The sequence below is a fragment of the Vulpes lagopus genome, chromosome 14 (genome assembly GCF_018345385.1).
Source record: "Vulpes lagopus strain Blue_001 chromosome 14, ASM1834538v1, whole genome shotgun sequence".
Lineage (NCBI taxonomy): Eukaryota > Metazoa > Chordata > Mammalia > Carnivora > Canidae > Vulpes > Vulpes lagopus.
Window position 1 is genome coordinate 28,414,197 of NC_054837.1, and position 53,565 is coordinate 28,467,761.

At 41.2% G+C, this 53,565-nt stretch overlaps 2 protein-coding genes across 6 annotated transcripts; both read left to right on the top strand.

Annotated features, from left to right (window-relative positions):
- Positions 1–228: 228 nt before the first annotated feature.
- ARPC3 (actin related protein 2/3 complex subunit 3) lies at positions 229–11,227 on the top strand. Of its 2 annotated transcripts, none has more exons than XM_041728670.1 (7): positions 229–382; positions 3,807–3,906; positions 6,220–6,296; positions 8,357–8,425; positions 9,244–9,370; positions 10,340–10,434; positions 10,919–11,227. In XM_041728670.1, the coding sequence occupies exons 1-7, from the start codon at positions 377–379 to the stop codon at positions 10,979–10,981; spliced, it is 537 nt and encodes a 178-aa protein (XP_041584604.1). In that variant the 5' UTR covers positions 229–376; the 3' UTR covers positions 10,982–11,227. The 2 variants fall into 2 exon arrangements, with proteins under 2 accessions (XP_041584604.1, XP_041584605.1); XM_041728671.1 differs by having other exon boundaries at positions 326–413.
- A 17,250-nt stretch (positions 11,228–28,477) lies between these two features.
- On the top strand, positions 28,478–52,330 carry ANAPC7 (anaphase promoting complex subunit 7). Of its 4 annotated transcripts, none has more exons than XM_041728916.1 (11): positions 28,478–28,674; positions 33,324–33,510; positions 37,805–37,924; positions 41,288–41,399; positions 41,823–41,976; positions 42,714–42,856; positions 44,695–44,812; positions 45,336–45,532; positions 48,390–48,614; positions 49,695–49,845; positions 51,471–52,330. In XM_041728916.1, the coding sequence occupies exons 1-11, from the start codon at positions 28,574–28,576 to the stop codon at positions 51,658–51,660; spliced, it is 1,698 nt and encodes a 565-aa protein (XP_041584850.1). In that variant the 5' UTR covers positions 28,478–28,573; the 3' UTR covers positions 51,661–52,330. The 4 variants fall into 4 exon arrangements, with proteins under 4 accessions (XP_041584850.1, XP_041584852.1, XP_041584851.1 ...); XM_041728917.1 differs by having other exon boundaries at positions 28,537–28,674; positions 33,299–33,510; XM_041728918.1 differs by lacking the exon at positions 48,390–48,614 and having other exon boundaries at positions 28,492–28,674.
- The last annotated feature ends 1,235 nt before the right edge of the window (positions 52,331–53,565 follow it).

The following is a 53,565-nucleotide window of genomic DNA, read 5'->3' on the forward strand; positions in this document are numbered from 1 at the left end:
GCAGAGGAGTGGAGTAGGACTGAATTTAAAATAATGTGATCCAGAGAATGCTTTCCTAGAAAGATGAAATTTGAGGAAAAATCAAGGAAGTGGTGGATGCCGAGGATTCTGAAACCCAAGATCTAGCCCCATTTCGCGCACACTTTACCTTGCACGGCACTCACAATCCCTACTCAGTGCTCGGGCGCCCTCTGGCGCCCCTTAGTCCCTGCGCAGCCGCAGCAGCCTCCGGCGGGACCGCAAGACCGGAAGTGCCGCGTCCTCCCCTCCCCCTCCCCTTCCGGCTCACTTCCGCCTACCCCGCCCGAGCCGCCGGACAGGAAGCGCCGAGCTCTAACCCCAGCCTTGTCTGCCTAGAAACCCGGTCGCCGCCAAGATGCCGGTAAGGAGGCCAATTCGCAGTGTGGGAGATGGTGAGAACTGGGAGAGCAGCGAGAAGTCATGCGTGAGCTGAGAGAAGTGGGCGGAGGAGGGCAGAGAAGAAGCGGGGCCTGAGAAGGGGAGAAGCTAGGAAGAGGGGCCTGTGGCTGTATGATGGGGCTGCCCGGGGGTGTCGGCGAGGGGGACGGGGCCGGAGCACCTGGGGCCAAAGACCCTGAGCGTGGAGAGGAGGCTGGCTCGGCCCCTCTCGCCCTCTTCGCTGCAGTGCTGCCCCTTCTCTCCTTTCTGTATCCCCCGACTCCAGCAGAATCCCCAAAGATTCACTGGAGCCGAGAAGACAAGGGCTGTGCTTTTTATTTTCCATTTTTCAAGTCTAGGATCCGGCTGCTTTTTCTTCCCCCCACAGGCCCACTTCCTCCTTGGCCCCAGGGGGCGGGTTCCTCCCGCTGCTTGTCACTGCCATACCCCACTTCCCGGACTCCTCCTCTGCCTCCCCAGCAGTGGCCGCCGCCCCTAGCTGCTGGGTGTAGGGGCGCCAGAGCAGACGCAGGGTCCGCTCCTGGTTTCCAAATGCTTCTGTTTTCGTGTGCATCAGAGTAGGAGCAAAATTGATAGTAGTGTCTGGTTGTCCTTCATTTCTGACAGCCAGTCTGGTGGAGTGAATTCATCACCATCATGGTCTCCATTTTGCAGATGAGGTAAAGGAGGTTCAATAACGTGATAAACTCACTCAAAAAACATTACTGAGTACCTGCTGCATGCCAAGCACTGTTAGAGCAGTGAATAAAGCCAACAAATCCCTAGGCTCAAAGAGTGTACATTCTAATGGGGAGACAGCACAAACGTGTATATGTAAATTTGAAAAAGATAGTTTTACAGATTTTTTTTGAGAGTGCCAGCAGGGAGAGGGGGTTAAGTGGCAGCAGAGGGAGAGGGACTAGTAGTCTGCAACTTAGTGTGGAGCCGGAAGCTCTATCCCACCAACTTAGGATCATGACCTGAGCCTGTCGCTTAGCCGATTGAGCCCCCTGGCTGTCCCTAAGATAGTTTTAGGTAGTAACAAATGCAATGAAGGAAATAGATGGGTAACAAACAAGACAGCTAGTGAAGGAGAGGGTGGAGGCTGCTTTAGGTAAAGCATACTGACAAAGAGGAGCAAGTTATAGTTAGAGATACTTAATGAGTCTTGTTGGTACCATTCAATTCCTGATGTGTGCCAGACTGGCCCTGAACTACACACTGCATGTAAGTTACTCCATGTTATCCTCACAATAACCCTGTGAAGTCCATGCTTATTGTTCCCATATTGCAGAGGAGGAAATTGAGGCTCAGAGAAGTATGATAATTTACCCAAGGTTGCAATATTTTAAGCTATGACTTTAATTTTATTTTATTTAATAAAGTTATTTATTTTATTTATTTGAGAAGAGAGAGAGAGATAGTAAGCCCTGAGCATGGGTGAGGAGCAGAGGGAGAGAGAGAAGCAGGCTCCCAACTAAGCAGAGACCCCGACATGGGCCTTGGTCCCAGGACCCTGAGATTGTGATCTGAGCTGAAGGCAGATGCTTAACCAACTGAGCCACCCAGGTGCTCCTTAAGGCTAGGACTTTAAAGTCCTGTGCTCATTCCTGGACTTCCCTGCGATAACTTATTTAATATCTGCCTCTTCCATTAGCCTGAAAGTTCTTCAGGGGCAGAGATACTGGTCTTGCATACCATTTTTTCATGATGCTTTGCACATTGAAGGTGCTTGATAATCGTTTGGTAAATGAATGAATATATGAATGGGGCTTTTCTGTTACTAAAAGCCAGACATTGGGGATCCCTGGGTGGCTCAGCAGTTTGGCACCTGCCTTCTGCCTGGGACATGATCCTGGAGTCTGGGATCGAGTCCTGAATTGGGCTCCCTGCATGGAGCCTACTTCTCCCTCTGCCTGTGTCTCTGCCTCTCTCTCTCTCTCTCTCTCTCTCTCTCTCTCATGAATAAACTCTTTAAAAAATAAAAAATAAAAAAATGGGATTTTCCCTGCTCCTTTAACTCACTGAGGGCAATAGATAACTCTTCTTTTTATGAATTTGGAAACAGGTGAAGAGAAGTGATGTCTTGGTCAAACACATAGCCAGGAAGTGGCAGAACTGAAAAGCCAGTGTTTGGGTTCTGGTTTAACAAGAGCTGGTGGGGTGGTGTACCCCTGATTTATATAGTGTCTGTCTATTTCCATAGCATAAATACTCGCACCAATTACCAATGTGATGTCACCAAATATGGGATTGGAAGATGCATAGTAGCACACCATTATATAGCATTTCTGCCACAAAGATACAAAAATTATATATAACCTTAAGATCATAGACAGTAGTAAAATGATTTTTAAAAATATTAAGTAATGAATTTTCAGTATTTATCACCTTTGTTTTCAATATAATGCACTTAAATGCAAATTTACATAATTTAATTTTTAGTAATGGCTTTTTTTTTTTAAAGATTTTATTTATTTATTCATGAAAGACACAGAGAGAGAGAGAGGCAGAGACACAGGCAGAGGGAGAAGCAGGCTCCATGCAGGGAGCCCGATGTGGGACTCAATCCCTGGGACCAAAGATCCACTCTGAGCTGAAGGCAGACACTCAACTGCTGAGCCATTCAGGCATCCCATTAACGGCTGTTTTTAATAACCAGCTTGCCTCAATATTTTTCAAAATTCCTCAAAACATAGATGCTTCTGGCTGGCTCAGTGGGAAGAGCATGCAACTCTTTTTTTTTTTTTTAATAAAGATATATTTATTTATTCATGAGAGACACACAGAGAGAGGCAGAGACACAGGCAGAGGGAGAAGCAGGCTCCCCACAGGGAGCCAGATGCAGGACTTGATCCCGGAACTCCGGGATCCCTACCCAAGCCAAAGGCAGATGCCCAACCTCTGAGCCACCCAAGCATCCCAAGAGCATGCAACTTTTGATCTCCAGGTTGTGAGTTCGAGCCGCATGTGAGGTGCAGGTTATTTAAATAATTTTTTTAATTGCTCAAAATTGGGGATCCCTGGGTGGCCCAGCGGTTTAGCACCTGCCTTCAGCCCAGGGCGTGATCCTGGAGTCCCAGGATCGAATCCCACATCAGGCTCCCTGCATGGAGCCTGGTTCTCCCTCTGCCTGTGTCTCTGCCTCTCTCTCTCTTTCTCTCTCTGTCTCTCATGAATAAATAATTAAAATATTTTAAAAAATAATTGCTCAAAATTTAACATTCAGTTTTCTTAAGCCAGTAAGAGCCAGCTCTAGCGTATTGCTGCTACCAACCTTTGATCCTCCTCCCCTGGTTAGTCTTGGGTGGGTTCTTCTTTTTCCCTTTAGAGAAATGTTTCTTGTGTGCCCTGCTGATGTTTACTCTCTTTCTGTCTCCATATTCTTACCTGGCTTGCCACTACAGGCTTACCACTCTTCTCTCATGGACCCTGACACCAAACTCATTGGAAACATGGCATTGTTGCCTATCAGAAGTCAATTCAAAGGACCCGCCCCTAGAGAGAGTAAGTCAAAACTTCTTTCTATTGTTCTCAGATTTTAGTAGAAAACATCTAGCAACTCTCTGACTTTAACAAATCAGGCATATTCTTAGCTCAGTCCTCTGTCTCAGACTGCTCTTGGATTTTCTATTTGTTTGGTGGATATTGCATTCTAGACCTTTCAAGATCAGGAGTATACATTGCATCTAGTAAGAAAGTGTATTAATGCTGCTGAGTTCTTCTGAATATTTTGTTGAGAGGGATGAGGAAATGTTACTTATTTTTGACATTATTCTGTCATCACTGTCAGTACTTACAAAGTGATCTAACGCTACTACTTCTCTAGGATACCATGTCCCCATCCTTTTTCTGTTGTATGGCTGAGGAAAACAAAGAAAACATTTTAACTCTTTCCCCTGTCTATATCTACTTCCTTTATTCATTCTTCAGGATCTTCATTTTCTGCAGTACCTCGATCTTAAGTTGTAAGTGTCTTATGTAAAATTACACATTGTTTCTCTTGCTTTTCTGAATTTTATATCTTTACTTTTTTTAGTACTTCCCCTTTTTTTTTGAAACATTTCCTTACTGTTCAGAAAGCCTCATTCTTTTTAGACTCTTCGTATACATTCTGAGATGTTCTACCAACAGTGTAATTTATATTATAGCAGACATGGCTTCCCTGCATCCAGAAAGCATCTGCACTGAGTTCCATTCAAGGTTTTTAAGGTTTTCATTGCAATTTGCACTGACCCCATCTTCATTCCTCTGCCAGACTATTTGACGTGACCTCTCCTTAAGTTTATTTTCAACACCAGTTGAAAGCTCAGTAAACTAAATAAACTTGGTGAGTCACCACAGTTTTTACTTGATTCTGAGATAAAGAAAAAGGAACAGATGGGAAAAAAAAAAACGATTTAAAAGAAGAAAAATAATGTAAAAGAATTACAGTGCAAAGAAAGAATAAAAAATCAATGTTGGCCCAGATTCCTTGAGAAGAACTCTTTTCAGATCTTTACAAAATAAAAGTTGACTAGAGATGGAGTGTATCTAATTACCACCTTCGCAACATCTCGTGGGCCCTTGAGGGAGAGCAGGACCCCAAGAAACCAGATGGACATGGTTTCTGTAGACAGAGAATGACCTGTTATTCTTCCCCAGTGGACAGGATTGGAACTGAACTGGAATTATGAAAGAGTACAGGCCTATGCTGTGAGCAAAATAACTGTTAGCATTAATCAAATTCATTTCTTTACATTCATCAGACACCTTTTGAGCACCTTTCTGTGCCAAACACCCTTCTAGGTTCTGAGTCTTGTAGCCCACCCCCGCCCCGTTCCTCACCCCCACCCCACATTTAGAAGAACTAGCTGGTTTTATAAACAATATGGAATCTTCTGAGGAAGTTTCCTTTTTGCACATAAGAAAATTCCAAGAACAGGAGTCTAGAGTTAGAATTCTGTTGCATTCTTTAGCAGGGGAATGAGTAGGGTTAAAGACAGCTGAATCACAGAGTACTAAACCTCCAGGATTACTTTGCATTTCTTCTGTGTGAGAGGGAGAGCAGTCATTGGACAATATAAATAACTCTGAAAAAAAAAAAAAAAAAGACCACCAAAAAACTGTCTCTGCATTGCTGCAACCGGCTGCTGGATATCAAGACCCTGGGATTTTGACCTTTTTAAAATAAGAAAAGGAAAACAAAAACCTGCCAAAGAAATAGTATAATGAGATCTGTCTTTGTCACAACAGCATTTCTGGCTTTTCTCAGTCTCTCGCCACCTAGAACAGCATGTACAAGTATATTTTAAGCACAGTTTTCATAAAAAGAAAGATGTATGTGTAAGCCCAGTGTGTTCCTAAATGACAATTGAGGGTTTTTTTCCGCCTGAAACCATAGAATATAAATTCAAATAGAATTAGATTGAATACTTTTTATTTAAACAGCATCTTATCAAGGTTTAGTCTATGTCTAAGTTCATTTTTATAAATGAACATTGAGACATCTCTCAATGTCTGGAATGATGTTCACCAAATGATAATAGTAGTTATTTCTAGGTACTGAGATTTAGAGTGACAATAAAATGTTTTTTGGTACTGGTTAATTTGTTCCTAATGAGAATATTTTTTTATAAAAACAATAAAGCTATCAGAATAAACCATATCCTTATTTTTCTAGATATTGTTTCTAGACAATATATTTCAGTGGCCTCATTTTATGGAACTCAACTCCTTTGACCATGGAGCTGGGAAGTTTACTCTCTAGCTTTTTTAAGTGTTATTGTTATATTTTAGCTCATGTTCTCTGCCTCCACCCCCCTTTTTGGTCCTGTTTAGCAAAAGATACAGATATTGTGGATGAAGCCATTTATTACTTCAAGGCCAATGTCTTCTTCAAAAACTATGAGATTAAGGTAAAGTACAGAGCTTTTAATATTTAATTTAGTTTTCTGATGTAGATAATAAGCTACCTGGCAGTCAGGGTTGTTCTGAAGAATAAATAAAATTAAATGAGATTGTATGACTTTAAAAAATGAGAATAATGGGGCACCTGAGTGGCTCAGTTGGTAAAGTATCTGCCATCGACTCAGGTCATGATCCTGGGTTCCTGGGATCAAGTCCCACATCTGGCTCTGGGCTAAGCAGAGAGTCTGTTTTTCCCTCTAGTTCTGCCCCTTTCCCTCCACTCCCTACTTATACTCTGTGCTCTCTCTCTCTCTCAAATAAAAAATAAAATTAAAAAAAAATTAAAACCAGAATAGTGCCTAATATTAGACTCAGTATTAGTTTCTCGTTTTTCCTCCAAAGTCTATACCATGGGTCAACAAACTACAGCCTGAGAGCCAAATCTGACCCACTGCCTCTTTTTGTTGTTATTGTTGTTAAGAGAGTATGATCAGGGGGAGCTGCATGTAGAGCATTTATGAATAAAGTTTTATTGGAACACAGCCACATTCATTTTTTATCATAGTGACTGCTTTCATGCCACAGCAGCTGGATTGAATAGTTGTGACAAAGACTGGCCCACAAAACCTAAAATATTTAATATTTGGTCTCTTATAGAGGAAGTTTGCCAACCCAAGATCTAGACATTTTTATTTGTTCAACATTAATAAAGCACCTACCATGTGCCAGTTCAAAAAACGAAAAAACCCTACATGCTATGTTATTTCTATATATACTTCTGTGTTCTGGCCATGAGATGAAGAAATAAAGAAACTTCAATGATCCTGATTGTTCCTCAACTATCCTTTCTTCCTTTCTGCTCTTAGTTCGTGTGAGGAATGAGGTCAAAAGGAGGGTAGAAGGAAGGTGGCAAAAAAGGAGAGGAGGGAAAGAACTTTATTGAGTTCCTCATGTGAGCAAGTTACAGGAATGTCAACTTTTCTTGATACTATTCTAGAATATGGAATTTCCTTTCCTGGCCAGACTTTGACCTTTTGGAATCAAACAGGATGTGAAATCTTTGTTTGCAGGCTCATGGTCTACAGACTGTAGTCTAAACATCCTACAGTACTCACAGTGTTTGCTGTATTTGATGCATGGTCCAAGTATGATGTTTGTCGAGGCATAAATAAATGTAATTCTGTCCCATTTCATTCTCTCCTGAGTATCATATGCACTATTTTTAAATAGGGGCAGGTGTAGGTTGATTTTTTTTTTTTAACTGTAAACCCCGTGTAAAATTTCACCTGAGCAAAAGTCTCACTTTTGCTTAACATCCAATCTTCACATTTTCCTTTTGATTAGATCAAGAGGTGGGCTCTTGGAGCTCTTCAAGAACAAGACACCCATGAAATATCTGCTTCTTCCTTTCAAGTCAGGAATGCTTTTGTTGGGCAACCAGAGTGGTTCAGCAGTTTAGCACCGCCTTCAGCCCAGGGCATGATCCTGGAGACCCAGGATCAAGTCCTACATCAGGCTCCCTGCATGGAGCCTGCTTCTCGTTCTGCCTATGTCTCTGCCTCTCTCTCTCTCTCTGTCTCTGTCTCTCTCTCTCCGTCTCATTAATAAATAAATAAAATCTTAAAAAAAGGGGGGGAGGATGCTTTTGTTCTCGGCAGAGATCCTGAAGTGAAAGGGTTTTAAAAATTAGCCAACCATATGGTGCACCTCAGGTTTTCAAGGCAGCTCTGTTAAACTCTCCTTCCTACATGGAAGGAGGGGCTGCTGGCACAGCTCCCTAGACCCAAAGGCAGGACAGCCAAGGTGAATGGGAGCAGTCCCACAGCTCAGTATGGCAGGAGGTGATATTCCCTGCCCCAGAGCAGACAGAAAGGTGGGTTGGGAAGACTGAGTTTGGAAAACGGGAACTATTGATACTATAGGAACTATACTTGCATGGTTTTCAGTTGATGCTCAAAATACAAACCTTGAATTCGTTTATTGCATGTGATAGTTATGTTTTGATCAGGACTATTTTTAACTTTTGTTTCTCCTTCCTCTCCCCACCCTACCCCCCCCACCCCTGCAGAATGAAGCCGATAGAACCTTGATATATATAACACTCTACATTTCTGAGTGTCTAAAGAAACTCCAAAAGGTAATTAAATTTAGAGGACTGTCTATCAGAAAAACACAGTACTGATACATATTCACCCTACTAACTATCTGAACTCATTGAGATTTTAAGGACAAGTAGACGAGCCTTCCTCCCACTTAGAGCATGGACCTAAGAGGAAAATCTGAATGTGGATTCTAAACTTGTAGTTTAGTTGAAGAATGAGAAGATAAGGGGCTGATGTTTTAAGGCTTTCCATATATTTTCCCAAGAGAGAAATCTTTCTTAACCTCAGATTAAGAATCTCTGAGCCAAGGATATAATTCAAGCATTCATGAACTTGAGTGGGAAAGAGATTATGTCTTTCTTTTCACTGATTTATGACTGAGATTTAGCATTTAATTATTAAAATAGGCAACAACCCACAATAGTATTAGCCGTACCTGTGACTTTTTCTCCAGTAATTGTCACAGCATTTTCTTGTTACATTTAGAGTTGAAGATATCTTGAAATTTTATTTTCACTCAGTACTACTTCAAATTTTAGTTATTGGGCCCATTGCCTGGATATTGTCATTTAGTGCATTAATAAAGAAGTACATGTATGAATGTGTCATAAATTTGGCTTTTTAATACTGTAATTATTGTGTTTGACTATAATTGATTTCTATTGTAGTTTTGTGTACTTTATTTTATTCATTTAACATTCTGAGAAAAGTCCTCAAACGTCTCTGGATTGCAGAAGGGCACCCAAAAACATAAGTAATCCCAGACATAGCTACTTAGACTAAAAAAATTACAGATTGGATGTTATTATCCTTTTCGCTATAAAATACATGTGTATGTATAATTTTTTTTTAGTGTAATTCCAAAAGCCAAGGTGAAAAAGAAATGTATACACTGGGAATCACTAATTTCCCCATTCCTGGAGAGCCTGGTTTTCCACTTAATGCAATTTATGCCAAACCTGCAAACAAACAGGAAGATGGTAAGAACGGTCTCTACCTCCCTCTCTATGACATACGATTTCCTCCATTTGACTTTTTATCCCCTCCTCTCCTTGTCTTGGTTGGTATACAGGTGGAGAGTGGAACCATTAGCGTGGATATTATCTTACCAGTCACTCTCACAGAAGATTCTTGGGAACAAGTATAACATGCAGAGAATCTTTTGAACCAAGATAGTTATAGAACCATTTGGACTGCCATTTTTATTTCTTTTTTTTTTTTTAATTTTTTTTTTATTTATTTATGATAGTCACAGAGAGAGAGAGAGAGAGGCAAAGACATAGGCAGAGGGAGAAGCAGGCTCCATGCACCGGGAGCCTGATGTGGGATTCGATCCTGGGTCTCCAGGATCGCGCCCTGGGCCAAAGGCAGGCGCCAAATCGCTGCGCCACCCAGGGATCCCGCCATTTTTATTTCTTAATCTTGTTTGAATATGTAGAAATGTGGGCAGCCTGGGTGGCTCAGCGGTTTAGCGCCACCTTCAGCCCAGCTCCTGATCCTGGAGACCTGGGATCGAGTTCCACGTTGGGCTCCCTGCGAGGAGCTTGTTTCTCCCTCTGCCTGCGTCTCTGCGCCTCTCTCTCTCTCTCTCACTCTCATGAGTAAATAAATAAAATCTTTAAAAAAAAGAATATGGGGCAGCCCCGGTGGCTCAGCGGTTTAGCGCCACCTTCAGCCCCGGGGTGGGATCCTGGAGACCCGGGATTGAGTCCCATGTCGGGCTCCCTGCATGGAGGCTGCTTCTCCCTCTGCCTGTGTCTCTGCCTCTCTCTTTCAATCTGTGTCTCTCATGAATAAATAAATAAAATCTTTAAAAAAAATAAAATAAAATGATAAAAAAAAAAAAAAGAATATGTAGAAACGTATTGCCAATGTCATTGTGCAGACTAGCACATTAGGGGGGCATTCTCAGGACTTTTTTTTATTGTTCTGCCTGCTTCTTATTTTAGAGGTAATGAGGGCCTACTTACAGCAGCTGAGACAAGAGACTGGACTGAGACTTTGTGAGAAAGTTTTTGACCCTCAGAATGATAAGCCAAGCAAGGTAAGATCCTCCTCTTTACCTATTTAGTTGATAAATAACCTTTTGTCATGTAGCTACTGTTAAACAAACTTAGGTTTCCCATGGCAAGAAGACTTAGTTTCTGCATTGCAGTGTTGCTTAACTTTGAGTATTTGCCTAGTACATGGTAGGGATTCAGTGAGTTATACTGCATAATAAATTGCATATAGTAAATATTTTGGTTGTATGTTCTTATGTCAGGGCACTGTTGTAAACCCATAGGGCAGATTTTTGTGTGAGATACCTTGAATGTATCACATTTTTTTGTTTTTGGGGGGTTTTTTTGGTCATCTTAATTTTGACTGACTTGTGAGTCAGAAAAACATTTTTTACATGTGTTTTCAAGAAGGCAGATGACAGGCCAAGATTAGTTTTGTTATTATATAAATTCATATTCTGACCTTACCTTGAACTTGCATTGTGACTTGACCACCACTCTTCATTCTGTTTTATCCCCTCTTGTTAGTGGTGGACTTGCTTTGTGAAGAGACAGTTCATGAACAAGAGTCTTTCAGGACCTGGACAGTGAAAGGAGCCTGGGCAGACACTTTCCACAGACAAGGGCAGCGTTTTACAGCAAGATGTACACAGTTCTTTGCCTTTATTTGATAAAGTTTTATACAGAAGAAAAAAGAGACCGTGTCTTCACTTGAAAAGCTCTTTATCAAGAATTTGGGTGGGGGAAGGAAGAATGGGTTGTTGAAGGGTGATTTGAAATTTTCTGCAGTATTAAGCTGGTGCTTAATAAGTAATAATAAAGAAACTTCTAACATTCCATGTCAAAAAACCTTATTACTTATTTTTGACATTCACTTAAGACCCAGGATTTTCACATTCCTGAAGTCCCAGGATTGAGTCCCGCATCGGGCTCCCTGCATGAAGTCTGCTTATCCCTCTGCCTGTGTCTCTCTGCCTCTCTCTCTCTCTCTCATGAATAAATAAATAAAATCTTTTAAAAAAATAAAAAATAAAGTGTACATTTCAGGGTCATCTGGGTGACTCAGTTGGTTAAGTATCCTGACTCTTGATCTCAATTCAGGTTTTGATCTCAGGGTTATGGGTTCAAGCCCCACATTGGACTCCATGCTGGGTGTGGAGCCTACTTAAGTAAATAATAAAGTGTACAATTCTTTTTTTTTTTTTTAAGATTTTTTTTAAATTAATTTATTCATGAGAGACGAGAGAGGCAGAGACAGGCTGAGGGAGAAGCAGGCTCCCTGCAAGGACCCCGATGTAGGACCCGATGCCGGATTCCAGGATCACATCCTGGGCCAAAGGCAGACACCCAACCGCTGAGCCACCCAGGCATCCCTAAAGTGTACAATTCAATAGCAGTTCCCCCCATTTTTTCCTCTTTGCCACCGCCCTGCCCCCTCCCGCCTTCCCTCTCAGCCCCCAGCAACCACTGATCTACTTTCTGCCTCTCTATGGATTTACCTATTCTGGACACTTCACATAATGGGATCATATAAACATATGACTTTTGTTTTTTAAGATTTTATTTATTCATGACAGACACAGAAAGAGAGAGGTAGAGACACAGGCAGAGGGAGAAGCAGGCTCCATGCAAGGAGCCCAATGTGGGACTCCATCTCTGGACCAGAGATGACGCCCTGAGGCCAAGGCAGACACTCAACCACTGAGCCACCCAGACGTCCCAACATGTGGCCTTTTGCATCTGGTTTCTTTCACTGAGGATCATGTTTTCAAGGTTCATCCATGTTACTGCATTAATAGTTCTCCATTCCTTTCCTTTTTCTGTTATTGTGGTAAAACACACATAACATCACCATTTTAACCACTTTTAAGTATGTATGTAGTTCACTGGTATTAATTACATTCAAAATGCTGTGCAACCATCACCACTATGCATTTCCAAAACTTTCTCAGTACCCCAAACAAAAACACTAACCATTAAACCACTGGTGACTAACCCTCAGCTCTTGGTAATCTCTAATCTACTTTTCAATCTCTGAATTTGCCTATTACAGCACCTCATATAAGTGGAATCAAACATTTGTCCTTTCATATCTGATTTCTTTTACTTAAACATAATGTCTTCAAGATTCACCTATGTTTTAGCCTATATCAACCTCATTCCTTTTTTTTTTAAGATTTTATTTATTTATTAATGAGAGACACACACAGAGAGAGAGAGAGGCACGCTCCATGCAGGGAGGCTGCCCTGGAACTCGACCCCGGGTCTTCAGGATCAGGCCCTGGGCTGAAGGTGGTGCTAAACCGCTGAGCCACCTGAGCTGCCCCCACCTCATTCCTTTTTATGGCTGTATAATATTCTATTTCCCATTTTGTTTATTCATCTGATGTTTAAGGACATCTGAGTGGTTTCCACTTTTGGGCTGTTATGAACAATATTGCTAAGGATGTTCCTGTACAAATTTTAATGTGGACATACATTTCCGTTTCTCTTGGTTATATACCTACCAGTGGAATCACTGAATCATATGATTAACCCTGTGTTTAACTTTCTGAAGAACTGGCAAACTTTTTTCCACAGTAGCTGCACCATTTTACATTTCTAACACCAAGTGATAAGGGTTCTAATTTCTCCATGTCCTCACCAACAGTTGCTACTTATAGCTATCCAGGTGACACAAAGTAGCATCTCATGTTTCAATTTGCACTTCCCTAATAACTAATGATATTGAGCATCTTTTCATCGGCCATTTGTATATCTTCTTCAGGGAAATGTTTATTCAAATTCTTTGCCCATCCTTTACTTGGATTATTTTTTTGTCAAGTTGTTGGGAGTTCTTTATATGTATTCTGAATACTAGACCCTTATCAGATAGATGATTTGCAGAAATTTTCTCCCATTTCTGGAGGGGGTTTTTTGTTTTTACTTTCTTAATGTCTTTTGAAGCACAGAGGGTTTTTTTGCAGGGAGAGGGGGTTGTTTGTTTTTAAGATTTTACTTGCTTATTTGAGAAAGAGAGCACAGGCCAAGGGGAGGGGCAGCAAGAGAGGGAAAGGGAGAAGCAGGAAGCCATACTGAGCAGGAAGCCTGATGCAGGGTGCAATCCCAAGACCCTGAGATCATGACCTGAGCCAAAGGCAGACACACAACCGACAGAGCCACCCAGGTGCCCCAGCACAGAGGTTTTTCATTTTGGTCATTTGTCTATTTTTCCTTTGGCCACTTGTGCTTTTGGTGTTATGTCTAAAAAACCATTGTGTATCCAAAGCATTGATTTACACCTAAGTATTGATTTCCTAAGTGTTTTATACTTTCAGCTCTTACATTTAGGTTTTTGATCCACTTTGAGTTACCTTTTTTTTTTTTTTTTTAAAGATTTTACTTGTTTATTCATGAAAGACACAGAGAAAGGCAGAGACACAGGCAGAGGGAGAAGCAGGCTCCATGAAGGGAGCCCAATGTGGGACTCGATCCTGGGTCTCCAGAATCACAACCCTGGGCCAAAGGCAGGCACTCAACGACTGAGCCACCCAGGCATCCCTTGAGTTACCTTTTATATATGAAGTGAGGTCGAGGTCCAGCTTTATTTTTTTGGACATGGCAATCCATTTTTTGCAGTACCATTTGTTGAAAAGACTATCCTTTCTCAGCACCCTTGACAAAAATCAGTTGACCATAAAATGTATGAATTTCTTTCTAGACTCTATTGTCTGTCCTTACGTGACATTCACTTTTATATTTGGCTAGTTTCTAACATTTAAGAGGTTTTCATTATTTGGTTGACAAAAGTATCTATTATGTGAGTTGTTCCAAATACTTTTAGGACCATGTATTTCCTGGTGTTTTAAGGTTATAAATTAGATAATCTAGAAAGTGCCTTGAGTTCTTTAGACATAAAGTTACTGCACTGCCATCTATCAAACCTATATATGGGAGTGCCTACATGACTCATTCAGTTAAGCATCTGACTTCAGCTCAGGTCATGATCCCAGAGTTCTGGGATGAAGTTCCATGTCTGGTTCCCCGCTTGTCAGGGAATCTGCTTCACCACCTCACCTTTGCCCCACTCCTCCCCTGGCTCATGCTATTTCTCAAATTAATGAAATATTAAAAAACAACAACAAACTATATGTGTTTGTCTTTTAAGAGGCAGTTGTTTCTCTATCGCCATTGGGATTATATTTGGTCACAAGCACAGAAAACCCAATTTGCAGTGCCTTGGGAGTCTTGTTTTTCTTTTGCTTCTGGAAGTAGTCCCTGAATGGCAACCATTTAAAGATGTCATTGGAGACCCAGGCTCCTCCAATTTTCTTGCTCAATACTTCTTACATGCCACATGTAGAGCATCTTTAGATGCCTCTGAACCTAGATGCACCTCTGCACTCTAGATGCCTTCCTGGACTTGGCAGGAAGAAGTGGGGAGGGCATGAGGACCAAAGGGCATACTAGCTGAGTGCCACTTTAAATATCCTTCCCAGAAATTCTGTCCAGTGATTTGTACTATGTCTCCTTTGCATCTAGTTACAAGGGAGTCTGGAAAGAGGAAAATTTTAGGGGCACCTGGGTGGCTCAGTGGTTGAGCATCTGCTTTTGGCTCAGGTCGTGATTGATGGGGTCCTGGGATTGAGTCCTGCATCAGGCTCCTGAGCCTGCTTCTCTCTCTCTGCCTATATCTCTACCTCTCTCTGTGTCTCTCATGAATAAATCTAAAAAAAAAAAAAAAAAGGAAAATTTTATCTTGAGCATGTTGCTACCCTGATTATTTGTGTTATGCTATACTGAAGACAAAGGGAAGGTTATATAGAAGCAGAAATAATTTTCAAACTATTAAAATTGAAGCTTGGTATTACTTGATTGACTAGAGTTGGCCCTTAAACATGTGGTTTTTTTAAAAATTTTTATTTATTTATGATAGTCACACACAGAGAGAGAGAGAGAGAGAGGCAGAGACATAGGCAGAGGGAGAAGCAGGCTCCACGCACCGGGAGCCCAACGTGGGATTCAATTCCGGGTCTCCAGGATCGCACTCCGGGACCAAAGGCAGGCGCCAAACCGCTGTGCCAGCCAGGGATCCCTAAACATGTGTTTGAATTGCTTGGGTTGACTTATATGCTGATTTTTACAAGTATAATACTGTAAATGTTATTTTCTTTATTGATTTCTTTAAAATATCTTATTTTCCCTAGCTTACTTTATTATAAGAATATAGTATAGGGATGCCTGGGTGGCTCAGTGGTTGAGAGTCTCTGCCTTTGGCTTGGGTCATGGTCCCGAGGTCCTGGGATTGAGTCCTGCATAAGGCTCCCCACAGTGAGCCTGCTTCTCCCTCTGCCTATCTCTCTGTCTCTCTCATGAATAAGTAAATAAAATCTTAAAATATATATACACATATTTTATATTTTTTAAAATATATACTATATATAAATATAATAAATATACATTTATTAATAAATTATAATAATATAATAATAAATATATTATACTATATATATAGTATAAAATACATAGATAAAATACATCTTACTTGACTATTTGTGGTATTGGTAAGGCTTCCAGTCAACAGTAGGCTATTGGTAGTTAAGTTTCTCGGAAGTCAAGTTACACACAGATTTCCAACTTAGGTGGGAGGGGTCAATGCCCTAACCACCACATTGTTCAAGGGTCAACTATTTCCATTTTGGCTTTATGGGTTATTCTATAATTATAATATATGAGTTAAATGTGCTTGAGCCATCTTGTTCATTAAAGATCTGAGTTATGGACTAAGTACCAATTTCACATACCCAGAAGAATGGGTATGTAAAAACCCACTCCAGGGATCCCTGGGTGGCGCAGCGGTTTGGCGCCTGCCTTTGGCCCAGGGCGCAATCCTGGAGACCCAGGATCGAATCCCACATCGGGCTCCCGGTGCATGGAGCCTGCTTCTCCCTCTGCCTCTCTCTCTCTCTCTCTCTCTCTCTCTCTCTCTCTCTCTGTGACTATCATAAATAAATAAAAATTAAAAATAAAAATAAAAAAATAAAAATAAAAACCCACTCCATAAATACATGAAAGCACAGTCTTAAAGCCAAAAGACTGTTTTTATTGGGTTGTGTTTTTATTTAATAATTAAAATTGTTACCTAAATCAGAATCTGGGCATTTTGGTTGGAACTTCTATTACAAACTCAGACACATGTCAGAACAAAAGAAAGAAAGCCACAGTGATTCATATCAATATTATTCATATCATGGTTTGTTTATAACAGATGGGGAGTGTTGTTTTTTACGGTTCTTAAAATTTTGGAACTTTTGTGATAGCAACCAATATCACTGTGATGCCTGTCCCATTATCAGCAGGAGGATCACACACAATAAGAGCTAAAACCTGGCTTCTAAAACCTTTCTATAGGTGTTATTTTATAGCAGGAGTTGGTTGTGTGTTGTGTTTGTTTGTTTGTTTGTTTGTTTGTTTGTTTTTTTAATGCACCTAAGAGAACAGTCTACAACGAATCCAGAACAAATTACACATGAAGTATAGCCTAGTGGATTTTAAAATACAGCTTTCATCAAAATGTAATGCCAGCATTAAAAGAAGATTGTTACCAGGTATGCATGACTCTTTAGGGGAGGCAATTTTGTGATAATTATAACTTTTTCTTTTTAAAATTGTATCAGAGTTTTAAATCTTCCTTCTTTTTGATCCAGCAACTCAACTCCAAGCATTGTTGAATGCTGAACCACACAGTCACACACACACCTGGAGTCATCTTTTAATAGAGAATTGTATAAATTATGGTACCTCCATAAAATGAAATATGCAGCCATTAAAAATAATAAAGGGGGCACCTGGGTGGCTCAGTTGGTTAAGCCTCTGTTTTCAACTCAGGTCATGGTTCCAGGATCCTAGGATTGAACCCCACATTCAGCTCCCTGCTCAGCTGGAGCCTGCCTTTCCCTCTTCCTCTGCTACTCAGTCCCCCTGCTCATGCTCTTGCTCTCTCTCTCTCTCTCTCTCTCTCTCTCATAAATAAAATCTCTTTAAAGTTAATTTTAAAAAGTTAATAAACTTAAGGGCACCCGGGTGGCTCAGTGGTTTAGCGCCGCCTTCAGTCCAGGGCCTGATCCTGGAGAACCGGAGTCGAGTCCCACCTCGGGCTCCCTGCATGGAGCCTGCTTCTCCCTCTGCCTGTGTCTCTGTCTCTGTCTCTCTCTCTTTCTCTCTCTCTCTCTCTCATGAATAAATAAATAAATAAAATCTTTAAAAATAAATAAAGTTTAAAAAAATTTTTTTTAAGATCTTATTTATTTATTCATAGAGACACACACACAGAGAGAGGCAGAGACACAGGCAGAGGGAGAAGCAGGCTCCATGCAGAGAGCCCGACACGTGGGACTGGATCCAGGGTCTCCAGGATCACACCCGGGGCTGAAGGCGGCGCTAAACCGCTGCGCCACTGGGGCTGCCCAAGTTTAAAAAATTTTTAAACAGGATTCTATCTATCCTGTCATAAGAAGATATCTTAGTATACTTCACTGAGTAAAAAAAAGGGGGGGGACAGTATTATAATGTGATTCCATCCTTATTGATTTAATTGTACGTACTCCAGGAAAAACTATGAGAGTACATACAACCAAACCATTAACAGTGATTATCTTGGGCAGATGCAAAATTACAAAGACTTATCCCTTCCACATCATACATACATACAAATCAGCCACATTATGTGTTACCTAAATAACGGGGGGCAGAGAAGGGACTACTTTTTAAAAACAGATTGATTAAAAAAATCAAATATTAGAAAAAATTAACATTAGTTAACATTAGCCAAAAATAGGCTAAGGACAACAGTAACCTTGTCTTTACTTAAGCATCCTGTTTACATTTATCGTTTTAATATGCCACTAATTACTGTCATATGTGTAGAAATATTAAATGGAAATACTTGAACAAGATTTATGAGAATTATTTCACATTTTCCTTTTCTCCAAAATTATTAGTACTGAAGACTTTAATGAGTTCAGAGCTGTGTCTAGAAAGGGATGTAATACTATTATACCAAAAGCCATTTGGTTTGTTTCTCCCTTCATTTTGTTTATAGGAAATTGGAAGAGCATTCCATTAGGAGAGTGTAATTTTAGGGTTACATCTGTTCTGTGTTGATTTTGAAATAAATCATTAGTCATGATTTTCCTCTTTGCTTTTACACTTCAGCTCCAATTTACAGGTAATCTGACAATGCACTAAACACTTTACATTTTAAAATCCTTTTTAACTCTTGCAAGAAATGCTGCAGCAGATACAAGTACTCTCCTCTGTTCCAGATGAAGAAACTGAAGTGTACAGAAATTAAGTAACTTGACCAAACCCACACACCTGGAAATTGACACAAATTTGCAATTTGTGGTAATGGCAATTAAACTTGAGTCTTTTTTTTTTTAAGATTTTTTTATTTATTAATTCATGAGAGATACACAGAGAGAGGAAGAGACACAGGCAGAGGGAGAAGCAGGCTCCATGCAGGGAGCCCGACGGGGAACTCGATCCTGGGTCTCCAGGATCACACCCCGGGCTGCAGGCAGCGCTAAACCGCAGCGCCACGGGGGCTGCCCAAACTTGAGTCTTTTTGAACCCAGGGCTGCCCCTCTTTGCCATTATAAGATGGTTACTTTGCCACACTGCAACTTTTAGTAATGCATTCAGGCAACAAGATCAGGAGATTGCTCTGTTCCTCTGTTTGTTCTGCTGTGCCAGCTACTGAAAGTATGTACAAGAAATGTAAATATGAACTCTCCTCTCCTAGATCTTAGCCATCTGATGAGAAATGTGTATAACAAGATAGAACCAAGAAATGCAGAGATCGGCATGACTGCCTAACACAATAGAAGCTCAGAGAAAGGACAGGCTGATACTGCTAAGGTCAGTTGGAGAAGATTTCATGTAAATGGTATTGCACTGACCTTAGAACAAGTGAGCTACATTGGGGAGGCCTGATGAGAAAAGGGTATACTGAGCCAGCTACATGGCATGACCAAGCCTGCCGTGAAGGAAACCTTAGGGAGAAGAATATAGAGAAGCAGCTGTCTTAGCAGGATGTATGTCTCACATTTTTGAGAGCCAGGGTCAAGCTCATACCTTTAAACTTTATCCTATTAGCAAGACAACTGGATAGATTCTCCACACCAGGACACCATTTGCTTTTATCTACCACAATGAGAACCATTTGCCTGAGCAACAATCACTTCTCCTGCTCTTGTTTTCTTTCCAAATCATTCCACAGTTTCTGCACTTGGCTCTCAAGTGCTTTTTTTTTCCCCCAGGGAGAAGGTTGATAACTTTTTTCAACTCTCAGAGCCTCTCAGTTTCTTTGTTAAAAAAAAAAAAAAAAAAAGATTGATTGATTGATTGATTTGAGAGAGAGAGAGGGTGAGCAAGGTTGGGGGCGGGGTGGAACAAAGGGAGAGGGGAAGAGGGTCCAAAGCTGACTGGGCCCTCAGTGGAGAGCCCCAAGCCTGGAGCCTGACACAGGGCTAGACTTATGCCCCAAAAATCACGACCAGAGAGGAAACCAAGAGCCAGACAATTAATTGACCTCCCCAGCCAGATGTCCCTAAGGTGCTTTTTATTTTTTTGTTTTTTCATTTTTTTATTTATGATAGTCACAGAGAGAGAGAGGCAGAGACACAGGCAGAGGGAGAAGCGGGCTCCATACACCAGGAGCCCGATGTGGGATTCGATCCCGGGTCTCCAGGATCGCACCCTGGGCCAAAGGCAGGCGCCAAACCGCTGTGCCACCCTAAGGTTTTATTGTGGGATGCCGGAGTGGCTCAGCGGTCAAGCATCTGCCTTTGGCTCAGATCATGATACTGTACGTGTGTCTCTCATGAATCAATAAATAAAATCCTTTTAAAAATAAAATAAAAAAGTTTTATTGAAATATAATTTAAATTTTATATAACTCACCCACTTAACGCATCCAATTCAATAGTTTTTAGCATATCACATTAATTTTTATATATAACATAAAAATCTTCTATTTCAGCCATTTTAAGTGTGTAATTTGGTGGCATCAATTACACTAATAATGTGCAACTGTCACCGCTATTTCCAAAACTTTCTCATCACCTCAAACAGAAACTGTACCCATTAAACAATAGCTCCCTATTCCCCTTCCTCGTAACCCCTGGTAACCTCTAATCTTCTTCTTTCTTTCTCTGGATTTGCTTATTCTAGGTATTTCATACGAGGGGAATCATACAATATTTGTTCTTTTGTGACTGGCTTGTTTTACTTAGCTTGATGATTTCGAGATTCATCTATATTGTAATATGTATCAGAACTCAATCCCTTTTTTTGGCTGAATAATATGATCCATTGTATGGATGGACCACATTGTGTTTATCCATCTGTTGGTAGATTGTCTCTACCTTTAGACCATTATTAATAATGAACATCAGGGTGTAGGTATCTGTTCAAGTTCCGGTACCTCAGGGTACTTAAAAAAAATTACTCATTTGCAATTTCATTACACGTCCCCTTAAGAGTTCTCTCTAAGCCATTATCTGTGTGTCTTGTATTGCTATTGAATGGACCATGGGCCATGCCTATCATCACTGCACTCCAATGCCTACAGAGGTGAGGTGCATACAGTAGGCACTCAAATATATATTAAATGAATGAAGGTTTTCGAGGGCCAAGACTGCTGCTCACATAGCAAATACCTAGGAAATATTCATTGAATTATTACATTTAAATTTTCAAGCAGAGTTATGAGAAGATAAAATCAGGATTTTTATAAGATTGAGTTAGTTATAAGGGACACCTGGGTGGCTCAGCGGTTGAGCGTCTGCCTTTGGCTCAGGACATGATCCTGGAGTCCTGGGATCAAGTCCCACATCAGGTTTCCTCCATGGAGCCCTGCTTCTCCCTCTGCCTGTGTCTCTGCCTCTTTCTCTCTCCCTCTGTGTCTTTCATGAATAAATAAAATCTTTGAAAAAACAAAACAAAAAGATTGAGTTAGTTATGTTATACCAGATGGATTGGAAGGTAGGGAGATGGGAGAGGTATATACCAGAGAGTAAGAAGCTTTATTAGTAGTCCTGAGGTAAGGGCTTAGTGGGTGTTACTGGGAATGTAAGAATAAGGGGAGATTTGAGGGACATTCTAAAAGGATTTTTTTTAAAGATTTTTATTTATTTATTCATGAGAGACACAGAGAGAGAGGCAGAGACACAGGCAGAGGGAGAAGCAGGCTCCATGCAGGAAGCCCGACGTGGGACTCAATCCCAGGTCTCCAGGATCATGCCCAGGGCTGCAGGCGGTGCTAAACCGCTGAGCCACCCAGGCTGCCCTCTAAAAGGATTTTAGTACATTGGACTTGGCAGCTAAAGGTTAGGTTGAGGTTTTGAGTCTAGCTGACTTGAAAAATAGCAGTGCCTTTCATGAAAATTGGTTGGGTGATAATATAATTTCTTATCCAAACTCTTGAGTGTAAAAGAGCATGCTATGGTTAATTCTCTTGGGACAGCAGACATAAACTGGGATTGTCCCAAGAACTTGGGCTTGGAGTCCGTTGGGAAGGAAGTGGGAGATGAGTTTAATTCTGAGCACACTGGGGCAGCCCGGGTGGCTCAGCGGTTTAGCACCGCCTTCAGCCCAGGGCCTGATCCTGGGGACCCGGGATCAGGTCCCACGTCAGGCTCCCTGCATGGAGCCTGCTTCTCCCTCTGCCTGTATCTCTGCCTCTCTCTCTCTCTCTCTCTCTCTCAGTGTGTCTCTAATGAATAAATAAATAAAATCTTAAAAAAAAATAATTCTGAGCACACTGAAATTGAGGGGGCATCCGATGGCCTAGGTGAAATCCAGCAGGAAATACAAATGTATGTGAAAGATTAGCTATAGAAATAAAGACATCTAGTGGAACTGGGAAATAGAGTCCGATCCCTGAGACAAATCAGAGGGATCTTCATGAATCAGGAAGACAGAAGGAATCAGCAAAGAATCAGTCTAAAGTTAGGATGAAAGGTTGATCAGTAAAGCATAGGAGTGATAGAGAGGAATTTCTTGGAGGGGTTGTTAATAGTATTAAAATCCACAGAAAACTTTATTTTATGGCAGTTGAACGCTGACTGGGGCAAGCCCTCTTGAGTTTGCATTTGTGTTTGAATGAGTTTGTTCTAGCCTTATTTATCTGACCATTTTATTTATGAAATTTCATAAAATGGACACTTTAGAACCCCAGAATACCCCCTTACCAGCCACTTTTACTGAAAAGGGGGAAAATCATTTGGAAAGATGGCCCTATGTGTTCCCTCCAAATTCTGTGACCTGAAGTTACTTTTCCACTTGAAAAGAAGGCTGTCACTGCCAGGAGACACTTAAGGGATGTTAAGTAATGTTTCCCTTAGAGCAATTTACAAGTGTTGTGTTTTTCGCCTTGTACAAAAGACAGATCTAAGAAAAATGTCTAATGCAGCTGGGAAAGATTTTCATTCTTAGGAGGCTGCTGAACATTTAGAAATGAACTTAAGTGGAGCAGAATATTTACATTTATAAATTGTCCCTCTGATGTATCTGATTCAACATTCCATGGTATCCGTGGTGGTATCCACATCATTCAGCATCTAAGTGGCTTACCTAAAAGTTCAGGGCCAGTTGTGTATCTGCTCACATCAGTTAGCATCCTGGAGCCTCAGTTTCCTCACCAATAAAATGGAGATGAAAAGTGAGATGACCTCTAATGTCCTCTCTAGTTCCCAAATTATCATTTTAGAAGATGATTCCATGAGAACGAGGCCTGGTCCCCTTGGTTATATCTCTTGAGTGTCCCAAGTGAGTTTAATGTTATACATGTCTTTAAATAATATTAAAATCAGTATGATCTGACTTTTTAAAAAGATTTATTTAGTTAGTTGAGAGAGAGAAAGAGAAAGAATGAGCAGAAGGGGCAGAGGGAGAGAGAATCCCAAGAAGACTCCCCACAGACCATGGAGCCAGATGCAGGGCTGATCTCACAATCCCAAGATCACCAAGCAGAAGCTATGAGTCAAACACTCAACCAATGGCATCACCCAGATGGCCCAGCCTGATCTGACTTTTATCAGGTTAATGAATTTGACCATGATTCTATCTTACTTTGGGATAATTTTAAAAAGATTGTAAAATATTTCCAGAGGATTCTCTCTTACCTCTTTTTCTCTATAAATATTTTTGCTTTGTGCACTCTTTCTGTGAGTGCTAAAACACACCAACTGCATGGGTGTGTTTTAGCTCTGTTTATTTATAGAAATTATCAACTTAAAAAAAAAAAGAAATTGTCCACTTTTCTCCTGCTGTTTGACAGGGATATGTTCTACTTCATTCCTATTACTATGTAAACAAGTTAGTTCTCCTTTCTTTTTTTTTTTTCAAATAATTGATTCATTTGTTTATGAGAGACACACAGAGAGAGAGGCAGAGACACAGGCAGAGGGAGAAGCAGGTTCCATGCAGAGAGCCCGTTCTGGAGCTAGATCCTGGGGCTGCGGGATCAGGCCCTGGGCTGAAGGCGGCACTAAACCGCTGAGCCCCCAGGCTGCCCCAGTTCTCCTATTTATTCTATTCTATTTTTCCCACATGCTACCACCTACTTCCTTCTTTCCTTCACAACAAGGGCTCCTCAACCTCAACTTTGATATTTTAGACTTGAAATTTTAAAATTTCTCCTCCACTTCATTGTGGGAGTCTGTCCTGTGCATTTCAGAATGTTTAGCAAACATTCCTGGTTTTTACCCTCAGATGCCAGTTGCAACCCTCCCTCAAAAAAAAAATTTTTTTTTCTGCAGACATTACCAAATTGTACCCTAGAGGCAAAATCCTCCCCACTTGAGAACCACTGCTCTACAGAAAACAAAAAACTATCTGTACTGTCTCACATTTATCTCCTCCCATGCCCTTTTGACCACTTCCCTACTGAAAATGCTCTCAAGGTCATGAGTGACCTCCATGGTGTTAATCTGATGGCCATTTCTCATCATTTTACTTAATCTCTCACTGGCACTTTATGTATACACAATTGATTATTCCCACCTTCTAGAAAACATATTATTTATTTGGATTCCAGAACACCACTGTCTTACTTTCCTTTCCACCTCATTTGGCTGTTTCTTCTCAGTCCCTTTTGCTGGTTTTTCCTCTTCTCTCTGACCACTTAATGGAGGGATGTGTACTGAAGCCAGTTACGTTTTAAGAAATTGTTATATTTAAGGAATAGTGCCAGATTGTTAGACTATTGGCACCTTACAATTAGCCATAGTAAAAGTATTTACACCATGAAAATTGGCAAAAGCTACAAGTTATGGCTCCTACCTCCCCAATTGTTAAATATTTACCTGTTGATCAACTGCTCAGTCTTCAAACCTTTTTTTTTTTTTTTTTTAAGATTTTATTTACTTATTCATGAGAGACACAGAGAGAGGCAGAGACACAGGCAGAGGGAGAAGCAGGATCCATGCAGGGAGCCCGATATGGGACCCAATCCCAGAACTCCGGGATCATGCCCTGAGCCAAAGGCAGATGCTCAACCACTGAGCCACTCAAGCGTCCCTCAAACCTCTTTTCTAACTGTACTCACCCTCTTGATGATCTTATCCAGTCTCAGGGGTTTAAACACTAGCTTCATTCTTCAAGAAATAAAATGCAGGGCAGTCCAGGTGGTTCAGTGGTTTAGCACTGCCTTCAGCCCAGGGCCTGATCCTGGAGTCCCGGTTTCGAGTCCTGTGTCGGGCTCCCTGCATGGAGCCTGCTTCTCCCTCTGTCTGTGTCTCTGCCTCTCTCTCTGTCTCTCTCTCTGTCTCTCTCTCAATCTCATAAATAGATAAAATCTTAAAGAAGAAAATAAATAAAATGCAATGGGAAAAAAGAGAGGAGGAACTTATATAATTTAAGAGACATATCAACCAATTGCAAGAATTGATCTAATTGATCTTTCTTAGATACAGATTGAAACAAATCAACAGTAAAACAAACAAACCTAAATGGAGGCAGAAATTATGTAATTTTTTCTGTGTGGCTTCTTTCATCTCGTGTGATTTTATTTTTAGTATAAAGTTTTGAGATTCATCATGTTTTGTTTTGTTTAAAAGATTTTATTTATTTATTCATGAGAAACATACAGAGAAAAGCAGAGACACAAGAAGAGGGAAAAGCAGGCTCTCTGCTGGGAGCCCGATGTGGGACTCAATCCCAGGACCCCAGGATCACACCTCAAGCCGAAGACAGATGCTCAACCACTGAGCCACCAAGGCATCCTGAGATTTACCCATGTTATTACTAGTAGTTTGTTCTTTTTATTATTATTATTATTTTTTTGCTGAATAGGTTTACACTGTACCGATACACCACATTTAGTTTATATAGTCATCAGTTGGTGAACATTTTAATTTTTTCACTTTTTAGGAATTATTATATGTGGTCTTAATTATGAAATAGTTCAAGTGTAGAAAATAGTATAACAAGCAAACATTTATATAGTGTTTACTGTGTGCAAGTCACTGTCTTTTTTTTTCTTTTAAAGATTTATTTATTTATTTATTTATTTATTTATTTATTTGAGACAGAGAGAGGGAGAGAGAGAGAGAAACAGGCAGAGGGAGAAGCAGGCTCCATGCAGGGAGCCCAACGTGGGACCAGTCTCCAGGATCACGCCCAGGGCTGAAGGCAGCGCTAAAGTGCTAAGCCACCGGGGCTGCCCTGCAAGTCACTGTCTTAAGTGTGTTAGATACATTCCCCCGCTTGCCCAGTGTCCCACACTATCAACATCCCACACAAGAATGGTACATTGTTACAACTGATGTACCTACACTGACACATCGTTATCACCCAAAGTGTATAGCTTACTGTTAGGTTTCTCTGCCTGTGTACATTCTGAGTTTTGACAAATGTGTAATAACATATCTGCCATTACAGTATTATATAGAAGTGTCACTGCCCTAAAAATACACTGTGCTCCACCTATTCCTCCCCACTCCCCTCCCCCAGCCCCTGGCAACCAATTATCTTTTTACTGTCCCCAGTCTCATCATTTCCAGAATGTCATGCAGTTGGAATCATAGTATGTAGCCTTTTCAGACTGGCTTCTTTCACTTAATAGTATGAATTTATATTTCCTCCATGTCATTTCATGGTTGTGATCCAGCAAACAACAAATCTGTTTATACTGCTTATGGAACATGAGTATGCAAAGAGGATCAGTTTTGATAGCCATTGACAAATTTGCAGAAACTGTATCACTCATTTATTTGCTAATCCAATATGTAGGATAAAAGTTCTTAAAATACATTTATGTAATTTTAAAAGTATTAATCTTTTACCCTTTGTACTGTAATACTGGTTTTATTTTTTTTTTATCTTATTACTTTTTAAGATTTTATTTATTTATTCCTGAAAGACACACAGAGAGAAGCAGAGAGAGAAGCAGGCTCCATTCAGGGAACCCGATGCAGGACTCGATCTCGGGACTCCAAGATCACGCCCTGGGCCAAAGGCAGGCGCTAAACCGCTGAGCCACCTAGGGATCCCCTGGTTTTATTTTTAATTGAAAATGTTACTGACACCTTTATTTTTTTCAATGGACCACAAGCTTATTTATTTAAAATTTCACTTATTTAGTCATGAGAGACACACAGAGAGAGGCAGAGACATAGGCAGAGGGAGAAGCAGGCTCCCTGTCGGGAAGCCTGATGTGGGACTCAATCCCAGCACCCCAGGATCACGACCTGAGCCAAAGGCAGACGCTTAGCCACTGAGCCACCCAGTTGTCCCTAGCATCATTTAGATGAAGTTTAAAGTTCAATAAGATGCTGTTTTCACTGTTTTCTTTTCTGGCCATTACTAGTCATTTCATTTCAGGATTATTACTGAAAGTAATTTTTTCCTAACAGGGAGGGGGTAGTCAAGAGAATCAGGAGACAAATCACAGACTGGGATAAAATATTTATAAAACATGTATCTGATGAAGGACTGTTATCCAAGATATACAAAGAACCCTGAAAACTAAACGGTAAGAAAGGGGCCTGAGTGGCTCAGCCAGTTAAGTGTCTGAGTTCAGGTTCAGGTCATGACCGCAGGGGCCTGGGCTTAAGCCTTGCATCTGCTCCTCCCTCTCCTCCCCAGCTTGTGCTCTCCGTTGCTATCTTTGTCTCTTTCTCAAATAAATAAACAAACTCTTAAAAACAAACAAACAAACTCAACAATGAGAAAATGAACAACCCAGGGGCGCCTGGCCGACTTAGTTGGAAGAGCATGCGGCTCTTGATGTCGGGGCTGTCTGAGCCCCTTGTGTAGAGATTATGTAAATACAACTTTGCTAAATGGAAAAAAACAAACAAACAAACCCAAAACTATGAACAACCCAAATAAAAAAAAAATGAGCTAGAAATCTGAACAGCTAACTCACCAAAGATGATCTACAGAGAGGAAATACAACGCTCAACCTCCTATGTCTTTAGGGAATTGCAAAGTAGAACAGTAAGTTACCACTACACAGATATTAGAGTGGCTAAAACTCAACCTAGCCTTTATTCACCCTGAGCTAAGGGAGTTCTTTCTTAGGGTAAGAAGGGTCCCTTTTGCACTCAAGGATGCTACCCTGAGGGCGAAGCCTCGCGCCAGCAGGTACACATTACACCCGAGAGAAGGGGGCGTGGCGCCTTCAGCCTAGTGCGCAAGCCCGACAGTGAAAGCGGCTAGGGCTGCCCCTAGCGCCTGGCTAAAAAATTTAACTCCTGCTGTTGGAGATTCCCTCAACTTTATTATTTATAAGTGTCCATCCGCTTTTATTCATTTTTGAGACAAAAATTTCTCTCCCGAGTTATCTTATTTCAATTGAGCATGTATTCATACTGAAGTGCCTTTTGTAAGCCCTCAATAAATTTTGCAGGCTAGAATGATGACGTAACTTGTTAAAACAAAATAAACCAAAATCAACCTCAAAACCAAATCATTCCTCTTCATAAGGGTGCCTGGGGAAGGAACAGAGTTTTGTTCGGTGGTTTTTTTTTTTTTTTTTTTGCGCAGGCACTTCAGTAGTTGCCTATCTTCCTGGGGGCGGTGCCACTTGTGGACCCCATGGGCCCCGGTGAGACCGCCATTTTGGAGTCTTCCCTAAGGAGCTTCTACCGGCTTTTCGCGCCGCTGCCGCCGCTGCCCGCGGCTTTGCCGGGCAGGATGAATGTGATAGACCACGTGCGAGACATGGCGGCCGCGGGGCTGCACTCTAACGTGCGGCTCCTCAGCAGCTTGTTACTTACAATGAGTAATAACAACCCGTGAGTTGAGGCGGGGAGCGGCCTGGGGCTGAGGAGAAGGCGGCGCCGGTTTGGGAGCGGGAGTTGCGGGGGCCTGGGAACTGGCGGGAAGGAGCGAGCGCGGGCCTCAGCGGAGGTTTCGGGGCCAGCGACCGCATCGTCGGGCGGAGCCCATCTAGGAACACAAAGTGGAGTTGACTCGATCTCTGCGCTGTACCAGACGCTGGGATGAGCTCCCTGAGGGAGATGTGGCGAGCGGCTGCTTCGAGAAATGGAAGGCGGAGGCCCTGAGGGCGAGCCTGGCTGGGGTTTCCCGAAAGTTGGGAGCGGAGGGTTTCCCGAGGCACCTGTCGCGGGGCACAGCGACTGTCACTTCGCTGGGCTGACTCCTCCCTTCCCGGCTCTCTTCCCAGCTCTTTCCCATTTTCTCGCTCGCCGCAGCTCCAACAGGCCTGGTCTTACACCTTCGTCCCCCATCCGAGATGGATTTTTTTTCCCCTTGAGTGTGTCAGAAAGATCCACGTTCTGGCCTCTAAAACGGGAGACTCCTCTGATGAGTGGAAGTGGCGCCCTTGTAAGGACACGCAGTGCCTCTTTCTGGTTTTCAGAGTCGTTTCTTGAGTCGTTGGACGGATAACAGCACCAGGGCCGTTTCCATCCTTGAGTGCGCGTTGCTCCCCCGCTTGCATTCATCCACTGTACTTACATTAAAATTGCTTCCCGTGGCCTCCGAGGCCAAACATTTTTCTCATCTCATGCCCTCGGCTCACTGTACTTCAGCCTTGCAGGCAGTTTTTTCTGTTACTTGAACCCACCAGGCTCCTCCTTAACTCAGGGGTTTGCATTTGCTGTTTCACTTGGAGCCCTCAGGTCAGAGATCTGTATCCTCCATCAGGTTTCAGCTCACATCTCCCCTCCTGGGGAACAGCTTCTGTAACCGTCAGAATTGTCCCATACCCTCACTATTCTATCCCTTTGCCCTGTTTTACATTCTGCATCACTCTTTTTAAATTGAGATATAATTGACGTATCTCAGGTGTGCAACATAAAGACTTGATAATTGTATCCTTATATTGTGAAATGATCACCACAATAAGTCTAGTTAACATCCATCACCACACGGTTAATTTTTTTTTTTCCCTTGTGGTGAGAAGTTTTAAAGACTTTATTTTCCTTTATTTATTTGAGAGAGACAGCGCAGGGGAGGAGCAGAGGGGGAGAGAGACACGCAGAAGCTGCACTGAACACAGTCCACCTGCGTGGCAATCTCACGCAGAGTCCACCTGCATGCCAATCTCACAACCCCCGAGATCATGACCAGAGTGGAAATCCACAGACTGATGTCCAACCAACTTAGCCAGCCACCCATGTGCCCCAGAACTTTTTTAAGATCAGTATTCTGCATCACTTAACACCTAAGGAGGTCAGCACAGTGCCTGTGTGCAGTGAGCACTCATGTGTTTATTGAATGTGCTAAGGAAGTATGTACAACCTTAAGGAGGTAAAACTGCCCAAATTCACACATTTGTTAATTGGGGGAGCCACCATGTCTAGGCTTCAGTCCTCTGACTAAAATTTTCAGACTGACCTACCACAGTCTGCTCCTTCTAAGTGGCATAATCGAATTTTCTACTCAGGGTGGACCCATTTGCATTTGGCCTACTCTAGAAACTGTCTAAGTCAGAAAGGAAAAGTCCCTTAAGTGCCTGTAATGTAGTTGCTGGTCTCTTTTCTTTCCATTAGTGTGCTTCTGGACCTCACTACGTGAGAACCATCATTTCACCACCATCCACTTAGTGTTGACAGTGAGGAGCCCTGGTTTCTTTCAGCCTTCTGTGTTTATTCTGGAGCCTTTCAGTTGGTTTTCAGTGATTGGCCAAGGCACACTTTCCATCATTGGGAATTTATGCACCAGTTAGTCATTATTCTTGGTTCTTGAGGATGTTACAGGATAGTTTGAAGCAGTTTAATCCTCTGACTCAGCTTAGCCCATATGTCTTTCTATTAGGTTAAACTGACAGTTTCTTAGCTTCAGGGAGGTCAGCTTAAATCCTGACCTTTACCATGTTTTTTGTTTTTTTTAAGATTTTATTTATTTATTCATGAGATACAGACAGGCAGAGACACAGGCAGAGGGAGAAGCAGGCTCTGTGCAGGGAGCCTGATGTGGGACTCCATCCTAGGACTGCGGGATCACGCCCGAGCTGAAGGCAGACACTCACTTGCTGAGCCACCCAGGCGTCCCTTTACCATGTATTATTAAATGTTCTTACTGAATTGACACCATACATGGTAAGAAAAATTAAAACAGTATGGAAGAGTTATGCACATAAGTGTTGTCCGTGAGTGTTGAACCTCACCCCACCATTTCCATTTTCCAGAGGCTAAAATCATTAACAGTTCCTCCTGCATCATTCCAAAGATAATTTATGGCTGCATAAGTAGGCATGTGTTACAATATATAAATATCTGAATGCTTCCTAGGAGTGTAGTAGTATTTTCTACCAAACCTTATTTCTCAGTAAATACAAAGAATCTCAGTTGGTAGAGATCTTAGTTATCTGGACTATATCTTTAGTCCTTGAATTTTCTTTGTAATTTTATACTTTATATTTAATGTTCAGACTAGCTATCTTTTTTAAGATTTAAGAATAAGATAAAACTGACATACTATTAAAGAATACATTTCTGTGGTTTTGAGCATCTTCACAGACTTGTACAACCATCACCACTTTCTATTCCAAACATTTTCATTATCCCCAAAAGAAACCCCATATCTATTAGTAAGCACCCTTAATACCATTTCCTCCAGCCCCTGGCAACACTAATCTCTGGTACCTATTCATGAGTATCCTTCATTTGTTGACAGATTAACTGTTTACAGATTTGACTGCTTTTATTTTAAGTGGCTAAAGCTTTGACCTGTAAATTTGACATGTAAATTCCTCTTAATTTGGCAGGAGTCCGGGCAGGGGTGAGTGTGTGTGTGTGTGAAATTGAAGATTAAAAATAGATGAGTTTCCTATTAAGAATGGTGGCCAGGGCAGCCCTGGTGGCTCAGTGGTTTAGCACCGCCTTTGGCCCAGGGCCTGATCCTGGAGACCTGAGTTCCACATCCGGCTCCTGGCATGGGGCCTGCTTCTCCCTCTGCCTGTCTATCTTTCCCCCCCCCCATGAATAAATAAATAAAAAATCTTAAAAAAAAAAAAAAAAGAGTGGTGGCCAGCTTGTAGCAGTTACAGTGCTTGCGAACAAAGTTCAATGTCAGTGAAAAAGTTTTTAAAAAATACTGATTCATTTGCACTGACCTTAAACCCCTGAGACTCAGGGAAGTAAAAATTCTTCTAGTGTGGGGATCCCTGGGTGGCTCAGCAGTTTAGCGCCTGCCTTTGGCCCAGGGTGCGATCCTGGAGTCCCGGGATCGAGTCCCGCATCGGGCTCCCGGCATCGAGCCTGCTTCTCCCTCCTCTGTGTCTCTCCCCCTCCCTCCCTCCCTCTCCCCCTCTCTCTCTCTCTCTCTCTCTCTATCATAAATAAATAAGTAAATCTTTAAAAAAATAAAAAAAATTCTTCTAGTGTTAGTAAAGTTTACTTTTGTATGTAGAATTAAAAAAAAAAGGCGGAGGGGGGGCAGCCCGGTGGCTCAGTGGTTTGGCACCACCTTTGGTCCAGGGGTGGATCCCAGAGATGGGGGATCGAGTCCCACGTCGGGCTCCCTGCGTAGAGTCTGCTTCTCCCTCTGCCTGTGTGTGTCTCTGTCTCTCTCTCTCTCTCTCTCTGTGTGTCTCTCATGAATAAATAAATAAAATCTTAAAAAAAGAAAAAACTTCCCTCAAATAAGGCTAATCCTCTTTCTATCCCACTCTGATCCCATTGGCTTATCCTATTCCCATACTTCAGCAGTTTTTAAATATTCCCATCTTCAGTATTTGAAGTATTCAGTTGCTTTTAAACCTCTTTTTGTTCAGCACTTTTCTAAAAGTGTTTCATAGTGGTGAGGTTTCATTTTTCCAGATTCTTCAACCCTTCTTTGGTAGTATTGGTTAAGTCATTGTGTTTCTGTCCTTTGTCTATATTATGGTAAAAATTGGTGTTAATAAAAGAAAGTATGGATACATATCAAACTATTAAATTAAGAGGGCTTGTGGGGGTTACGTAGGTGGCTCAGCTCAGTTGGTTAAGTGTCCAACTCTGGATTTCAGCTCAGGTTGTGATCTCATGATTGTGAGATTGAGCCCTGCACCAGGATTAAGATTCTCTCCTCTCTTTTTCCCCCACCGATCCTACTTGAGCTCTTGCTTTCGCTCTCTCTCAAAAAAAAAAAAAAAAAAAAAAGACGGTTTAGACTGAAGAAGGGGAGGGGAAGATGTAGAACATTTTTCTTTGTATATCTGTATATTGTTGAATTTGATTTAGAAGTATCATTGCATTTATAGTAAATAAAGGAGAAAGCATATTAAAACAGCAATTTAAAGCAGTTGCCTGGAAGTGTTGACCATATTAACATAGAATACAATTCTCATGCCTCTCATTTTAGGGACTAGGTATGATGACATTTGTAAACTCATTACACAAGACTTTATGCTAAGCTTATGTGGTTACTAAGGAGGATGTTCTATCTAACATTTCAAAATAACCCATGTAGGGGGTATATTTTCTTTGTTTTCTAGTGAGTTATTCTCCCCATCTCAGAAGTACCAGCTTTTGGTGTATCATGCAGATTCTCTCTTTCATGATAAGGAATATCGGAATGCTGTGAGTAAGTATACCATGGCTTTACAGCAGAAGAAAGCCCTAAGTAAAACTTCAAAAGTGAGACCTTCAACTGGTAATTCTGCATCTACTCCACAAAGTCAGGTAAATGGAGTTGGAAGTGTTACTTCTTTATTTGTTTTTTTGAGAATGAGAGACTAGAAGAATTTATAAGACTGCTGATTAGATGTAGAAGATGGAAAAATAAAAAGTAATTTTAAAAGGGAGCTGAATGGGCAGCCCGGGTGGCTCAGTGGTTTAGCGCTGCCTTCAGCCCAGGGCCTGATCCTGGAGACCTGGGATCGAGTCCCACATCGGGCTCCCTGTATGGAGCCTTCTCCCTCTGCCTGTGTCTCTGCCTCTCTCTGTGTCTCTCATGAATAAATAAATTAAATCTTTTTTTTAAAAAATGTAACTCAGTTATAAGGATTTTGGGTACCTAGGGAACTTTATGGGAAATAAGAATTCTTGCAGTTTCAGTAGCTTGATAATTAAGTAAATGAAGGACAAAATTGTAATTTCGCAGCATCCTCCAATTTGACAGTCCTCCACTTGCTAGAAATTAACCCTAATAGACTTACAGAAGGTTTGCAGGGTATATAACATAACTGAGGCTGCTTATTGCAGCAGTTTGTAATGGTAAGAAACTAGAAACCGAAGTGTTCCATCAGTAGGATCTAGTTAAATTAGAACATAGCCATAAAAGGAAATGTGATGAAACTATTACTGAGATGAAAAATGAGAGAGGGTTGCACATGCTGATTCAGAAAGAACTATATATATTAGTAAGGAAAATAAGATTTGAAGACGTATTTCAATGCTTTCTGTTTAAAGGAGATAGTTTATAGATATATAAATATATCCTGGTATATGCCTAACATACACATATGGGTAATATGCATGAAATATTTTTCATTTTCATTAAAAATATTTAATATGCATGAAATATTGTGTGTTAGAAGGAAAGCAATTTATTTTTTTTAAGATTTATTTATTCACTCACTCACTCACTCACTCATTCATTCATGAGAGAGAGGCAGGCAGAGACACAAGCAGACTCCATGCAGGGAGTCTGACGTGGGACTTGATCCTGAAACTCCAGGATCACACCCTGGGCCAAAGGCAGGCGCTTAACCGCGGAGCCACCGAGGGATCCCCAAAGGAAATCAATTTAACAGTGGAAAGCTTTAGGAAGAGGGAAACTTCTCACCTTGCAGTTTGAACCTCTCTTTAAGTTTAAACTGTGTGCATGGGGTAGCCCTGGTGGCGCAGCGGTTTAGTGCCGCCTGCAGCCCAGGGTGTGATCCCGGAGACCCGGGATCGAGTCCCACGTCAGGTTCCCTGCATGGAGCCTGCTTCTCCTTCTGACTATCTCTGCCTCTCTCTCTGTCTCTCATGAATAAATAAATAAAATATAAAAAAAAAACTATGTGCATGCTACATTTAAAAGGAATGTTAATAAAGATATAAATAAGTAAAATGAAAGGAATGTCAGTGGAATAAACAGGGAGTGAAATTATAAGTCATGTTTTTCTGCTTTGTATTTTCTCACATTTTGAAAAAAGACATATTAATGTAGTTTTTTAAGCCTCTAGATTTTCATCTCATTTTCTCTTTATGCTTTGTTATTAATGAGCTGATTGCCAGGATTTTCTGTTTTCTTTATTTTATTTTAAAGATTTATATATTTGAGAGACAGAAAGTGAGAATGAAGGGAGGGGCAGAGGGAGACAAGCAGACTCTCTGCTGAGTGGTAAGCCTGATGCAGGGCTTTTTCTCAGAACCCGGAGATCAGGGCAGCCCCTGTGGCTCAGCGGTTTAGCGCCACCTTCCGCCCAGGGTGTGATCCTGGAGACCCTGGATCAAGTACCACGTCAGGCTCCCTGCATGAAGCCTGCTTCTCCCTCTGCTTGTGTCTCTGCCTCTATCTCTCCTCTCTGTGTATTCTCATGAATAAATAAATAAAATCTTAAAAGAAAAAAAAACCCTGAGATCATGACCTGAGCCAAAATCAAGACCCACTGAGCCACCTAGGTGCCCCTATTTTATATTTTTAAAGTAATCTCTATACCCAGTGTGGGGCTCAAACTCATAACCCCAAGATCAAGAACTGCATGCTCCACCAAATGAGCCAGCCAGACACCCCAGGATTTTCACTGTTTTCTTTTTTTTTTAAGATTCTATTTCTTTATTCATGAGAGACAGAGAGAGAGAGAGGGAGAGACACAGGCAGAGGGAGAAGCAGGCTCCATGCAGGGAGCCTGACGTGGGACTCGATCCCGAGTCTCCAGGATCAGGCCCTGGGCTGAAGGCGGCGCTAAACCACTGGCCACCTGGGCTGCCCTGTTTTCTGATACTGAATGGAAGTCATGTATATTATCCATGTAGAGTCATTCATAGAAGTAGATAACTTTTTGAGTACTCAGTATGTCAAGCACCGTGCTAAACCTTTTAATTAAATACATGTAATCTTTTTGTTTTTTTTAATTTTTTTAAAAAAAATTTATTTATTTATGATAGTCACAGAGAGAGGGAGAGAGAGAGGCAGAGACACAGGCAGAGGGAGAAGCAGGCTCCATGCACCGGGAGCCCGATGTGGAATTCGATCCCGGGTCTCCAGGATTGCGCCCTGGGCCAAAGGCAGGTGCCAAACCGCTGCGCCACCCAGGGATCCCAAATACATGTAATCTTTAAGGAATTTTTTTTGACCTTTACATTTAAAAAATTTTTTTATTTTAAGTTTTTGTTTAATTCCAGTTAGTTACCATATAGTATCATGTTAGTTTCAGGTATACAATATAGTAATTCATCACTTGTGTACTCCATAAGACTCATTGCCTATTTAACCCACCTTCTCACCTCCCTCCCCTCTGGTAGTTATCAGTTTGTTCTCTATAATTAATCTTTAAGGAATCTAAAAAAAAATTAATATACAATGTCATAAAATTAACAATCCAGTAGGTTTTAGAATGTTCACAAAATTGTGCAACTATCACTACCATTTAAGTACATTTTTATCACCTTAGAAAATTCTGAGGCTTTTATCTCCTCAGCATCTGGAAATTACTGTCCCTCTGTCTCTATGGACTTGCCTGTTCTGGACATTTCATTGGAATGGAATCATACAATATGTGACCTTTTGTGTCTGTGTTCTTTTACTTTATTTTTTAAGATTTTATTTATTTATGAGAGAGAGAGAGAGAGAGGCAGAGACATAGGCAGAGAGAGAAGCAGGCTCTCTGGAGGGAGCCCAATGTGATCCCAGGACTCCAGGATCACGCCCTGGGCCAAAGGCAGATACTCCACCACTGAGCCACCCAGGTGTCCCTGTCTTCTTTTACTTTAGCATAATGTTTCAAGTTTGATTCATGCTATAGTATGAATCAGTTCTTTGTTTCCTTTTTATTGCCAAATAATATTCCATGTATGGCAGTGCCTAGGTGGCTAAGTCGGTTAAGCATCTGCCATGGCTTGGGTTATGATTTCAGGGTCCTGGGATCAAGCCCCTCCCCGCCATCAGCAGGGGAGTCTGCTTCTTTTTTTTTTTTTATTTTAAAGATTTTATTTAATTATTTATTCATAGAGACGCAGAGAGAGAGAGGGGCAGAGACACAGGCAGAGGGAGAAGCAGGCCCCACGCAGAGAGCCCCATGCGGGACTTGATCCAGGGTCTCCAGGATCATGCCCCTGGCTGCAGGTGGCGCTAAACCGCTGTGCCACCAGGGCTGCCCTGCTTCTCCCTTTAACTCTGCCTTTCCTCCCCACTCATGCTGGCTCTCTCAGATAAATAAGTCTTTTAAAAGTATTCCACTGTATGGATATGCTATATTTTATGTATTCATTAGTTGACAGTGCTTGCACTTTTTGTCTATCAATGTTGGTGTGAACATTTGTGTGCAGGTAATTTTGTTTGTTTTGTTTTTAAGTAGGCTCCATGCTGGGCATGGAGGCTAACACAGGGCTTAAACTCATGACCCTGAGAGCAAGACCCGTACTGAAATCAAGAGTCAGACACTTAGCCAACTGAGCCACCCAGGCACCTGAACATTTGTGTGTAGGTTTTGTATGGACATAGTTTTTCAGTTTTCTTTCTTTCTCAAAGATCTTATTTATTTGACAGAGCAAGCGAACGAACATGAGCCAGGGGGTGGAGCAAGGAGAGGAGAAGCAGGTTCCCTACTAAGCAGGGAGTCTGAAGTGGGACTCCATCCCAGGGCCTGGGTTCATGACCTGAGCTGAAGGCAAACGCCTAACTGCCACCCAGGTGCCTGGTTTTCACTTCCCTTGGCTGTATGTACAGGAGCAGAATTGCTGGGTCATATGCTAACTTTATAACATTTTAAAGAACTGCCATACTGTTGAAGTAGTATTTTGAAGAGATGTCTTCATTGCCTCTTAGTGTCTTCCATCTGAGATTGAAGTGAAATACAAAATGGCTGAGTGTTATACAATGCTAAAACAAGATAAAGATGCCATTGCTATTCTTGATGGGATCCCTTCAAGACAGAGAACTCCCAAAGTAAGTTGCATTAACAATTTGTTACATAATATTCTATCTGGTCCTTCCAACCTACTTCCTCCATGTTTTCTCCATGCCTTAGGGAGTCCATCTGAACATTTTACTCTTGACTCACTTTGTTCCCTGTTAATGGAGTGGATGAGATTCAGAGAGATAAGAAGAATTACTTTCTTATGAAACCCTGAAAATTCAACTGATGAAAATGGTAGCTGGAGAATACAAGTGCTATTCTTTGGTATTTCTTACCTTAGGAAATAATAATTTGCAAATGCTTCTAGGTAGCAATAGTACTTTTTTTTAGAACCTCATGTTTTGCATTCTGTAGGTATCCCCATTTAATAATGTGAATGAGTTTATTAATCCCTTTGTTTTAAATATCCAAGGTTACAAGATGTTTATATACTTATTTGTATATAGAATATATAGTTGTGTTTGATTTGGCAGTATAATCTATAGAAGACCTTCAGCTAAAATCAAGAGATCTGGTATCTTGTCTGAGTTTAGGGCATATAAGCTGTGAATTGTGTAGTGTGAACTTGGGCAAGTTACCAATCTGAACTTTACTTTTTTTTTAATTTGTAAAATGAGGTTAATAATACTTTGCTTACTTTTGGAAAAATAAAGTTTATATATGAAAGAATACTTTTTAAAATATCATTCCTTAAGGAGTATTATATTGGGTATCTTTGATTACAGTTTGTTTTGAAGTCCAGTTTAGAAGAACCATGAGAATCCTTGCTCTTAGTATTGAATTTACATCAGTAGTTAATATTCTAACATATGCTTTCATGTTACCTGTCTTCCTCACTTCATTGAAGAACTGTTCTGTGCAACTTATGCTTAACAATGATGAGTAATTTTATATATAAGATACCTGTATACATCCTCCTGCCATAAGGAATCTAAGCAGTGATATACTAGGTTTTTTTCACCTAAGTGTTGCTGAGTTTTAAAAGTAACCAATCAAACTTGATGAAAATGTGTTTAAGCATCTGTTTATATTGAGGATTTATTTACTATTTTCTGAGTTTTCTAAAAACTAAGCTATTTCCTCAGTTTATTTTATGCTGTTAAAAACATTTGGAAGCATAATATAGACTAACTTGTCTCATAATAAGTTTGGCTGCTATATACTAAATTGTTTTCTAATACTGTATGAAAGTCTTAGCCCAAGTACATTTCTTTTTTTTTTTTTGCATATGTGAAGAGTGTCTTCCTTTTGGAAGATGCCATTTTGATTATAAACTTTGAATGATACCTTTTCCTTCTCTTATTGGAAATATACCACAATTTACTCAATAACTTGAGGGTTGGGGACATTTTTTGAAAATGAGTAATAGCAAATAAACTCAACCTTGTGATATCCAACACTTTGGGGTTTAAAGCCATCATTTTAAGAGAGACTAGAGTATTCCACATTTGTCAGGAGTACATATCCTTCATTCTATAGAGCTGTTGTAGCCAGGAACAAACAAAGATGTGTGCCTCAAACATAAACCTATAATATTTACAGTTTTTCTTTCTTGTCCGTTAGGGAGTTAACTGGCTTCTCAGTCTGTGTAATGGACAAGGAAGTGAGTCAAAATACGTCTAAATGAACGTCTGTTAATGTATGGTAAACACCACCACACATTTCTTCACATTTTAAAGGAAAATTCCAGTGTGAGATTATTATAACTTGGTAAATCTTCAACTTTTAAGAGTAAACATATTGACATACAGTTTCTCACTCAGTTTTAAGAGAAAGATGACTGCTTGTGTTTATAACTGGTAGAGTGTGGCCTTGTGATGTTCCCAAGTAAGGATCTGTTTTAAAATAATTGACTTTCTGATAGGTAATACTCAAAACTCATTTGTTCGAAGTGACAGGTGGTTAAAGGGAATTTTAATATTTGTTGAGACAGATGGTCAGTCATAGTTTGTTAAAAACAAGCAGTCAAGAAAGGATCTTAAATTTAACCTTTTATTCTTTTTAAGTGTTGACATTAATACTGGAGTTTTCCTTTAAGTATTTTCTTTTGCATTTTCAACATAGCCTAAAATGGAAAAGCTGAGGCCAAATAAAGTTTTATTTCTAGTATTTCATTATTTCATTACTTGAATCATCAGTATGGATTAATGCCATACAGATTGTTTTATATACGTAAGTCATAATGGAACAGATGTTCTTCATCTTCAGAGCCACTCGAGTAAATATCTGGCATACGAGGCTACAAATAACTGCAGAGATTGGGGATTGGCTTTTTTGTGTGTGTTCTCACATTGACTGCTTCCTTAGGCAAACACTGCTCTGTTCAAGATCTATTAATTTTAAATTGTAATGTTCCTTTTTTCTCTCTGTACTATTAAGAAGATCATTTATTTTTCCCTGTAACTTCTACGTTCTTTGGAACTTTTAGGTTTTCTCAAATTATCCTTGTTGCGTTTTTAGAAAGGGTTATTTTAAAAGAGCTCTACTGAGTCACATACTTGAATTGTGCTAAAAATGCATTTATTGGATTTAAATGATGTAGCTGATCTCTGGATCATTGTACCTCTAGAGGTCAGTTAGGGTTGATTTTTGTAGCATTACTTTGATACGTCCATGCTTTCAGAGTTAGAAAGGGTAGAGTTTAGCTGCTAGAATAATTGTCAGAGAAAAGCCAAGTATTTAACTCTTTGTTGTTTCTTTTTTGGGGGAAATTTATCTGATTTTTCTTAACAAACAATGTTAAGAATTCCTCATTTTCTTATGTCTTGATATTAATTGCATTTAAAATATGTCAACTTGAGCACTTCTAGGGTAGTTCATCTTCTGTCTTAAGAGCAAGAAAAAATGAAGGTAATTAGAATTCTGTAACATTTCTTTTTCCTTTTTTTTTTTTTTTTTTTTAAGATTTTATTTATTTATTCTTGAGAGACTCACACAGAGAGAGAGGCAGACACAGGCAGAGGGAGAAGCAGGCTCCATGCAGGGAGCCCAGTGTGGGACTCAATCCCGGGACTCCAGGATTACGCCCTGGGCCGAAGGCAGGTGCTAAACTGCTAAGCCACCCAGGGATCCCCTGTAACATTTCTTAAATATTATTCCCATTTCCAAAGGCAGCATCTTTGGTACAGATAGTATGGGGCCTTTTGGTTGGGTAAGTGAGAGGAATTTGACTTTCCTCTTAGAGATGGGAGGACATAGGAAAAGCGAAGGAAGTAATTTCCTGTTTGGTTTGAAGAATGGGATTGGTCTTTATTTTCACATGGCTGTGGGTAGAGTTTCCAGTAAAAAGTAGAAGCGTAGCTGGTAATAAAAAATCAGGACTTGATTGGTGGTGAGATATTTTCTTTGCAATATACACTTATCTTACTGTCTTTTGTTTTTGTTTATTACAGATAAACATGATGCTGGCAAACCTGTACAAGAAGGCTGGTCAGGAGCGCCCTTCAGTCACCAGCTATAAGGAAGTGCTGAGGCAGTGCCCGTTGGCCCTCGATGCCATACTAGGTGCAGATCATTCTTAGCCTGTGTCTATGCATTGTTACTTTCTGAGGTGATAGTTGCACTCTTAACTTTACATTAGAATTTGTACATGCCAGGGCACCTGGCTGGCTCAGTCAGAAGAGCTTGCGACTCTTGATCTCACAGCATGAGTTCAAGCCCTTGTTAGGTGTAGAGATTACTAAAAATAAAGTTTTAAAAAAAAAAATTGCCAGTGCCTAACTTCCAGAGAGTGATTCAGTAAATTACTGTTTTGTATTTTTAACAGATCAAGAAATGTTAAACTATGGTTGTTTTGTCATCCGCATCTTGCTTAGAATAGGGATAGAATTATCTTGTAGCCAAAGGGAAGTGTAGCCTATTGCTTCTTGAATTGTGGAAGAGGGATGCTATGCTTCACCTCATTTTTCTTGTTTTCTGTTGGATTAGGTTTGCTTTCCCTTTCTGTAAAAGGTGCGGAGGTGGCATCGATGACAATGAACGTGATCCAGACTGTGCCTAACTTGGATTGGCTCTCTGTGTGGATCAAAGCATATGCTTTTGTGCACACTGGTGACAACTCGAGAGCAATCAATACTATCTGGTGAGAGCCAAAAAAGTTAATTTAGTGTCCTTGAGGCCCTTTGTATGGAGGTCTGATGTATCTAAATTAGCAAAATAGAAATATGAGATGTTTATCTCTCGGCCTGTTGTCCTCAGGCTTGCTTTTTAGTCTCTTAATGTACCCAACGATACTAAGGGTAATAATCTCTGCTGTGAGGACCTGTTAAATGTAAACTTTGACTAAGTTCAGCTCTGTATTTGCAAAAGTGATAACCCTTGCAAAGCAGGCTGCCTTAGTGGTCATGCTTGAACCTGGAAGAGCATCTTTTTGAATGTCCCAGAAGCATAGATTGCAGCATCTGACCTGGGTTGGCTCTTTAGAACTGGGATTTTCTTTTCTAGTCAGGTAAAGTCCAAGGATAAGGGACTGAGTTTTGTGTTCTGTAAAATCATTTGGTTGAGTAATAAGTAGCAGTCACTTTTGAATGACATTACATTTAGCACCATGTTGTCCTCTGAAAACCTGCAACCAGAAAGTTCTTTCTGGGTAATGACAGAGATTTCTGCTTCATTCTGTATATTGGCTTTGTTATCCTCTGTAACTTTCTTTAAATCATAAGCTCAGAAAAAGAAAAGCTAGTCTATACAGTTTATTTGAAAAGTTTTTTATTATGAAAAATGTTGTATATACACAAAATAGTGGATATATACCTGTCATTGAGATTCTGAAATTAAGAGGATTCTTATACATGTTAAACAATGTTTAATATTTTGAAGTTCACTAGAGAAAAAGTCCTTATTGCGAGATAACGTGGACCTGTTGGGAAGCTTAGCAGATCTGTACTTTAGAGCTGGAGACAATAAAAACTCTGTCCTCAAGTTTGAACAGGCACAGATGTTGGATCCTTATCTGATAAAAGGTAAGTAATTTTTGAGGCATGGTGGAAGTGGCTGTAGTGGGGAGGATCAGAAAAGAAAGGGAGAGGGGATCCCTGGGTGGCTCAGCAGTTTGGCGCCTGCCTTTGGCCCAGGGCACGATCCTGGAGTCCCGGGATCGAGTCCCGCGTCGGGCTCCCGGCATGGAGCCTGCCTCTCCCTCCTCCTGTGTTTCTGCCTCTCTCTCTCTCTCTCTCTCTGTCTATCATAAATAAATAAATCTTTAAAAAAAAAAAGAAAAGAAAGGGAGACAATATAGCATAATATTCTAATACCATTTTTCATAGAACTATTGTGAAACTTATTTCAGTAGCCTTTTACTTTTTTTTAAGTCCTAATACATGCCTCTTAACACTTGAGTAATTCCATTTTAAGCAGTTGTTTTTGCTTGAATTCAAGTGTCATCTCCAAGCAGATCATTATTTGGCTCTTTTTCTTTTGGGAGGAGTGATAGCCCTTCCTTATGATTTATTTATGGTGTGCCTGACAGAATTTGGATGGCATCCCCAAAACCATAATATCCTATTAGGGGATTTAGTTTTACTGTGACCTTAGTATACTTAAAAGCAAGTAAGTGAACAGGCATTAAGAGAGGACTGAGGTGATTAAAGGAAGTAATTAGGAATTAACAACAACACAAAATCCTTGATCTCAGAGATTGTAACTGAAGAGGTAAGCCATAGGGACTTCCAAAGGATGAGTATCCAGTGACTGGCAGTGAGTGTGGGAAGGTATTGATAGGCTGAAATCTGCTTATAAAGTACCAAAAGAAGCCATGAGAAAAATATGGCCTGTTGACAGTTTTTAGTCCTGTAGACTCTTAAGGCTACAGAGCAGGGAGATGAGAAAACAGATGCAGAAAGATGAAATTGTTTGCTCAACGTCTCCCTCCTGCCCAGTGCTTATTTCTCTCAGTTGCCTGTGCCCATGATGAAAATGCTGTATTAGAAATACTAGTCTGGCAGTAGTTAGCAGCTTGGAGTTGAAAGCTCAGGCCGAGTTTAGGGGCCAGCAGAGTATTGCAGTAATCTTGGCAAGAGAGACATTTTCCTGGGAGTCTGAAGGGATAACAAGGAATGAGGGAGATGGTGGTAAGAGATGGGTGACAGCAAACAGGGACCCTTTTATAGAACACAAGTAAGAATAAGCAGAGTAAGGGTGATCTTAAATCCGCTAGGCCAGAAAGAACTAGATGCTTTTTCTGGAATAGGCTACTTTTTCTGAGACTAACTGCATATTAAGTGTGCACTCTTGAAGAAAAGAACATATTTGCTGCCTTTTTTGGGCCTTTTCTGGTTATGAGTTAGGATAACTGCACATCATGTCACAGGTTATAAGGACAAACAGTTCCTAAAGATAATTGGCTTTCAAAATTGTGAGTTGTAGGTTCTTCTACTCTTTTGCTTTTTAAACTTTTTGGATGTTTTGTCTTTTTAATGGTCTTTTTTTTTTTTTTTTTTAAGATTTATTTATTTATTTGAGAAAGAGATCAAGTGTTAGCAAGCCAGCATGGAGGTGGGGCAGAGGGTGAGGGAGATTCTCAGGCAGACTCCCCTCCCCGTTGGGTACAGAGCATAATGTGGGGCTTGATCTCATGACCTGAGACAAAATCAAGAGTCAGATGCCCAACCAACTGAGCTGTCCAGGTCCTCCTTTAATAACCCTATTGTATGAAAGTGTGAATGCTGGTGGGAGGAGCTCATGATTGTGGAAAGGGCCCAGACCATGCTGGAACTGAGGCTTGAGTGGGGGCTCTGATGAAGGCTCTTGCTCTTTTAATAAAGGACACCTGCTGCTTTTTAAAAATCCTCTTTCTTTCCAGGAATGGATGTATATGGCTACCTCCTGGCAAGAGAAGGGCGGCTAGAGGACGTGGAGAATCTTGGCTGCCGCCTTTTCAATATTTCTGATCAGCATGCAGAACCCTGGGTGGTCTCTGGGTATGTTTATGCGTTCTCTTTTCTCTCCAGTTTTCAGTACGTTCTTTGGGAAATTGATAGCATATAGGTTGAAAACACAGATTTAAAAGATAATCAGACTTAGATTCAGATCAAGGTCTTTGACTTTGGACACATTAGTTACCTTTCTTAGTCTCTTTTCTCAGATTTTCATGGAGTAGATATCAGTTGAGATAGTGCATCGTGCTCAGCACTGGAAGCCATCATTGAAGGCCAGAAACTGCTGCTTTGTTATTTATCATGGCTTTGCAAATTCTCTGAATATCTCTCACATGTAACATATCCAGATACCAGATTTTTTTTCCCTTCCATATCAAATTTCCCCTTAAAAATACTTAGATTTTTCTGCTTTTGCGACTTGTGCCCCTCCCCATACCCCGCTAATATCTCAAGTTAAAGCTGTAAGTGTGGTTTGTAATAAGAATCATATAGAGGGCCTTCTCTTTGGTTTTGAATGAAGTTTCTTTATTTTCTTTCAGGTAATGTTTCTTTTTTTTTTCTCCAGGTGTCATAGTTTTTATAGCAAACGCTACTCCCGGGCCCTGTATTTAGGAGCCAAGGCCATTCAGCTGAACAGTAACAGTGTTCAAGCCTTGCTACTTAAGGGAGCAGCACTTAGAAACATGGGCAGAGTCCAAGAAGCAATAATCCACTTTCGGGAGGCTATACGGCTTGCACCTTGTCGTTTAGATTGCTATGAAGGTAAGATGAAAAATAGAGATGAATAGTATGAATCTATAGGTATGTAGCATTAACACTCAGATGGAAGGTTTTAGTTTTTTTGGGAGAGAGCACATGTGCTCATGGGCGGGGAGGGAGGACAGAGAGGGAGAGGGAGAAATCTTAGGTAGACTCCACACACAGTACAAGGTTTGATCTCATGACTCTGAGGTTATGACCTGAGCCTAAATCAAGAGTTGGATGCTTAACTGACTGAGCCACCCAGGTGCCCTCAAATGGAAGGTTTTGTTAGGCCAGCAGTTCCCAAACTCTGTTGTATGTTATAGTCGTCTGGGAGTACTTTTAAAAATCCTGATGCCGGTTCATTCCAGTATTATGTAAATCAGAATATTGCAGTTGGGAGATAGGCACCAGTATTTTTTGAAGAGACCGGGTAATGCTAATGTGTGGACAAGTTTGGGAATTGCTGCATTAGGCATTTAAAAATCACTTAAGGCTTTCCTGGATCTTCAGAATATATTTTTTTCATTCTCTTTTCCTGGCTTTTGGTGAGGGAGTAATTGGTAGGGTTTTTTTGTCCTGTTTTAGTTCTCAAACATGGCCCACTCCTTAATGTGAATCTGTGCTGGCACTCTGCTGGATTGCTTGCTTATGTCTTTCTTTTTAGCAGTTGTTTTACCTCGGGCTAGAAATACTACTCTTAGGGTAACTTCATATCCATATGACAGTATTGATTGTGGGAACTAGTCAGTTCATTTTGACCTCCTGAGTGGGCATGATCAGGGTCAAACTTTGTTTTGTTAAGTACTATTTTAAGTTCCTGTGAACTGACCCTAGGAGTTCAAAGGAGCTGTGCCAGCTTCAGCAACATTTGGTGACTCAGTCACAGAAGTTAAAATAGATCTTATAAGATGCAGTTCCTCCAAAGCGTATTTTTATAAGAATTTAAAAATAAACTCATGAGTCTAGGAGTGACTTGCTCTTAACAGGAAGAGGAGTTCAGATTTGAGAAAATTTGGAAGTGAGGGTAAAGAACAAATCTTAGATAGAGAACTATGCATATTGTAGATTTCGTAAAGCCGAAGGCAGACACTTAACCAACTGAGCCACCCAGGCGCCCTCCAGATTAAATTTTTGATCCTGAAGCATAACTTCTTAGCCTCTCAGCTGCTTTTATCATGGTGTTCCTTTCTGGTGCATGCCTGTTTCACAAGAGCCCAGGAATGCAGTTGACTAATGACTCTACAGTGCTTAGACAGAGGATGGTTAGAGGCATTGGGGTGGAGGACTTTCCCCAGCCCAGTGAAGCTTCATGGGCTGCCTGCACTCAAGCTACCATTTGGAGTTTTGAATCAGGGTAACTGTGCTCTCTGGTGCTTCTTGTAACCTTCAGCTGAGCTTCTTTATTGGTGGAGGCACTGGATTAGTGAAGAGCATTCTTTCCATTGCCTTTGAACTTCCAGCGAGGGCTTTAGCAGGGAAATAAAACTGCTCAATAAGTAGTTGCAAACAGCCATCTTCTGAGTCCAGCATATTGGCCTAAAGAGTTAGGGAATTTCTAGTTAAGTAACCATTGTTATGTGCACATATATTATAAACGCTGCTGAGGTGGAGGAGTACGCAGAGAAAATCTGCCAGGGTTGTGTGGGTTTGGGGTTTAAGCTGTTTTTCTGTTTTGATGAGAGCTTTGTGTCAAAAAGTACTTCCTCTGTTCTCAAGTTCTTGGCAAGAAGAATTGAGAGTTGACTGAAATGTCCCCAGAGGACATCTTGTTGTGGGTATGATAAGAGGCAGGAGCTGCCAGTCTTTATGTACTTATTAGTGCATCTGGTGGAGCATTTTCCATCTAGGTTAGGGAAACATCAGCAAATGTCTTTTGAGATAACTTTTTATTTTTTATTTTTTAAAGATTTTATTTATTTATTCATAGAGACAGAGAGAGAGAGAGGCAGAGGCACAGGCAGAGGGAGAAGCAGGCACCATACAGAGAACCTGACATGGGACTCGATCCGGGGTCTCCAGGATCATGCCCTGGGCTGCAGGCAGCGCTAAACCGCTGCGCCACCGGGGCTGCCCGAGATAACTTTTATGTTTTTTTATTTTTATTTTTTTAAATTTTATTTATGATAGAGAGAGAGAGAGAGAGAGGCAGAGACATAGGCAGAGGGAGAAGCAGGCTCCATTCACCGGGAGCCCAATGTGGGACTCGATCCCGGGTCTCCAGGATTGCGCCCTGAGCCAAAGGCAGGCGCCAAACCGCTGCGCCACCCAGGGATCCCCAACTTTTATGTTTAAAATGAAAAGTTGTCATTTCACCTTAGGTTGCTCCCTAGGTCCATTAGTAGAAACTACACTAACCTAGTAGTTTTGTAGAACTGGACATTCACTTGGAATTGTAGGAGCTCTCCCACGCAGCTCCCAAATGTGCAGAAAAGCTGCACATATCTTTAGTTCTAGGACTAAATGGGACTGAACACAACCGGAAATTAAAGGGGACTGAACACAACCAGAAATTAGTTTGTTAGGAGGCAGTGGAACTTTGTTTTGTTAATATCTCTATCTCAAGGAATGATTAGGGTCATCTTTGTTGCTCTAACATCCACCCTGAGCTGCCTACTTGCTTCATTTTACTTATGCATGTTTGTTTCCTTTGCTAACTAAAGGTGCCTTTGCAGCACATGCAGCCTTTTTCACGTCCCTGAAGTGCTCTGGGGAAGAGCATTTCTTACTCCATCAACATGCTCTCCAGTCTAATATCAGTTTTCCCCTGGCCTGCCCTTTCTCTGAAGCTTTGAAGGTTTGCAGTTTGGAAGGCTGTCAGGGTGGAAGCATTGCTTAGAATGGTAATGTGGTTGAACTTTCTGTTCTATTTTTTCAGGTCTCATTGAATGTTACTTAGCTTCAAACAGTATTCGTGAAGCAATGGTAATGGCTAACAACGTTTACAAAACTCTAGGAGCAAATGCACAGACCCTTACCCTTTTAGCCACTGTTTGTCTTGAAGACCCAGTGACACAGGAAAAAGCCAAAACTTTATTAGATAAAGCCCTGACCCAAAGGCCGGATTACATTAAGGCTGTGGTGAAAAAAGCAGAACTACTTAGTAAGTGTATCTTATTTACTTCCCTTTTTTGTTAATTGTATAAAACCTGGTGTCATTTGGATTTCCTCGTCCTAGCTGGTTATAGATGACCAGGCATGTGTGTGCCTTTTACAGTAGGTTTGAGCCCATGTGAATTGGTTTATATTTAGCACAACCAATTGTAGCTATCTTAGACTGACTTGGATTGGCACTACTTTTTGAGTGGTTCAAACCAGCTATACTTGGTTGGTACCTGTTTAGCTCACTTTCATCTGTTTTGGTTGTCCTGTACTAGTTTGGCCTGAATAGAACTAGTTTTAGCCGGCTAGAACTGTTGTTTTTCAGTCCATCTGAATCTGCTTATGATTTTCCTTTTAGCTTTGGTGTTTTTAGTCCTGATTCATGATGAAGTCCTGGGCTTGGGCTAGTTTGGAAAATAAAATGCATTTTGGCTTTTTATTTGAACTTAGGTTAAGAGTATATTTTAAAAAATCAGAACTCAAGCTGCACATTTCTTTTCTTTTTTGTTTTTTTAAGATTGTAATTATGGGCAGCCTGGGTGGCTCAGCGGTTTAGCGCCGCCTTCAGCCCAGGGCCTGATCCTGGAGACCCGGGATCGAGTCCCATGTCGGGCTCCCTGAATGGAGCCTGCTTCTTCCTCTGCCTGTGTTTCTGCTTGTGTGTGTGTGTGTGTGTGTGTGTGTGTGTGTGTGTGTGTCTGCCTCATGAATAAATAAAATCTTAATAAAAGATTGTATTTATTAGAGAGAAGCAGGGGGAGAGGGAAAGGGAAAAGCAGGCTCCCTGCTGAGCAGGGAGCCCAATGTGGGGCCCGATCCCAGACTGGGATCATGACCTAATGCGAAGGAAGACGCTTAACCATCTGAGCCACCTAAACACCACTCAAGCTGAACATTTCTTAATGGAATAGGAATTCATAGGAGCTTATTCTTATTTCTTGCCATACCACTGTTCTCTTAAGGACATCTACAAAGAGATTATTAGATTGTGAGTGTTGTGGTTTTGTGTATATGATTTGGGATGGGAGTGTATTTTCAAAGTGTTGTGTAAGAAGGAAAATGAGGATCTTTTTCTTTGCAGGCAGAGAGCAGAAATACGAAGATGGAATTGCTTTGCTGAGGAATGCACTAGCTAATCAGAGTGACTGTGTCCTGCATCGGATCCTAGGAGATTTCCTTGTAGCTGTCAATGAGTATCAGGAGGCAATGGACCAATATAGTATAGCACTAAGGTAGGCACTTAGCCTCCCATGGGGGGGGAAGGTCAATGAGGGGAAGACGAGGCAGGGAACTGTGTAACAGGAGTTCTGGAAACATACATGTTTGTGCCCATGATTGAAAAGAGTAATTATAGTAATGATTAGAAGAGTTATTTGTGAGCTCATATCTTAAAGAAATTTCATAAAGTATATTATAAGTAACATTAAAAAACTGTTTCACTCATAACCAGCCCATATCACTATATCATCTGTTCTCATTTGTGTAGATCATATTCCTAGTCTTGCCCACACATAAACATATTTTTATAGGGTATATGTAGTATATATTTTCTATTCTGCTTTTTCAAATCAAAGTATTGTAAGTACTTTCCCATGTTTCTACCTACTGTAGTAAAGAACCTAAGCTCTGAAGTTTGAATATTACTTTCACCTGTTATCTCGGGCAAGTTACTAACAAGTTTCCATGTCTATATCTACCTTAATAGGTATTGAATGATTCAATGAGGATTAAATTATTATTCCGTGTAAAGCTCTTAGTGGTGTGCCTGGTACATAGTAAATACTAAATAAATAGTGATATTCTTACTGTTTAATACAGAAGTGATTTCTTTGAGGGTTGTCTGTGTGTCTGGAAGGTTACGGTGAAGGCCTGTCTCTAATTGAGTCTGTTTGCATCCATTTACTTATTCAGCAGTTGAGCATCTGGCATCTCAGTAACCACTGCGTATGCTGTGATTCCGGAAGCTCTCAGTCTCAGGCATGTAGACTGATCGATGATGCCACATAATAATAAATACTTTCATAGCAGTCTCTAGAAAGCAAAGTGGGAGTCCCAAGGGTGGGGAGCCCTGGGTGTGGGTGAGAGCCGTATGGAGGGTTTCAGAGAAGAGATTACGAATCAATCTGCAGTTGTGTAAGTAGGAACAGGACCCGTTAGAGGTTAAATTTGCTAGAGATTGGACACCTCCTGGTCTTGATAATAATTACAGGGGCAGGAGGAAGAATTGCTTAGAAGCCAAGCTAAATGTTCTCGAGCCTCTGAACTTTGGGGTTTGGGGCATGTATTAGGACTCTCTTAGGTGCTAAACTTGAATGCCTGGGTAGGGGTAGCTTTGGGTCCTGGAGTCTAACCTAGTAGTTGACAAATGTGTTCCATGGTAAGCATGATAATTTTGTTGACTACTGAAATGCTGATATGGTTAATTATATCATAAAAACATGAATCAACTTCACTCACAGAAAAATATTTTTTTGTAACTTTGTAGCTTAAAAATCCGATGCTGTTAAATTACATTTGAATTTGTCTATTAATGGTTGTTTGCTGGTTTTTCATTTGTGTTACCTAGTATCTTCTTCTAGCAGAATGCTGGGGTAATAAGTTTGAAAATGTATAAGAAATATGTGGAGAAAAACTCAAATTGAGAATGCTAAAAATTAGGACAAGATACCTTTTTTCACTTCTAGTGGTGGAGTCCCTCGATCCTGCCTGTGGAACCAGAGTTGTTCGGAGAGGCCAGGCATTAGCAGTTTCTCTGTGACTGGGTGGTCATTTCACTGCTGTGCCAGGGAGATGACGCATCAGCCAGCAAGAAGCAAGGCAGAGATTCAGGCCTCTCCTTTGTTTTGTTGTCCCCTAGTTTGGACCCCAATGACCAGAAGTCTCTAGAGGGGATGCAGAAGATGGAGAAGGAGGAGAGTCCCACGGATGCCACTCAGGAGGAGGATGTGGACGACATGGAAGGGAGTGGGGAAGAAGGGGACCTGGAGGGCAGCGACAGTGAGGCGGCCCAGTGGGCTGACCAGGAGCAGTGGTTCGGCATGCAGTGAGGCAGGCGGCAGCTCTGTGGCCACACTGGCCTGCCCTGCTCTGAGCACTTCCGTGGACCGGAGGAGCCCGCTCTCTGGGAGGACAATGATTCCGCATGTAATTGCAGCAGGGGTCTCTACCTCTTGCTCCATATTTCTAGTAGTGAATTCATTTTTAAAAACTGAGCCTGACCAACCTTCCATATATCTCTGTCCTCCCCTGCTCCAGTCAGGGAGGATCGAGTGAGCTCTCTGGGAGGCCTGCAGATGTGCCAGGGCTTCTTGGGACAGAGTGCTTTTTATATAACTAATTTCTAAATCTGAAGCTTGAGGAATAGACAGTGTTTTGTCTGTGACATTGTGGGTGAGTTTAAAAGGAGTGATCTGTCACACAGCAAGAGTGTCCTCTCCCATGTCAGACAGCAGCATGGGCTGGCCCTTTCAGAGAGGGTTTCCTGTTCCGGAAATCATCATCCTGAGCTGTCCAAACTTCCTTAGTAACCTGCTCCCTTCTGCAATGTTAGTAATGCCTTAAGCTGACAATTGCTATTTTGCAGAACAATTTTCCTATTTGCTAATCTGGTAACTTGCCTATGAGCCTGGGCCGGATCTGAGAAACAGGTGTGACCTAGAGCATGAACAGAGGCACACCTGGGGTAATTAACTAATAAAACTGTTTTTTGTACAGTAATGGTGTTGGGTTGATCAGAATGGAAACCCTGTATAGATTCTTACCTTTTTTTGGGTCTCTGATTCACAATGCATTGATTCAGCCCCAGAATTATTTGCCATAAATATACTTCCTTTCTTCCCAGAGTGTTGGGAGGCAGGAGGATTGGGAACTTGGGATAACACTGAGCTGGTTCATCTGTTTGCATTTTTGATTGATTAAATTCCCCTGGGGGAGAGCATCTTTGGCCTGATCATGGCTGGTTCTGCCCAGTTTTGTCAAGGGCACTAAACAAGTCTGGTTTCAGCATTCTGTCACAGGGTCAGCAGGGGGCGCAATCCCTGGGCTTCGTGCTGAGAGATTTCACCTACCCTCTTCCCCCTTGTTTCTTTTTCTTTTTTTTTTTTGTTCCCCCTTGTTTCTTAAGATGCCATGCTTTTCACTGTATCCTTAATTTGGAGGTGAAGGTGGGGAGAATGGCATATTTAACCTCAAAATCTCACTAAAAATTACACAAAGGTGGTACAAAATGTGATTTTGATATAATTGGAAAGTTCTGTCCAAAAGTGTAAAAAAACAATGGAAGTGTGCAGTATTTTAGGAGCTTGGAACACCTGATAACTACAACTTCAAATGGGCAAAAATTTTCAAGTATCTTTCTGTATGAGACGCAAAGCCTGGGCAGCACCGTGTGATCAGCAGTGTTTAAAGAGCCCAGCTAGCAGTTGGGGTCATTCCCAGTTGAGCATACTGCCGGGAGGACACTGCTTGTGGGCCTCGGTGCTGCCTCGGGTTCTTCTCAGCAGCCATTATCAGTCACTGCGCTGGGGAAAAAAAAAGGTGAAACCTCTTTGCCATTCCCCTGGCTTGGGGAGGAAGCCTAGCCACACCCAGCCTACATGTTGCTGCATGCCAGGCTTGTCACTATTACCCCTAAGATGCCCGTGGGGTCATGATGTGCCTTGGGGCCCAGGCCCTGTGTATTACTTTCTGTCAGCACCAGCATGTTTCTCCCCTTTCCTGGGCTGGTGCTCAGCCCTCTGCTAGCCTCTGGATCATCCCAGGCCCCTCCATCCCAGCAACATCCTGGGCTGGATCCCTCTGACTCCTCCCACTACAACTGTAGCATATCTACTCTGACCGTGTTACGGTCACAGCCGGGTTTTAAGAGGCAACTGAAGCTACATTTTTAGAGCACCTGATGTAGAATTGAAGACACTTGATTTACGTCAAAGATTGAGAGGAGTATGATTTGA

Bases quoted from the DNA above. Each gene is read 5' to 3' on its own strand.
- ARPC3 (XM_041728670.1), top strand. The intron at 6,297-8,356 runs GTAAAGTACAGA...CCACCCCTGCAG, and splicing joins TCAAAAACTATGAGATTAAG to AATGAAGCCGATAGAACCTT. The intron at 10,435-10,918 runs GTAAGATCCTCC...CCCTCTTGTTAG, and splicing joins AGAATGATAAGCCAAGCAAG to TGGTGGACTTGCTTTGTGAA.
- ANAPC7 (XM_041728916.1), top strand. From the start codon at position 28,574: ATGAATGTGATAGACCACGTGCGAGACATGGCGGCCGCGGGGCTGCAC. The intron at 41,977-42,713 runs GTGAGAGCCAAA...AATATTTTGAAG, and splicing joins AGAGCAATCAATACTATCTG to TTCACTAGAGAAAAAGTCCT. The intron at 44,813-45,335 runs GTATGTTTATGC...TTTTTTCTCCAG, and splicing joins GAACCCTGGGTGGTCTCTGG to GTGTCATAGTTTTTATAGCA.